Raw genomic sequence first — 72,089 nt, forward strand, 5'->3', positions numbered from 1 at the left:
GAATAAACGATGGACAATTTTAGATGCAGGGGGCCAAGATAGTAATAAATTCTATCTTAAGACTTATTTTTAAATAATTAGCTTTTTAATTCAATGCAGACCTTAACATGTATATATTTGACTTATGTGCTTTAGATGTTTGATGAATTTTTACGGTTTTTAAAACCCGAAACAAAGACCAAATGTATGAATGAATGGAAATAATACATACAACTTGGGCGTCATAGCAGACCCTATAGGAGCAGGTTTTCTAAGGTCTCTCTTATTGAGGTTTTTGTCTCTCGTATTGGGATTTAGTTGGGGGCAGTATTTGCCAATTTTTATTTTAGCACTGAATTTTGTTGATGTGATCTGTTTTTTAATGATCTTTTTATGTATGTATAATGGTGTTTGCATTGTGCACTTTTATGGTTCATCGAACCAAAATAAAGTTAATATGATGATGAATTTGGGATCTTATTAACTTATTAACATCAATCAAATGTGGAGGTGGGAGAGTCAATAACAATTCTGCAAGTAAATAGAGTATACACCAGAAAGATTGTTACCGGAGGTAAGGAACCTTTTCTTATGATGGAAGTGGTAGAGGGTTGATACGCTGACGAGATGATGTCTACCACCTCCGGTGGCAGCTGCAAGGAGTTCAGATGTCCTCTGTTGATCTCCAGGCATGAAGGAGAACGCCTCTGAAATTGAAATGGAGCACCATTTCCTCCGACTGTGAGAGGAGGTCTAGACAGCCTGGCAGCCTGAGAAGGGGACATCCAGAGAAGCGCTGAAGGTCTTCATACCACACTCCCCTTGGCCAATCTAGTGCAATGAGAATTACTTAGAACCGGGTCTTAGTGTATCTTCCACAAAACCCAAGAAATGAAGGGAAATGTGTAGTGCCCTTGAAAGTTTCACCTCAACTGAAACATCCACCAACACCCCATGAAGGGATACTGGACGGCACAGAACTGCTGGCATTGAGCATTTTCCAAAAAGGCAAACAAGTCCACCTGGGGAGTACCCCACCAAGTGAAGATATCCTAAACTAATACCCATAGCGGACGCCACTCATAATCGGCAAACCACTTCTGCTGCAGCACTGGGGGAGATTATGATGGAGTCAGACAGGGCTTCCCCGTACAGTAGCCACTGCCCATAGAGGCACCACTGCAGGGTTCACATGTGCAAAGGAACATGCAGGACTAGGAGAATGCAGGAAACCATCGGTCCTGGGAGTCATAGGATCTGCAGAACTGTGACTCTTGCTGTATGTTGGAAAGAATTGCATTGCAGTCTCTGAGCTGGAGGAAAGGCCTGGAGAAAAGTGGTGTTCAGTACTGACCTTATGAACTGAAGTTGTGGGCGTCGGGTGGGATTTTGGCTCATTCGTCCAGAACCCAGGTCAAACAGTAGGACTACACTTGACTGTAGATGGGGAGATATCGCCTCTGGAGATCCAACTTTGATTAGCCAATCATCCAGGTTTGGGGAAAAGGTGCGCCCGGCCTTCGGAGATGGATTGTAACCACTGCCATCACCTCTGAATTTGTGAGGTGCCAACTCAAATGGCAGCGCTACAAACTACTACTGCGCAGAACCCCCTGCAAAACACTGATGCCTCTGATGCAAATGCAGTACCAGGATGTGGAAGCGCGCATCCTGCAGGTTGATTGACACCGTACAGTCTCCTGGTTCCAATGCCAGTTACATTAGAGCTAGAGTTTGTCTCTTGAAATTTTCCATTTTGACCTGTAGTGTGGTCGGAAGCGGTGTCAACTGCGCTCTTTGTCCCTGGCCCAGACTATAAAGCTCCTCGCCTCATGGTCCTATGATGGCCTTCGGGTGCTTGCTCTGGCAGGAGTAACAAGACCAGTAGTCATGGTCTGAATCGAAGCACTAGAGGCAGATGAAGAGGGGATCTGTTTTGGATATCAGTCCTTCCCAGTACCTACGGGGTTTGAACCCTCTCTCTAGGGAGGAGACACGATACTCCACTTGTTGGAAAATGCCTGTGGGAAAACATAAGACTCTTTGAGAGAGTAAGCGCTGGACCAGTGCCTTAGGAGTAGAACAAAGGGAATTGATGACCTTGTGCTGGAGTGCTTTCAGATGCTGCTTTTGCTACTGATGCAATGCTAGCGTCTCCTACCGGCAATGTGATAGCCTTGAAGATTCCTGATCCATACTGGCACCTGGGATTATGCTTTAAGTGAGGAAGCGTCAGGTAAAAGTATCCATCAGATGTGATCTCTCTTTAGTCAGAGGTACTGAGACGCTTGACTCTCACTGTTTCACAAAACCTTCAATGCAAAACATGCCGTGAAGGACAGAACTCTGGCGGCAAAGAAGTGCTGTGCTCAGTCCGGTATTTAACAGCAAGTAACAGTTCCATTTCCAAGTTCTGAAAGTGACCTAATCCAAACTACCACTACAAGCTGGTTGTGATGATGCACAGCAGCAGGGACTCAGCACTTTGTTAAAACGATCTCAGTGAAATGCAATAGTTTCTACCATCTTTGGCTACTGAAGGTGTGTCCTTTTCTTTCTTCTGACATGAATATTTTATCGTTGAGCTCCTTCCTCTATTCAAGGCTGGGTTATGAGAACACTGTAGTTTGTGGCTCCAGCAACACAAAAGCAAATTCCAGATGATTCTAAATGCTACGGTCTAGTGGTTTGAGAAAGTCTCTAATGCATCAGAAACTTTCACTCTTTGCTCACGAGGCAGCATGTTTTTTAAGTTCTTGCATTCTCCAGCAGAGTTTATAAAATTAGGGCTCCTTTTCTTCTGAATCCAGATTTCTTTCCCAGTGTCAAGGTTGCAGAAATGCATAACAGAGTCAATACTTGTGGATTCTAGCTTCTAAGAGCTGAAATTCTTTACCTCTCAATATTTAATCTTTACTTAACCAACAAGCCTTCAGAAACGTCATTAGAAGTAAACATTTCAACATCTTTTTCTCATATCAATAATGTTGCCATCATGCACTAATTCTATCAATGAAAAAGTTAGGATTTGGTCAAATGATTCTCTGCAAACAAGAAACTCATAAAATATTTTTACATGCAATTAATCAAACAATGAATCATTTACATAGTCAGTGGTGAGCGGTCCAATCCCCCAAGGATCCAGCTGTTGAACGTCACTGGGGAATTGCCACTATGGTGGGTGCATTTACAGATGCACGTGATGATGGAAATGAGCATCACTTCTCCCGTGTCAGGTCTTGGGAGGGACATGTGCACTGCAAGCATTAACCCAGAGAGTTAGAGATCACAATGTCCTACTTTCACTTCTCATGTTTTTAGGTCTCGCCTACGCAGCGCGCATTGTTTGGCGATTCCCTTGCGGGAGCGAGCTTTGAAAAATGGTTCCTGCTCGCTCCCGCAAGGGAAACCGGCGCTGGCCCCCTCCTCGCTCCCTGCTGCCGTGCGAGGCACACCGTGCGCTTCTCTGCCATGCTGATACGACGCCTAGAGCAGCCCTCCTGCACGCGCCCCAGTGTCTGTTTATGTATGTACTGTGCTGGCCCTCAGTGTTTCCGCCATGTTGAAGTGGCGCCTAGAGCCACGTCCTCCTGCATGCGCTCTGATGTCGCTCTCGCACAGTCAGCGACTGAGTAGTGCGAGAGAAGGCAGACATTAGCGTGCTTCAAAGTCTGCCTCTAAAATGCATTTTTAATTCCATTATGCTCTTCTCCCACCGCAAGCCTATCATGAAAATACCCCAAAAAGAACAAAAGCGCCGTCATTTTGTACACACAGGCAGATGACCAATGTCCAGCACGGCAGCCATGATAGCGGCAGGCAAGGCTTGTTTGTTGATGCTGTTCTGATGACTACTGTAGACAGTCACCAGCAGGGGGTGGAGCACCAAAACTGATGTCTGCCCCGTACTCTCGGTCGCTTCTCGTCCCTGCACATACTGCATGGTACATTCATATCCAAACGAAGGTTGCAGTTTATTTTACATTTCTTCTACCTATCACATCCACCACATTCACGTCACCACCATTCCAAATGTGCATGCTGGCACATTAAATTACCACTGGCGTTGTTGTTGACGCTATGTTGTTACTGGCGCCGTCACGAAGGATCACAGAGGAGGCGGCTGGGGCCATACATTCCTTAAGTAAACTCCTGTTTTCTTATTTTATACATTAATCTAGGTTTGTGGCTTTGCAATCTCACTCCCCGCCATCCCCAAAAGTCCCCCGGTATCTACGCCGACTGCTGTTTTATATTCTTTCCTGGTTCTTTCTGAGAGCAGTGTATGCCCCCCCCGTCCCGTCGCGTGCTGCCATCCATCTCTTGTTTTGAAATCTCACTCTCTTCCTTTGGGCCTTAGCTGTAGCAACAGTGTACTCTTCCCCTCTCCCTCCCAAGAGCAGCTCTGTTCTTTCCATACATGTTCTCTTTTATGCACCGAGTTTTATTCCTGCTGTCCTTTCATGGCTCAGTGGCAGATGCTCTTATGGGAAAACAAACACTTTATGGTCAGAGAAACATGAATTTGCTGCTCTCGCTCCAATGGGTGATGCTTGTGGTTTGTAAAACAAGCTCTTGCCCTGTGTGAGTGTTTTCTTTACCTCACCTTTTTAAAGTCACCCTGGATTTAAATAGCGGTGGGTATAGTCGGTAAGACCTTCTATGCCATTGTATGTATGCTTTGTTTCAGTGATTTTGCACCTCAACAAAACGCTAAGAATTTGATGCGAAAATGTTACTACATATATTAAATTGGAATTAGAGATTAGAGATATTAGAGATTGGGCATCCTTGTTTTCCAGGCAGTTAAATTCTTTGTGTTGGTACGCCCATTGTTCTCTGTGGTAGCAACTTTTCTTCTAAGTATCTCACATCACTGTTCCCTTTGTTTTCCTTTTATTTTATAGTTTTTTTTCCTTTACCTTCTTGAGCAGTGCGTTGGAGGAGTGGAGCGATCACGACCTTGTGTGGGGGATACAGCATTCATGGTAGATTACATGAGACTTGGATACCTAATCTGTATTGGGGTGAATGTTGGTGTATCTGCTCCTTGCATTAGATCAAAAAAGATGTGCTTTTGATGTTAAGAGATCTGTATTTTCATAATGTTCTTGTTGACTTTACTGCTGACAACCCTGCCAGATGCACTGAGGTGATCCCTGCTGGTTCTATTGCTTAGGGTGGATATAAATATAATCTTATTTGATTGTGGTCACAATTACAACACCAATAATATCAGTAGCTCGGGATAATTCTCATTTAACATAAGTAGGTATTGCTACAGAAAAAGTAGGGGATGTCTACGCTGGACAATAAGCATACTGGACACCACAACAGAATTCAGGAATGCGGCCCATTTAAAATTTGGAAAAACTTATGGAACCTTTCGACAGTTTTGCAGTTCTCAGGAAATACATTCCATATTTTGATTTCTAAAGGTAACAAGCATTGGCATAGCCAATAGGTCTCGCCTTTGGGACCTTATAAGTGTTTAACCATGCAACAGTTGATGTTGATGCACCATGGATATTGTGCTGCATAACTAAATACTTATAAAGGTCCCAAAAGCGAGACCTATTGGCTATGCCAATGTTTGTTGGACTCTGTTCTCTGGCTGCAGCAGCGGAAATATCAAACCACCAAACCCCACAATTAGCTATGAATATTCTCCAGTGCCTGCTTGTTAAATTGATTTGAGTGTGTTGGGTTTATAGGTTTTACCCATAATCCTTAAAGTTACCCGAAAATACCCTTGTTAGTCCAAGCATTGTCCATAGTGTTGAGTTTACAGGTAGTGTGATCAGGTGTGTGTGGATGTTGTTCTTTATAACTCTACTTTACCAAAGTAATAAACAACACTATTTCTTTTCTTTTAGTCTGCTAATGTCTTAATGTGTTTCCTGCAACTTCATTTATTCTGCTTATCTGTAGAGAAATTAAATGAGCAATCATTGAGCAGAGATGCTTATTTTACAAATATCTGTGTTGCTTCCTTTTTGCTACGCAGAGTGTCTATCTTCTACTTATCATCCTTCGGCATTTAAATGCCCCACATAATTGTAACTTTATCAAGTTCGATAATTCGCTGATGGCTTTGTAGGGGTGGTAACCGACTAAAGCTCTTCTGTTATTAACTGCACTGGAATGATTTCCCCCCGGTGCGTGTTTTCTGATATCTTTTGAACTCTGAAGATTGACTAAAGTTCTTCACACATTCACCGCAATGGTATGGTTTTAACCCTGTGCATGTTCGCTGACTTCTTAGGAGGTATAATAACCAACTAAAGCTCTCACATATTTACTGCAATTATATGGTTTTCCCCTGTGTGTGTTCTTAGATGTCACTGTAGGGCTGGTCATTGACTAAAGCTCTTCACACATTAACTGCAGTTGTATGTTTTATCCCATGTGTGTGTTCGCTGATGCCTTTGGGGGTGTGATAACCAACTATAGCTCTTCACACATTCACTGCAGTTGAATGGTTTTTCCCTAGTGTGTGTTCAATTATGTTTTTGTAGCTCAGATAATTGACTAAAGAATTTTGCACTATCACTGCATTTGAATAGTGTTTCCCCTGTGTGTGTTTGTTGATGTCTTTGTTGCTCTGATAAATGACTAAAGCTCTTCACACATCCGCTTCACTTGAATGATTTTTACCCTGTGTGTGTTCGTTGATGTCTTTGTAGGTCTGATAACTGACTAAAGCTCTTCACACATTCACTGCACTTGAATGGTTTTTCCCCTGTGTGTGTTCGTTGATGTCTTTGTAGGTCTGATAATTGATTAAAGCACTTCACACATTCACTGCACTTGAATGGTTTTTCCCCTGTGTGTGTTCGCTGATGTCTGCGGAGGTGTAATAACCAACTAAAGCTTTTTTCACATTTACTACAATGGTATGGTTTTAACCCTGTGTGTGTTTGCTGATGTGCTTGAAGGTGTGATAACCGACTAAAGCTCTTCACACATTCGCTGCAATGGTATGGCTTTTCCCCTGTGTGTGTTCGCTGATGTCTTTGGAGCTGTGATAACTGACTAAAGCTCTTCACACATTCGCTGCAGTGGTATGGTTTTAACCCTGTGTGTGTTCGCTGATGTACTTGGAGGATTGATAATTGACTAAAGCTCTTCACACATTCATTGCAGTGGTATGGCTTTTCCCCTGTGTGTGTTCGCTGATGTCTTTGTAAGATTGATAACTGACCAAAGCTCTTTTCACATTCACTGCAGTGGTATGGTTTTTCTCCTGTGTGTGTTTGCTGATGTACTTGGAGGGCTGATAACTGGCTAAAGCTTTTCATACATTCACTGCAATGGTATGGTTTTTCTCCAGTGTGTGTTCGCTGATGAACGCGTAGAATTGATAACTGACTAAAGCTCTTCGCACATTCACTGCAATGGTATGGTTTTTCCCCAGTGTGTGTTCGCTGATGTCCGTGTAGGATTGATAACTGACGAAAGCTCTTCCCACATTCACTGCAATGGTATGGTTTTTCCTCAGAGTGTGTTCGCTGATGTCTTTGCAAGTCTGGTGATCGACTAAACCTCTTCACACATTTACTGCATCTGAAAGGCTTTTCCCCAGTGTGTGATCGCTGATGTACTTGGAGGTGTGATAACCAACTAAAGCTCTTCTCACATTCACTGCAGTTGAATGTTTTTTCCCCTGTGTGTGTTTTCTGATGTCGGTAGAGGTGTGATAACTGACTAAAGCTCTTCAAACATTCATTGCACTGGTATGGCTTTTCCCCTGTGTGCATTCGCTGATGTCTTTGGAGATCTGATACCTGACTAAAGCTCTTCACACATTCATTGCACTTGAATGGTTTTTCCTCTGTGTGCGTTCGCTGATGTCTATTCAGGGTTGACAACAGCCTAAAGCTCTTCACACATTCACTGCATCTGAATGGCCTTTCTTCTGTGTGGTTTTGCTGATGTGCTTGGAGATGTGATAAGCAACTAAAGCCCTTCTCAGATTCGCTGCAGTTGCATGTTTCATCCCCTGTGTGTGTTTTCTGATGTTTGTAGAGGTGTGTTAACTGACTAAAGCTTTTCACACATTCACTACAATGGTAAGGCTTTTCCCCTGTGTGCTTTCGATTATGTCTTTGGAGATCTGATAACAGCCTAAAACTCTTCACACATTCACTGCATCTGAATGGCTTTTCCCCAGTGTGTGTTCGCAGATGTACTTGGAGGTGTGATAACCAACTAAAAGTCTTCTCACATTCGCTGCAGTTGTATGTTATTTCCCCTGCGTGTGTTTTCTGATGTCTGTAGAGGTGTGATAACTGACTAAAGCTCTTCAAACATTCACTGCAGTGGTATGGCTTTTCCCCTGTATGCGTTCGCTGATGTCTTTGAAGATCTGATAACTGACTAAAGCTCTTCACACATTCGTTGCACTTGAATGGTTTTTCCCCTGTGTGCATTCGCTGATGTCTTTTTAGGGTTGATAGCAGCCTGAAGCTCTTTACACATTCACTGCATCTGAACAGCTCTTCCTCTGTGTGTGTTTGCCGATGGCATTTTAATATGGATGAGAAACTAAAGTTCTCGCTGCATGTGTATGATTCTTCTTGCTTGATTAGTGTCTCTGGGTCAGGGATATATTTGTCTACATCCCATGACTGTGTTTCCTGAAGGGTCAGCATGGCTGATAAAGCACTTGTATTATTCCCACATTTCCTGCATTTGTTTGCATTTATAACATTTGATTTCCAATTTAAAAATAAAGTACAATGGCCACTAAACACTGGCCACACTCATAATATTAGACAGACTTCCTTGCGAGAGATTTTGTCTTTTGATTGGATAACAGGTTTTGACACTTGTGGGTAAAAATAAATCCTTCTCGTTGGTGCAATAGGGGCAGTGCTCTAAATGTTAGACAGCAGTACTCCTTTTTCTTTTACACTTTAGTTGTTTGTCTCCACTCTGTTGTGCTTTTCTCTGGTTGCTGTGGTATAGCCAGAAAGAGTTTACAATGCACCAAGAGCACTGAATGATGGTCTGTTGTCATTTTAGGAATCAAAGCACTGCTGTAAACACATTAGACCGATCCCATGATCACAGCTGAAGGTGGTTTGTCAGTATCATTGCCTTAATTTTCTAGAGGTCCTTTCCTCAGTCCTGTGACGTGGAGGTGCACAGCTCAGACTCTTACATCCACTGAATTATCCTTCACAGCCTCTTCCAGGATCCGTCCGTCTCTGACTGAGCAGATGTTTTCCTGAATACTGAAGTTCAATTATTTCTGACCATTATTTGTAGATTTACAGAAACATTGCTGTTATTCAAAAGCATTTCATGCTTTCAAAGCTTGTTTTCTGTTGGATGTAAAGAGATTTAAAATTATGAATTGCAAATGTAACACAATGTGAATACACAATATTTAACTGGCTTTAAACAACATTTCCACTTTACCATCTTTGAAACTTAGCAAGGATTATTTCACCATACACAGCTATTTAAGCAAACATTCTGTTGAACATGTCATATCTTATTAACTCCTGAAAAGGAGGTGAATTACCAGTGCTCACAGAGTAACTTAAAGAAAGGGCGCTCACGGAGCACCACGTGCTAGAGGAAAAGCTTTAGGTAGATGCACATGGACATGACTTAATTTAAACAACAACAGATTGTGGAAAAAGAGAGATCAGGACGTATGGCTGTTTCTTCAGTTTCAGTGAGTCTATAACAAAGTTGACTCCTCTGGAAGTACATAACAAAGTTAACTGCATTCACATACTTCAGTGCTTTCCTTTTCACATTATATCAGCTCAAGTGCAAACTCCTGTCTTTACCTTACTGTTCGTTAAGTACTCGTTGCCACCTTTCTCAACCCTCCCTGGGGTTCATTCAAGCATTTCTGGTTTCTTCTGACCTAAAAGATTGGAACATTATCATGTGCTGAGGTGTTTTTTTTTATTGTTGTAACATCCATCCATCTCCCTAAAATTAGTGCAACTTGCAGGGCCTGGTTCTGGCCGCACACGTTACATAAACAAGAGATTTTTTAGTTCGTCCTAATGTAGCTAATGTTCAGACCTTGTTGCATTTCAAGCTGCAGCTCCTTCCAAAGCTCTTGTAAAACTGCGATTGGTTCATTATAATGTCCGACTTAACACTGTGCACGCAGATAAGGCAAACATTGATTGATGATTTAATATTCAGTTATTTAGTCCTTATTATTGAGACTCTAAGACAACCAATAAAGTATTGAATATGCTACTTACCAGTAGGCATCTGTTCTTGGCATGTAGGGCTGCTGACATTCATATCTGTGCATAGATCGCCGCCTAGTGTTGGGTCCGGATGTTTGCACGTTGTTGTCCTGGAAGAGTCTTCGAAGTATCCTGGGATAGGTGACTCCTCCCCTGGACTACAGTGCGCATGGGCATCCTCTCCATCCTCAGATTGTTTTTCGCCATTGTGGCAGTGATGGAGTAGATATAGAAAGTGATGACCATGCTTACAGAAATTCTGAGAGCTGCAGCTGCTACAGGCGCCGGGGAGGAGGGAGGGTGATATGAATGTCAGCAGCCCTACATGCCAAGAACAGATGCCTACTGGTAAGTAGCATATTCAGTTCGAGGCATGTGGGCTGCTGAATTCATATCTGTGCATAGAATATATAGCAGTGCCCTCTTATTAGCAGCGGCTACCAGTGCCAGCTGCAGCGGTCTGAAAAAGAGTTTTGAGAACAGCCTGTCCTACAGCTGCCTGCTGTTTTGATTGCACATCTACACAATAGTGTTTGGTAAATGTATGTGTAGTGGACCAGGTGGCTGCTCTACATATGTCATGCAAAGGAATGTTTCCTAGGAAAGCCATTGAGGCCCCTAACTTACGCGTTGAGTGGGCTCGAGGGGGAATCGTTAAAGTGCCTTTAGCCTTTTGATAGCAAATTTGAATACATTTAACGATCCATCTGGCTATTCCTGCTTTGGAGATAGCGTTACCTTTGTGGTGTGGGGCAAAGGCAACGAAAAGTTGTTGTGTTTTCCTAAAGGGTTTGGTCCTGTCGATATAATACATGAGGGCCCTTTTGACATCTAGTGTATGGAGTGCCCTTTCTGCGACAGTTTGTGGGTTTTGGAAGAAAACGGGCAGTTCAATGGTTTGATTCATGTGGAACTGCGATACCACCTTCGGCATGAATTTGGGGTTGGTACGTAGTACGACCCTGTTGGCGTGAACCTGTATAAATGGCTCTTGAACGGTTAGTGCCTGGAGTTCACTAACTCTTCTCAAAGAAGTGATCGCTACTAGGAAAGCTACTTTCCAGGTAAGGAATTGAATCTCGCATGAGTGTAGAGGTTCAAAGGGTGGACCCATCAGGCGTGTGAGGACCAAGTTGAGGTTCCACATCGGAGCCGGTGGGTGGCTTGGTGGAATGACTCGTTTGAGTCCTTCCAAGAATGCTTTGATGGCAGGCACTCTGAATAGAGAGAGGTGCTGCCTGGTCTGCAGATAGGCTGATATTGCGATCAAATGGACACGTATAGAGGTGTACGCCAGATTGCATCGGTATAGGTGTAATAGGTAACAAATAATGTTTTGGATGGATGCGTCTAGCGGGTTAATGTCATTATTATTGCAATAAATGACGAACCTCTTCCATTTGGCTGCATAGCAAGCTCTGGTAGTGGGTCTCCTGGCCTCCTTAATGATGTCCAAACAGTCAGGTGGCAGGTTTAGGTAGCCGAACTCTAGGACCTCAGGAGCCAGATTGCCAGGTTCAGCTGTTGTGGATCTGGGTGCTGAATCTCTCCATGGTTCTGCGTCAAATGCTCGGGTTTGACCCGCAGCCTTTGATGGGGCACCACGGAAAGTTCGAGAAAGGTGGTGTACCACGGCTGGCGTGCCCACGTTGGAGTAACCAGGACGAGCGTCAGTGAGTGTTGACGCAGTTTGCGTGCCACCAGCGGTATCAGTGGTGCTGGGGAAAAAGCATACGCAAATCTGCCGGACCAGTTCATCCATATCGCATTGCCCTGCGACTGCGGATGTGGGAACCTGGCGGCAAAGCTTTGGCATTTTGCGTTTTCGCTTGTGGCGAATAGGTCTATCTCTGGATGACCCCACTGCTGGAAGTACGGTTGGAGTACTGATGGGTGTAACTCCCACTCGTGCATCTGGTGGCTGTGTCTGCTGAGCAGATCCGCCATCTGGATGTCTTTGCCGGGGAGGTGTTCTGCCATGAGGAACATGTTCCTTTGAATGGCCCACTTCCACATGCTCTGAGCCAGATGAGACAACTGTGGAGAGTGTGTTCCTCCCTGCTTCTGTATGTAGTACATGGCAGTCATGTTGTCCGTCCGGATCAACACGACTTTGTTGCACAAGTGTACTTTGAATGCTTTCATAGCGAGGAAGATTGCCATCAGCTCTAGAAGGTTGATGTGCATCTTCTTTTGTTGTTGTGTCCATAGTCCCTGCACTGTGTAATGGAGTACATGAGCTCCCCATCCCTGGAGAGACGCGTCCGCCGTCAGTATTATCTGTGGGACAGGCTCTTGGAACGGTCGGCCCTTGCAAAGGTTTTGTGGATTCCACCAATGCAGAGAGTTGTATGCCCGACCGCTCACCAACACTAGGTCTTTCAACTGTCCTTGAGCCTGATTCCACTGACGTGCTAAGCACTCCTGAAGCGGGCGCATATGTAGTCTCGCGTGGGGGACTATGAAGATGCAGGAGGCCATCATGCCTATCAACTGCATGAACACTCGGGCGGAAGGGAGTGTTGTGGTTTGAACTTGGAAATCAGCATTTGCATGCTGTTGATTCTCACCAAATTTGGCTGAGCTGTGGCCGCCAGAGTGTCTATAGTCGCACCTAGGTACTGTTGTACGTGTGCGGGCTGTAGATGGGATTTTGGGTAATTCAGTGAGAACCCCAGACTGTGAAGGAGGTGAATGGTGCGGGACATGTGGCTGGCACATTGCTGGGCTGACCTCGCTTGAACGAGCCAGTCGTCCAGGTAAGGGTAGACGTGTATGTGCTGCCTCCGTAGATGTGCCGCCACAGTAGCTAGGCACTTTGTAAACACCCTTGGTGCCGTTGTCACGCCGAAGGGAAGGACTTTGAATTGGTAGTGCTGCCCTTGAACAGTGAACCTGAGGTATTTTTTGTGTGAGGGGTGAATGGGTATGTGGAAATACGCATCCTTGAGGTCCAGTGTGGCTAGAAAGTCTCCCTGCTTGAGCAGCGGGAGGACTTGCTGTAGAGTGAGCATGTGAAAATGCTCGGAAAGAATGTATCTGTTTAGGGGTCTCAGGTCTAATATAGGTCTGAGTGACCCGTCCTTTTTCGGTATTAAAAAGTACAGGGAGTACACCCCCGTACCTTGCTCGTGGACGGGTACGACCTCTATTGCGCCTTTTAGAAGCATACTTTGCACCTCCTGCTGTAAGAGCGTTAAGTGCTCTGAGGACATAGGACGGTTTTTTGGAGGTATTGTGGGTGGAGTGGAGGTTAGTTCTAGACAGTAACCGTATTTGACAATATCTCTGACCCACCTGTCCGTGGTGATGGAGGTCTACGTGGACAGGAACCTTTGTAGCCTTCCCCCGACAGGTGTTATGTGGTCGGGAGGAAGGGAGAGGGCGTCACTGCTTGTTCTTGGGGGAGGACCTGGTGTTGCCGTAGCCGCGTCCTCTGCCCTTTGTACTGGAGCCACGATATCCACCCCGGGTGTTTTTATCGTAGGTGGTTTGTGTATTGCCCTTGTTGTATGTTTGCTGTGACCCCTGTCCTCTACCTGCTCCTCTATTTCCGGGGCGACGAAAGGAGCCGCTCCGAAAGGACTGAGTCTGGAGAGCCCCCATGGACTTTGCAGTGTCCGTGTCCTTTTTTATTTTCTCTAGGGTGGTGTCAACCTCCGGGCCGAATAAATAGTCGGGGTTGACAGGCTGGTTGAGTATGTTGTTTTGCACCTCAGGTTTGAATCCGGAGATTCGTAACCAGGCATGTCGTCGCAGCATGACGCTAGTGTTTATGGCCCTGGCAGCTGTGTCTGCGGCATCCAGCGCACACTTGATGGACGCGTTTGTGAGGAGCTGTCCCTCCCTGATGAGGATCTCTGCACCTTCTCTGTATTGGTCAGGGAGATGTTGGATTAGTTGCTCTAATGTGTCGTAGTGCGCTCTATCGTAGCGAGCGAGGAGTGCTTGAGTATTGGCAATGCGCCATATGTTGGCTGCCTGGGCGGCAACCCGTTTGCCAGAGGTCTCTAACACCTTGGACTCTTTGTCCGGGGGAGGAGCGTCACCTGTTGTTTGTGAGTGTGCCCTCTTGCGAGCATTCGCAACGACAATGGAATCCAGAGGTAATTGGCCTCTGATGTAAGTAGGGTCCCCAGGCGCTGATCTGTATTTTTTGTCGATCCTGGGGTTTATCACTCTTGCCCTGGTGGGTTCCTTGAAGATGTCCTTTGCTGGTTTGAGGACACCCTTCAACATGGGTAGAGTTTTTATATTCCTTTCCGAGGATGCAAAAGTATCCATAAGAAAGTCGTCCTCGACGGTGTCCGAGTGAAGTTACACCCCATGATTGGCCGCAGCACGTTCAATTAGAGCGTTGAACGCTGCAGTGTCCTCTGTGGGAGATGTTTTTGCTCCATAGAGTTGCGGGTCTTGTGCATCCATAGGTGCACCTGGGTCCACAGGGTCATCCCAAGTTTGATCAGGGTCCTGTTGACCGTCAGGGTCCATGTCTCCGGTGTAGGGGACTTGGTCACCCATGTAGTCCACCAACGCATCCGTGTCGGAGTGTGTGGGAGAGAAGGATTGTGGATCCTGGTAGGGTGAGTGGAAAGGTTCGTAAAGAACTGGTTCTGAAGCCACAGGCAGCTTTCTTTTAAGTGGAATCCTGAAGGAGTCCAAAGCCGGCTCCGAAGTTATTTTCCGTTTGTGGATAATCATCCTGCCGGTGTCGGCGTCGATTAGATGCGATGGAGACGTCTCCGCAAAGCGTTCGGCAGGCGTGATCGTGGTATGGGTCACCCGTGTCCTGATTTGGAACAGTTTCGGGGCCGTGGATGGTGGCAGGCCAAAAGTAATGTTGGCTGGTGTCGAAGAGGCTGCTGGAGCTTTAATTGGTTCGGAGCCCGACGTGTCCTGGAGGACCATTTTCTTTTTGGTGCTTTGCGCAGCAATGGGTCGCGTCTGGAGCGCCCTCGATTCTTTTGCACCAACCGGTTCTGTTGAGGCGGTCGTGGATTTTTTCGGCGCCGGTGGGTCATCGAGTCGAGGGGCGGGAATGGCCGTCGACTTCTTCGATGAGTGTGGCTTTGGTGTCGCCGTGGAAGCGGTGTGAGACGCAGCGGGCTGTTTGACCTTTGGGGTCGGAGTCGATTGCGTCGGTGCCGGGAGCCGAGCAGGTTTGGTGGTACCGAATGCCTTCTTCCTTATGTCGACTCTGACGTCGGCCGCTTCGAGTTTGGCACCGAAGTGTCGTTTGGTGCGCTCGGTGCCGATGTGTTTTGCTGGCGTCGAAGGTGTGGAGGGCCTCGATCCGACCAGCGCCACTTTCGGTTTTGGTTTCAATTGAAACAATACAGCTTTCGGTTTCGGTTTTGAAGAAGGGAAACCAGCCGTTTTGGGCATTAATGGCTGCCGCTGAATGTCCGAGGCCGGGCCCGAAGAACTGCGGGATAGGTCTTGGGTAAGGCCCGAAGGCGATCCCTCGACCGGAGCCATAGACTGTTGCACTGGGCTGTCTTCAGTCTGAACGGGTAGGCCTTGCTCGTCACCGGAGCTACTCTCTTCGGCCCCTAAGGCCTCATTGTAGTCTCCTACCTCGGTGTCGTCTTCATCTCTGCGAAAGAGTGTTTCGTCGACTTCTTCCGATCCGGAGTCATGTTCGGAAACGGGACTGGAGGGTAGGTTCTCCACTTCTTCGACATCTTCGGTCTCGGCGTTGAAGATGTCGGCCGGGGCCGGTGCCGCTTGCTGCGCCTCGAGTCTCGCCGCTCGTCGATTCCGTAGAGTCTTCTTGGATCGAAATCTGGCACAGGCCATGCATGTAGATTCGTCGTGATCCGGTGAAAGGCATTTGTTGCACACCGGATGGACGTCGACGTGGGGATATTTCGCATTGCATACCGGACACCTCTTGAATGGTGTCCTCGATTCCATCGTTGATGTCGAATCGACGGTCGGGTAAGATGCGAAAGTTTGTTCTGTAAGTTAGTAAACTAACAAAGATACTATCGATACCGATCGAGAACAGTACCGACGCGAACTAAAGGCCTTTTGGCCTGAAAAAAGATTTTCCTAACTTGAGTCAAGATAGCACATCCAAACCCAATGGCGGAAAAAAACAATCTGAGGATGGAGAGGATGCCCATGCGCACTGTAGTCCAGGGGAGGAGTCACCTATCCCAGGATACTTCGAAGACTCTTCCAGGACAACAACGTGCAAACATCCGGACCCAACACTAGGCGGCGATCTATGCACAGATATGAATTCAGCAGCCCACATGCCTCGAACCTGACATATCCGTGCAGCCAGCATATGTCTGCATATTAATCTATTTATGTTCTTCCTTTCAACAGTATCTGACTTAGTGTTGTCTCTTTTGTGCCAAAGAGGCTACTCTGTGGCTGGATAGGGTTTTGGCAGAGCGGGAGGAGGTGTCCATCATCCGCAGGTGAATGCAGCAATTCTACCTTAGGGCATTTCTTATATCCAGGTTAAACTTGGTCTCTGTTCATCACCCGCCCACGATGTCTGTGTACTCATTTAACAGGTTATTTTTTAGCTGAATCAGGGGAACACACTTGATGCATGCACACAGCAGATGCCAGATAATGGCCTGATAATCAAGCGCCCGCCGCGGTCAGTGTAGGATTACAAGCTTCATTGCAGAAGCTCACAAGGTACAAACAGATGAGGTGCACAGGTAGATGGTGGTTCACAGGTAGGTGCTTATGAGGTATAAACAGAGGAGGTGCACAGGCAAGTGTTTATGAGGTATAAAGAGAGGAGACGCAAAGAGAGGAGACGCACAGGTAGGTGCTTATAAGGCACAAAGAGAGGAGGTGCACAGGTAGGTGGTTATAAGATATAAATAAAGGAGGTGCATAGGTAGGTGCTTATGAGGAGTAAACAGAAGTGCACAGGTAGCTATTTATGAGGTACAAACAGAAGAGGTGCACACGTAGGTACCTATGAGGTACAAACAGAGGCGGTGCGCTGGCAGGTGCTTGTGAATTAAAACCAGAGGAGGGGCACAGGTAGGTGCTTCTGAGGAATAAACAGGGAAAGTGCAGAGGTAGGTGCTTATGAGGTATAAACAGAGGAGGTGCACAGGTAGGTGCTTATGAGGAACAAACAGAGGAGTGATGGAAGCTGGATCTTTATATAGTACACCAAAAAGTGGTATACCGTGCAATGAGTCCACATATTCCTTATTAGTGGACAGGGTTTGCTCTAGCAATACCAAGGTGGTCTTCTAGGGGGTAGTGTGGTCGAGCAGCCTTAGGCTTATCAGAGCGCAGTGTTAGACATCTGCAAAATACACATACAATCAATAAACAATCCACACAACTCAATAAGGAGATCACCCCCCCATTTATAAAAATAACACATACTTTTATATATATGTAAGCACCAGAATCAATATGATCAGGTAAGTACGTTTCGAGATAGAAATTCTTTATATTTTAAAAAGTCAACACTTCGTCCATTTTTCAGAAGCTGCAATGTTACCTTACGGGAGGAAAAACAAGTATGGGATACAGGTAGAGTAATGAGACTTACGAGACCAATCTCTTGGACTTAAGGTAAGTAGAGGGCAAGGACCAAGGCAGCGACAGCAGGTCACCTCCAGTGGCTCTAGGGAGGCAGGGTGCAGTGGTGCAATACAGCGCTGGGTGCCCAATGCTAGTCTATGTGGATCAGTCTTCATGAAAGGAGACTGCAGGTTTGGACTGGGAGGCCAGACGGGCTTAATCAACCGGGGGCTCAGGCCACACGATGATGGGGGACATGGAGAAGCCTTCAATCCACTTCTCCTTGGGCCAGGGGCAACAGGTGCAGAAGTGTCCTTAGGCGTCAGTTTTTTGTCTCTAGGAGCGTCGCGGTAGAGGGGGCCTGCAAGCAGAGGCCGCAGGGGCCATTGATAAGTCCACAGAGGTGAAACCCAAGGTGGGCATCGGATCTGATGACCGGGTTGGCACCGTTAGCCTACTTCACCCAGGTGCTAGGTGGCTAAGGTACAGTGGTGCTTTCCGATGTTGGGTTTTTACGGTCTTGGAGCCTCACAGTTCTTTCTTGGTACCTGCAAGGTTCAGGGGAGCAGCTCTGCTGTTCCACAGGAGTTCCTAGTTCTTGGCCGAAGTGCTGGCAGTTCTCCAAGGCTTTGGAGACACCGCAGCTGCAGGACAAGTTGTGTTTCGAAGCAACTGTCTAATAGCACACAGGTCGGCAGGGTCGCCGCAAAGTCAGTTGCTGGATCTTCTGTTCTTGTTTCTTGTGAGTCTTCACGTCCGTCCATCTTCTTTCAGGTCGGCAGGATCTGATCTCCTGATGCCAGGGGCTCCCATAAATACTAGATTTAGGGGCGTTAGCGGAGTCTAGGGTAATAGCCATTCAGCTATTGACCCCTGGGGTCCTACACCCCCTATATCACCATTTCCAGGAGTTCTTAAGTTGGCCATCACAAAGATGGCAGACTGAAAAGTTGTGATAATTTCAGTTAGTCTCCCTGAGAGGTGGTACTAGCCTGAAGGTGAACATGCCTATCTGACTAGTAATTTTCCCGCCTTGCTCAAGTGCTAAATGGGCCCTGTCAAAGGGGGTCAGCATCCTCTCCTGTGAGGGAAGCCAGATTCACATACCAAAGGCGGTGGTCTCTTGGAAGCTCCCTGCCTTGGAATTCTAATCTGCAGGTCATCTTGTGGGAGGGGGTGTAAAATATCCTCTACCCAAGCAGGCTTTTTTTCTGACATTTGAGAGCAAAGGCCCCCACCCAAAGGGGTCAGACACTCGTCTGGAGCGGCAGGCTGGCTAAAACCCGTCAGTCAGCACACTAGTAGTCAGTAGGTTTTCCTGGGGCACCTCTAAGGTGCCCTACAGGTGCTTGCATTAATGAATCTATCATTGGAATCAGTGTGGGCTTTTTAATATGAGATATTTGATACCAAACGTCTCTATTTTCAGTGAAGCCATCATGTAGCTGGCAAACCACTGCCCAGCACATGTTCTTAAAATGGCGTCCCTGGTCACTTGTAATGGCAGTAATGGAACTGACCAGCACAGGGCATATCTGCTAAGGCAGATATGTCCTCACATACAATATAATGCACCCAGCCTCAAGGCTGTAAGGCCTGCTGTAGGTGTGACTTACAAATATTTTTACATGTTGTGTTATAGGACATGGCACGCGTCTCGAGAAGAATTGGAGAAAGAGCAAAACACCAAAAGACTGCACCATCTAAAGAACGCCATGATGGAATACCACCATCGCATCAGATCCACCAAGAGGACCTTCATCCGAAACAAGATCCTTGCCAACTCCAGCAACCCCTAAGAAATCTTCAGCGTCATTCAGGAATTCACCAAGCCCCCAGCGATACCACGGACTTCACCCCCTCACAGGACCTCTGCGATAAACTTGGATATTACTTCCACCTGAAAATCAAGGGCCTCTACGACCACTTCAACGACCAATCACCTTCCTCTCCAGCAACACCAGCGGCCTACTGTCCCCTCCTGGACCCCAGTCACCACGAGAACACCACCATCCACTCAGGTGCCCCCACGGACCCCTGCCCACCGCACATCTACCACAGAGCCGCCATCGCGCCCGAACTACGACGCACAATCAGCTCCACCTTTAAGACCAGTACCTTCCCTGATGACTGGAAATGCAGACCCCTGGTCAAGTTGTCACCAGACCCAAGGACCTGAAGAACTACCGACCCATCTCCCTCCTCCCCTACACGCCCAAAGTCACAGAAAAGATCGTCAATGCCCAGCTAACAACATTAATTGAAGAAAACTTCATCCTCGACCCCTCCCAATCCGGATTCAGAAGCAATCACAGCACCGAGACCGCCTTACTCGCCGCCACAGACGACATCCGCTTCCTCCTCGACCAGGGACACTCCACGGCCCTGATCCTACTCGACCTCTATGCAGCATTCGACACGGTCTCCCACTGCACGCTCATCGCCAGACTCCACAACGCCGGAATACAGGGAACCACCCTCGAATGGTTCCGCTCCTTCCTCACCGGCAGAACAAAAAGAATCAGACTGCCACCTTTCCTCTCCGAACCCACAGAAATCAACTGCGGAGTGCCCCAAGGATCGTCAATGAGCCCTACGCTCTTCAACATCTACATGGCCCCGCTCGCCACCATCGTCAGACAACACAGACTCAGCACAGTGTCCTATGCCGACGACACCTAGCTCATCCTCAACCTCACCAAGGACCTCGTCACCACCAGACTCAACTTCCAGGGAGGAATTTATTTATTTATTTATTTTTAGCATTTATTAAGCGCGAACAATTGCCCGCAGGCGTCTCGGCGCTGTACTTTTGTTACTCTCCTGAATGATCTTATGAATTTTTCAGAGGTTAAATAACCATGTCTTCAGTTTCTTCCTAAAGGACATGAGATTTGGGCAGGATCTTATGGTTTGCGGGAGTGTATTCCATAGTCTTGGGGCGACAACTAGGAAACGTCTGTCTCCCCAGTTGACCAGCCTAGTCCGTGGCACTACCAGGTCATTCAGTCTTGATGATCGTAACGTTCGAGTGGGAATGTATGAGACAAGATGGTCGCACAAGAATTGAGGCGCTTGATGGTGTAGTCACTTGTAAACGATGCATAATGTTTTGAATTTAATTCTATTCCTAACAGGAAGCCAGTGGAGACTCCTTAAGGTCTCAGCTATTGGCTTGAATTTAGGGATGTTAAGGAGAAGTCTGGCTGCTGCATTTTGGATTGTCTGCATTTTCTTGATAATCCTGACTTGAGCATTAGCGAACAAGCCATTGCAGTAATCCAATGCTGATAGGACCAAAGCGCTGACCAATGTCTTTCCCACATTTTTGGGAAGAAAAGAAAGAATCTTACTGACCAGTCGTAACTTATAGAAGGCAGTGGAGGCCGTCTGATTGGCATGAGCCATGAAATTTAGATTGTCATCAAAGATGACACCCAAATTTCTCACTTTCGTGACTGGTTTGGGTACAGCTCCAAAGGAAGAAGGCCACCAAGTTGGGGACCAGCTAGGGTTGAGATGGCCAAAAGTGACCACCTCGGTTTTATCGGAATTTAATTTCAGACAGTTTGCTGACATCCATTTGCCTATGGCCAGCATACCTGTTTTGAAACTTTCCGCCACTGTTTCCCCATCATTTCTGACAGCCAGTATCAGCTGTGTATCATCTGCATATGAGGTAAGGTTCATCCCATGCGCTTTGATGGTTTTTGCGAGGTCCGACACGTATATATTAAATAGTGTCGGACTAAGGGATGAACCTTGAGGTACCCCACATGGCAGTGATAACTCAGCAGATTCAAACTGGCCCAGTATAACTGCCTGGGATCTCTCTGCCAGAAAAGACGCCAGTAGATCTTTTGCTAGGCCTTGCACGCCCATCTTTTCGACACGGTTGACTAAGATCTTATGGTCAACCGTGTCGAAAGCAGCCGATAAATCTAGAAGCACCAATAGTGCTGTGCCACCTTGGTCTCTGATTAATCGGATATCGTCCGCCGCTTTAATGAGCGCTGTTTCCGTTCCATGAAACTTGCGGAATCCGAATTGTGTTTCGTCGAGCAGATGATATTGCTCGATGAAGGATGTCTCATCCGTGATGAGCGACAGCTGCCTGAAGCTCTACTCAGAGAAGACAGAGGTCCTCGTTCTCGGACCCTCCCTATTCGCATGGGACAATACCTGTTGGCCCACCACCCTTGGCAGCCCTCCAACCCCCACGGACCACGCCAGAAACCTCGGCATCGTACTCGACTCTTCCCTCTCAAGACCCGACAGGTTAACACCGTCGCCTCCAGCTACTTCAACACCCTCTGCATCCTCCAAAAGACCTTCAAATGGATCCCCCAGAATCAAGGAAGACTGTCACACACACACTGATAACCAGCAGACTGGACTACGGAAACTCCCTCTCTACTGGGATCAAAAAGTCTCTGCTCCACAAACTCCAGACCATACAGAACACCGCAGCCAGACTCGTCCTCGGCATCCCTCGACACGAACACATAACCCAACACCTGCGCAGCCTCCACTGGTTCACTATAGATACAAGAGTCACCTTCAAGACACTCACCCACGACTACAAATGCCGGACCCAAATACCTCAAAGAGAGGATCTCCTTCCACATACCCAAGGGAAACCTCTGATCCGCCGACCTCGCCTTCACCGCAACCCTGTGCATCTGCAAAGCCAGAGCAGAAGGAAGGGCATTCTCCTTCATCGTGGCCAAGACCTAAAACGAGCTCCTGATCGACATCAGACGTGCCCCCACCCTGAACATCTTCAGGAAGACACTCAAGACCTGTCTCTTCAACTGAATGGAGCTGTGAACCCCTCCCCCTCCAGCGCCTTGAGACCCTCACGAGTGAGTAGCGCGCTTACAATTCCCCTGATTGATGTGTATCATGTTGTGTTTTCATTTTGTCTCCACCAAGACACGCAGCCTGCAATGGCAGTCTGCCTGTGCTTGGTAAGGTGGCACAATATGAGCTGCAGCCCTTAGGGACCCTCTTTAGTACCTCAGGCCCTAGGTACCAGGGGTACAATTTAATAGGGACTTACAGAGTATACTAAAGGTATTGCCAATCGGGGTACAATTGCACAGTTTTGGGAAAGAGATCTGGCACTGGGGACCTGGTTAGCAGGAATCCAGTGCACTTCCAGTCAAAATCACATTGAATCCCAAGCAAAAAGTGGGGGTGACCATGTCACAAATGGGTAATTTTCCTACATAACCCCTCCCTACCCCCTCCAAACAAAAGAGAATGAGACAAACCTTTCCCAAGAAAGTCTTCACCATCTAAGTGGAAAAACCTGGAAAGGCCATCTGCACTGGCATGGTCAGTCCCAGGTCTGTGCGCCACTGTAAAGCCCATACCCTGTGGGGAGATGGACCACCTCAACAGTTTGGTGTTTTAACCTTTCATTTGCATTAGCCATCTGAGAGGTCTGTGATCAGTTTGAACAAGGAAGTGAGAGCCAACATGGCCTCAACATTTTTAGGGACAAAACCACAGCAAAGGCTTCCCTCTCAACGGCACTCCAAAACTGCTCTCTGGAGAGTAACCTCCTGCTAATTAACGCAACAGGTTGGTCATGACCATCATTACTGGTTTGGAATAGGACCGCTCCTATCCCATGTTCAGGGCCATCTGTCAGCACTATGAACTGCTTCAAATAATCTTGAGCGTTTAGAATGGGTGCTGAGCACATTGCTTTCTTCAGAGTGGCAAACGCCTTTTGACAGCTCACTGTCCAGTTCACTTTCTTTGGCATTTTCTTGGAGGTCGATTCTGTGAGGGGGGCCACAATGGGCCCATACTCCTTCACAAACCTCCTGTAATACCAAGTTAAGCCAAGGAATGCCCTGACTTGAGTCTGGGTGGTTGGAACTACCCAGTCCACAACTGTCTCGATCTTGGGTTGTAAGGGATAAACTTGGCCTCCATCTACAAGGTGGCCCAAGTATACAACAGAGCCCTGCCCTACCTGACACTTGCTTGCTTCGATTGTGTGGCCTGCTTTCTGCCGGGCCTCGAGGACCTTTCCAAGGTGGATCATGTGATCCAGCCAAGTGGAGCTATAGACAGCAATATCGTCATGATATGCTGCATTAAAAAACTCCAACCCAGCAAGGACTTTGTTCATCAACCTTTGGAAGGTGGAAGGGGCATTCTTTAGTCCAAAGGGCATAACGGAGAACTATTAACAGTGCCTATTTGGGGTTGAGAGTGCTGATTTTTCTTTTGCTCCAGTGGTCAGACCAATCTGCCAGTACCCTGATGTCAAATCAAAAGTACAGAGAAACCTGGCTGCCCCTAACTTGTCAATCAATTTGTCAGCGCTAGCACTTAGGTATGCATCTGTCTTGGTTACTGCATTGAGACCCCTATAGTCCACACAAAACCTCAGCTGTGTTTTACCATCCTTGGTATGAGGTTTGGAGACTAAGACCACTGGGCTGGGCAACAGACTTTCAGATGGCTCAATCACCCCTAACTCCAGCATCTTGCTGATTTTAGTGCTGATGCTGTCCTTCACTTGGTCGGACTGTCTGTACAGTTTATTTTTGACAGACATCTTGCAGTGTCAATATCTTGAACACACCAGTTAGTCTGACCAGGGGTGAGGGAAAAGAGCTCAGCATACTGCTCCAAGATGTGCCTGCAGTCAGCTTGCTGTTGGGCAGAGAGGGTGTCTGAAAAGATCACTCCATCAACTGACCCATCTTTAGGACTGTGGGAAGGGTGGTCAGGGAGAGGTTCACTCTCTTCTTCCTGATCCTCAACAGTGACAATCTGCATGGCCACCTCGGCCAACTCATGATAGGGGCTAAGGCGGTTGAGTTGATATGGATGACCCTTTTGGGGTTTCTGCAAGTGCCAAGGTCCACCAGATAGGTGACCTCCCCTTTTCTATCCAGGATAGGGTAGGGCCCAGTCCATATGTCCTGTAGGGTTGTAAAGGCCACATGCTCCAATACCACACCTTCTGCCCTGGTTGGAACTGCACCAGTGTAGCCTTTTAGTCATACCAGAGCATCTGGAGCTCCTGCCTGGCCTCGATGTTTTTGGCTGCTTTTGCCACATACTTAGCCATCCTTAAACGAAGGCCAAGCACATAGTCCACTATGTCTTGCTTAGGCTCTTTGAGAGGTCTCTCCCAGCCTTCCTTCATTAGGCACAATGGTCATCTTACAGGATGAACAAACAGAAGTTCAAAGGGTGAAAAACCTACTTCCTTCTGAGGCACTTTTCTGTAGGCGAAAAGCAGGCATGGCAGTATGACATCCCATCTTCTTCTGAGTTTTTCAGGGAGTCCGCCAATCATACCCTTCATGGTTTTATTGAATCTCGTAACTAAACCATTTGTTTGTGAGTGATGGGGGTAGTAAACTTGTACGTCACCCAACATTCAGCCCACATGGCTTTCAGGTAGCTAGACATGAAGTTTCTACCTGTCTGATACCACCTCCGTAGGAAAATCCACTCTAGTAAAAATACTACTGAGAGATCTGGCAACCGCAGAAGCAGTGGCAGTCCTTAGGGAAATAGCTTCAGGGTACCTGGTGGCATGATCCACTGCCACCCATATAAGTCTGTTCCCTGAGGCTGTTGGAGGTCTAGGGGGCCAACAACATCAACCCCTACCCTTTCAAAGGGAACCCCAACCACTGGGAGTGGAATTAAGGGTGCCTTTGAGTGGCCACCTGTTTTACCATTGGTTTGGCACATAGCACAGGTGTTACAAAACTCCTTCATCTTCTGGGACATCCCTAGAGAAGTGGATGACCAACTCCAAGTTTTGGCTTAGCCAAGATGCCTAGCTAATGGGATATCATGAGCCAAAGCGAGCAAGAACTCTAGTTCTGAGGCACTAACACTCTCCTAATGGCACCAGGTTTGGGGGTCTCTGGCCTCAGTGTAAAGGAGTCCCTCCTCCCAATATGTTGTGTAGGAGCCAATGACATCCCTCTTTTCCTGATCAGCAGCTTGCTGTGTCAGGCTTTCAAGAGTATGGCAGGTCCTCTGTTCCTGGCACCGAGATTAGCCCTAGAGGGTCTCCCTAAGGCCTAGATGCTCTGTCCTGTAAGGCCCAATGTTCTTGAGGCTGAGGAGAAGAGAAATGAGCTTGTGTGTTGTCTGAAGTTGGTTTCCCAGCCTTCTTGCCTTTTCTTGTCACCCTGGGCTTTGAATTGTGCTCTTGTTTTTACACACACCAATTCAGGTAAACCCAGCATAGCTGCATGGGTATTTCTTTCAACCACAGGACACCTGAGGACTCCAGATCATTTTCCAGCAGACATTCTACAGGATTGCTGAGGATGTACCTTAGTCTGATTATCAGCACTGAGGACTATTAATGTCTCACCAGCCAGGTACTGCCCTGGGAATATCACTTTTTCAGTCACCATAGTGACTCTTGTACCTGTATTGTTATAATCCCGGGTTAGGCCTATGTAGCGAAGCAGCTTATTTCTTACAATGTCCTCACAGTAACATTCCAGCTGTGAACATTTGCACATATTTGCGTGCATGGCAATGTTGGATTACTTTCCCTGAATCTAAACTTGTTTACACATCTAGCCTCGCACAACATTATCATAATGCCCTGAACATCATGTACAAGGTCTCCTTTCGCAATATGCACAAATGTCCTCACTATCGTCATCCACAGGGCGGCAGGGCTATCTACATATCCATAACATCACCAATCTATATGCACATCACAAGGCTGCTTTCTATAATAAAAGATAAGTAGATTAGTAGAGAAGGTACTTCCACTGACACAGAGGGTCCCTGCATGCTGAGACTTCACTGCGCATCGGCTTGCCATCTCGTAAGGGGTGTCTAGTTTATGACCAAGACGGAGTCCTTCATTCTCTCCCATCAGGTAACGGTTCTTGGCTCTACTCCTACACACAATCTAGGTACACTTAGAGTAGGGTTCCTATAGTAGGAGTACGCTAGATTACTGCCTTATTGTATATGCTTGCATATATACACCGCTTTAGCACCATGGTAGAACTATAGCTACTATTTACACTTTGGTGCTTGTAATCACTTGTATCTGCTTCTGTCTATGAATCATTGCAACACATGTATTTTACACAAGAATAACGTTGGTTCAGTACGCCTATTGAAAGTGCCCCACTTTGTAATCTCTGATTACTTCTCTGAGAATAACTGAGGACAAGTTACTGAGAGAAAGGTTCAGGATTGTCATGTTCAGTGGTTGCCAAAAACCATTCGCTTCCTGATAAGGTTAGTGGGGCTTACAGTGGCACTGTGAGCTAGTTGGTTTATAGGCCAATAAATCCTGCAGCGGTGTCCAGAATCAATCTAGGCACCAAGCCCATAGATATTGTTGTCCACCAAACGCGTAGATCCTACAGATTAGCAGGAACTACACAACATGGCGCCAAATGTTGGTGGGGTTCTTATTTAACGGTCAATCTGAGTAGTTCAGTTGTGCTTTATCACATTTAAACCAAAAAGGTCTGAAGTGAAAAGGGAAATAAAGCCCCCTCAGCTGAGTAGGTATACCCTATTCAAGCTTGGAGGATTGGAAATTCCCACCAAACCAAATCTCAATAAAATGTATTTAAAAACAATACTGTTCCCTTAACAATTAACAAACAAGGCGAGGACACTCAAAAGAAGGAAGTTGCTCTAAATATTACAAAAAATTGCAGACAGGCAGTTATTATGAAATTAGTACAACATGGCCTCCCGGCAACGGGTGGAGACGTTTCCTTCGTGGTTGAGGCACACATAGCATTTAGAACAGAGGTCTTCTATTCTTGGGTTAAATTCCCGCCTGCAGATGCACGCACACAGTTGTTTCAGACTTACATTGAAGATGAACCACCTGAAGAGTATTTTCCATACATGGACATAGAAGTCCTGTTAACTTACTAAGAGCATTTTAATTGGTTTAAAGGTGCCCTACCCCATACCACAGAAAACGTGAGCCTCGGTCCGCTATGTAAAAATGGAGCAACCTGGCCGGTCCTAGCTACACCACACAGACACTGCTACTTTAGCAGCAACAGAAATGCATACACTTTAAAGAGGTTTAGTAAAAATCTGCAGAAATCATACACAGTACATAATGAGAACATTGACAGTCCAACCTATGAGGGCTGCTCAGGCTGCACAAACTCAATTGCCTATTACAAGTATTAGCCCCCAAATGCTGAATGCAGTTATGAGAATGATTGCCACCAGCTGGGAGCAAATCCCGTTCTGGATAGAGCAGAAAACAGCCCAGCTTGAAGCAGTTTTCCTCCATACTGGCCCACAGGAAAAACACAGAATATTAACAATTTGACTGAAAATAAGGAAGGCTCCCTCCGATAGAAGATTGTCTCACTTGGGGTACAATCTTCGCTGCCGTTTATACCAGAACTCATGGTACCCCTTTAATAGCAGTTATATCAGATGTACTGAAACAAATACAGAAAGAGCACTGGGCAGAACCTGTCCTGGACCAGGGGATGAAACTAATGGGCAATTTTGCCCAAGTATCTGCCATTATGTTAAGTAAAATAAAAGGGGAGGCAGCAGCAGTGGCTATATGCCAACGCCTGAGGGAATTCACTCCTGCAGCGCAGGAGCGAGAATTGCCTAAGATTATCGAAGAAACATATGTTTCACTAGGTAAACATAATCTAGGAGCCAGACCTGGTAAACCAAAAGTTAAAAGCAATATAAAAAGGATAACTAAGCAAACACCTGATTCTTCCAAGAAATGGGAAAACAAACAAAATAATAAACAAAACAGTCCCGTGGTGGGTCTCTTCAATAGGAACACACCAAGAGAAAATATAATTTGAGAAACCGTGACAATATTAGGAAGCCTATCAGGTATCAGGATACTGATACACGTTCCTCTCGTTCCTTTCAGGAGTCATCCAAAAAACGTTCGGAGAGAGAAGGACGGTCAGAACACAGATTGGAAGAGCATATGTCATTAAACAGGAAGAGAAACTAAAGACTACAAAATTTCAATTAAAAAAGAAGAAGGTGGCCAGGATTAGAATTAGAAATGCCCAGGAGGACTTTGCTTCTGAACGGGGAATGGGCAGTGACAATGCTAGACAGCGTGGCAGAAGTCACAATAGCTCGCCAGAACCTGATGGATTATCTGCCTGCAGTAGTGCAGAGTGAGCATATCACGGTGGAATCACCTGATACAAGGGTAAGTGTCCCACATCATTTATACGAAACAACGCTCCAAATGGAGGGGAACATGTAGGAGAGTAGGATCTGCTTCACATGTTTACCCCCACTTTTTGCTGGTGTTTCACTGTTTTTCGACTTTAGTCTGGCTGGGACCCTGCTATTCAGGGCCCCAGCCTAGCTGCTTCCTCTCTAAAATGATTGCATGTACTTTAGGTACATTACAGATTGGATCTGAGGTACCCTTATAAGTCCCTAGTATATGGTATACTATGTACCCAGGGCATAGGTACCCCAGAGGCCTACCGGGGGCTGAAGCATGTATTATGCCACCCCTGGAAAGCCACCCAAAATGACACCACAGGTCTGCTACTGCAGCCTGAGTAAGGTGGTGCATGCACCCCTTACGCAGATATAGGTTCACTGTATCTCACCATATACTGCACATACAAACCTATCAGTCACCCCTATGGCAAGCCTTATCAATCCTGAAGGCAGGGTGCTTGGTTATATGTGAGGGGGTGCCCAGGCATGAGCTGAGCTCCTCTGCAGCCTTCGGAATCTCATCTCCAGGGTTGTCAGTAATGCAGCCTGACCATATACTCTTAAGTGCATTATATAGTCTTGTTTGGTGTCAAACACCTTGGAATCATACCCTCACATTAGTAACTAGTGTGGGAGTATGATCCCACCCTTCTAGAGGGAGAGACATGACAGTACTGGTTTATCAGCTAGAAATCGAATAGAGCCCTGGCATCATAAAAATGGATGCTGCAGGAACAGACACGGGTCTGGCTTCCTGCTGCTGACCAAAACTCCAGCAGGGGAGGCCTGGACAATAGGTTTCCTGTCACAGGGAGGTGTAACCACCTCCCAGACAGGCTGATGTGTATTGGGGCTGGGTGGGAGCACTCTTTGAGTGCTTTGAAGTCCTGCACTGGGGGCACATTTGTGTCCCTGTACATAGTCCAGTTCAAACCGGTTCCTGCTCTGGCGTGAAACTGGACAAAGGAAATGGGTGTAGCCACTCCTCTTTCCAAACCCTCCCATAGGTGGGTCCCCAGAGCTAGCCCAACCCCTTCCTTAGGTATAAGTAAGGAACCTCTGTAACCAGAAATTTAGATTACCCTGGACGAAACTCTGAAGCTGAATCCTGGACCTTCGACGCTCTGCTTAAGACCAGAGGACTGAAGAAATCTCCCTTGGGGTCAAGGAGTGACTCCTCTGCTTGGCAGAGACCAAAGAAGCAATTTACAGGTCTGCATTATTGAAGCTCCCGCCGGACTCCGAAGTATTTGCAGCCCAGGAAGAGGATTTCCAGATATCTCAGAGGCGACTATGTCCCCAGCAAGGCTGAGACCCGCAGCTCTCGTGAGTAGCATGGAACCGGAACTCCTGGTCACCGTGCATTTCTGCAAGTGCATTGACTTCTCAACGTCTCTTGAAGTCGTGCTTGGCCTGACTTGAAGCCCCCACCTCGAGCACTGAATCCACCGAAGATTGTCGGCCTGGTCATTCCGAGTGACCCGTGGGCTGCCATTTTGTGTTTCGTCTCGAGGTCCCTTCGCGATCCCTGGTCCGTTGACTGGTGGGTCCCTGAAGGGCTAACTTTTAATTTCTTTGGGCTTACCTGGTTGCTCCAGACGTGCCCCGACTCCCTACCAAGTGGTGAGTCCCACGGACCTTGCTGGTCTGCACCGAAGCATCTTTCTCATTTTAGCGTGGGTTGCTGTTGCCAAGGCTTGTTGTGTTCAATCCGGGCAACGACGCTGCAGCACTCGACATCCTTCGTGGGACAGCTCGAATCCAGCTCCTGGTCATCCTCGACACCTCCTGGTCCTTGTGGCTAAAGCGTCAAGCTTCACCTCTTTCATCTGAAATCACCCAACATCGGTGGGCATCTGTCCGCCGCCTTCCTGGTCACTGGCTAGTGACCCAGACTCTGTCCCCTCTGCTTTCAGGTTCTTCTCATCTTCGATCCAGGCTTGGATCTCTTCGGACACTTCGCATCTTCAAGGCTGAAGCACTTCTTCGCCAGCTCCTATTGAAATTGACGACGCGACCCGACTCCAAAAGACACCTATGCACCCGGCTTCCCTGGGTGAGGTAACACGAGTACTCCGGTGCTCCTGTGGGTGCTAGCCCTAGAACTTCCTAAGTCCAAAAAGGTTTGGTCCTGACTCATTTCTAAGTGTTGCTAATCTTTAAAAATCTAACCGCGACTTTCCCCAAAGAAGCTAACGGGAGCTCGCGGCTGTGTTCACACACTGCACACGGCCCCCGTGGGTCCCCTGTGTTACTACCTTGGGTGGTTCCTTGGGGTCACAGAGATTCTACAGGCTCTTTTTTGATTTCAGACTAGCCCTTGGCTTGTGTGTATTTGGATCACTGCGGTGCCTTACAATCAGATGGGGCTTACAAGTACATCTTGGTGGCAGTGAATTCATTATCCAGATTCCTGTGGACATACTCAATTGGCACACAACATTCCGACTATGGTCCGGCGTTTAGCTCTCTGGCTTACAAAGAAGCCATGGGAAGTTTGGGTGTGGCCTTGCAGTACTCCTCCCCCTACATCCCCCTACATCCCCCTACATCCCGAGAGAAATTTGGTGGTCGAGAGGAAAAACCACGACTTAAAGCAGTCCTCAAAAGCAAGGGTATTAGGCTTGTGTGGCAGTTGGGTCAATATGTTGTTCAGAGGGCACTTAACAACATGCCAAGAAAATCCCTAGGGGGTCGTACTCCTTATGAACTCCTGTTTGGTGTGAGAATGTGGGCACCAGACCTCGATAGTGTCAGCACAGCGGTGCTAAAACACTAATTGACAACAATGAACATTTGCCTGTTTTACAGGAACTCAATGAATTTCGGGTTTATAAAGGAACGTCTAAGTAAAACGTACAATCACAGGGGAAGTTAAGGTTGTGCGGGCAAGATCTGCCTTGGTCCCGAAAATTGGGGACCTGGTCAGAAACAAAATAGTGGACAAGAAAGAATTTGGGCCATCATACAGAGTTCCGGTGCCTGTCCTAGCTGTTAAAGGTACCAGAACTGTACATTTTCCGCCCCTTGCCGGTTGCAGAGACAAGAGGTTTGTCTCTATTAATCTGATCAAACCACACTATGTGGCTGATTCTGAATAGAAGGCCACGTGGGCTCCTGGGTAGCTGCTGCACTTGTCTTGCTACTGTACAGGAAGTTCAGCTGGAAGCTTAAATAATGACTAAAGATCATTCCACCCTCCAAAGAGAAGCAGCTGTAAACAACAATGAAATTATAATTCTCCCTGTTGAAACAAATACAACTGTACAATCAACAAGTATAGAAATCTCAATTTGGAAAATTGACGAGGTCTATGTGAACATGCCACAGATCGAGTCATCTCCCAGTTCTACAAAGCCTGCTGAGCTGCCTGGAATAGTCCGGACGGTGTTTGGCTACTTCGTGCACTATGACTATTTCTCATCGAATTCAAGTGAACCTTAACTGCCACCACCGCCTCTCCATTTCAAGCTTCGAGTGTGTGCTCTCTATCTTTGACTGAAAAAGACATATTTTGTTGTTCCTTGGATACATCTCTGGATTACAATTGGATAACTTTTCCTGATCCTTTGGAGTGGTTTGGTGACTGTCTTTTATCTACTTCTGAATATTCAAGAATGCTCCACAGTACAGCTTGTGAACTTGGTTCTGAAACCACATGCATCATCACACCGTGAACTAAGGGACCTGCACTTGGTATACATTACAGCTGTTCCAGTTTCTGAAGGAATAGTATGGGACAGGGTACCGTATGAAGTGTATGGTCCTACTGAACCTTTACAAATCCCTTATTTGTTTAAAATTTCCTTAAATGTTATCATCACCTCTAGTACTTTCTCTGCTGATTGGAATATTGAAACTGTGCATAATTTATATGCAGATATAGAGCGATCTGCTGCATTTTCTTCTGATGAATTGTATGATGGTACATCTAATTATGGAGACATGTTCTGTTATCAACATTATGGTCACCATTTTTTACATAAAGCTAGTATCCTACACACTATTTATAATTGCACACAATGAGAACATTGCCCAAAACCGCCGAAAGGTAGTTCAAAGACATTTGCACAAACGTTTGCTTATTTTTCAGGTTTTGATAGATCAGACCCAGTCTCTTAGTACTATAGGCTTGCACCGACACCAGCGAAGAAAAATATGCTAACAAACATCAAGCTGATATACTTTGCCTCCTTTATTTCCCAACAGTCTATGCAGAGTTAAGTCTTTTGGAAAGACACCCTAGACACAGAATCTGGGGGACTGAAGATTGGCAGGTTAAGGGAACAGAGGCATTATATAGAGCATGCCTCATACCACATCAAATGATTTTCCTGAATAAAACAGTGCAGCAAACTTCTTGTCCTGTTATAGCCAAGATAAAGGATTTGAACATCCCTGTATTCCTGCATTCTCACGTTTGGAGAATTGGCAGCACTTTACACACTTCAGTGAGGACACCCAAGATACCATGATATGGAATGGTTCTTTCATTTCATCAGACCTCAATTGGAAGGGATGGTTGGTTTGACCGACAGACACAAATAAGTGTCAATTTAGATTCCTTGGTAGCACCGAAGGGTTTAAGATCAAAAGGCCTGATAAACTATATGTACAAACCAAACATTCGGAGGTATTGACATCATATGGTGTTGGGAAGTTGTGCCTTGATTGGCTAAAAACCTCAACACTTTCCAAGGTGAAGCAACACTTGTCTCTTCTTTCTGATGACATGGATCTCAGGGATTCTTTATTAGGTCCCTGGAATCCACTTCAAAGGCGCTTTTTGTACGGAATATACAACGAACTGTCGAAGATCTCTCAACAGGAAGCTGCTGAGAGATTGTGTAAGATCGACAGGGTTAACTTAGAAAAGGCTTTGGCTGTGGTTGACAAAGGTATGACCACATTATCATCCAGGATTAATTCACTGGGCAACATAGTGTCTTCTGAAATTGACATGATACAGCAAGACATGTCTATTTTACAACATGGACAGTCACAATTAAGGTCCATCATAATACTGATCTGGACATTACAAACGTTACGTTCTGGCCACGTGCGATGGAGTTACATTAATAGTACTAGTCTGAATATGATCTAACTGATAGACAGATCGGAGTTATCCCATCTTTCATACACTCCGTAATGGGAAGCGTTTTTGGAGGCATCCTACTTGTCCTGCTACTTGTGGCAGGAATCCTGATTTCAATTTTTCTGCTCCATCATGGACATCCCAGTTCAACCCGGAATGGAGACAGCACTGCTAGTGCTATGTTGCAGTGAGCACATGGTACACTGCTTCGGCACACCTCGGTTACAAGAACTGAATGAGAATTGGTTCTTATCCTTCAGGTCTGTCTGGCTTGACTGCATACAAGCTGTATTCCACTGTCTGCTTTGCAGACAGGAATGCGTCCTGGATATATGTCTTGGATCACAATTGTTTGAGCCACCGGACATTGAAGTACTGATGGACTATTTGAAGGCCCATGTGTATTGTTGTCCCCAGCGTATCCCATTGATGATGAATGCATTCTTAGAGCCACCCTGGGAGTCTTCAGCTCCTGGTGATGTGAACAACAGCTTTCCTTAAAACCCATGGGCTACAACGCGTCCCTTAGCGGCTGCTGTAGAAAGTGGATGGATTCACAACAGCTCCAAAAAACCTGCTTCGAGGTGCGCCTCTGGGAATGCTTGCAGTTGTGGGCAACAGTAATGTTGCTTCTACCACTCGGAACAGATAAACAATGAGCTTTTTTCCATGGGGGAAAAATTTGGCCTATTTTTAAACAAAATTAACCAAAACGGCGTTTTGCTTTCTTTTTCTAGGCACCATGGCTTTCCGAGAGCATGGAATATCAAATGGTATAATCACTTAAATGCTTTTTAAAATTATTATTTTAAGGAGAGGCCTGCTTTTAGATGCTTTTAAGAGTAGTTTTTTGACGTTGTTAAAATGCACTGCTGGCTTTTTAGATAGCCTTTAGATATCAACCGTTAGTATGAGGACTGGGTGTTATATTCCCAGGTTAGGTCCATGTAGTGAAGCAGCTTATTTCTTACATTGCCCTCACAATAACATTTCAGCCGTGAACTTTTGCATATATTTGCATGCATAACAATGTTGGATTAGTTTCCCTGAATCTAAACGTGTTTACACATCTTGCTTCGCACAACATTATCATAATGCCCCGAACATCATATACAAGGTCTCTTTTGGCACTATGTACAAATGTTATTTCTATCTTATGCACATTCGCAAGGCTGCTTTCTATTATAAAAGATGAGCATCCCGATAGATTGGTAGAGGAGGCACTTCACCTGATAGCGAGGGTCCCTGCATGCTGAGACTTCACCACCCAGCGGCCTGACATCTCTTGAGGGGTGTCCAGTTTGTGACCAAGAAGGAGTCCGTCATTCTCTCCCATCAGAAGAGAGGAGTTGGCCTAACGGCTAGGGCGGTTGACCTCGATTCTGGGGAACTGGGTTTGAGTCTCAGCAATGACGCTGAACATCCTATGATTCTGGGCAAATCACTTAATCTCCCCGTGCCTAACAAAAATGAATGTGTCCTAATGTAATGCAACCGGTGCTATGTAAAGCGCTCTGATACCCGATTTGGGTCAAGTTTGCGCTATATAAATAATTTAATTTTTATTTCCTAAAAAGACCTGAGCATACAAACTAACTTAGTTACAAACAGCATATTGTAAAAATGCATTTCATTAACTTCAAAGAGCAAATTAAAATCTTAGCTAAAAGGTTACTAAAGATGTGTCGGAGAGCAATTAAATAACCTCCCAACCAGATGTGTTGGAGGCCAATAAAAAAACTCCCAACCAGATTTGTCGGGGTGCAATAAAAAAAACTCCCAGCGAGATGTGTCGGAGAGCAATAAAAAACCTCCCAGCCAGATGTGTCGGAGAGTAATAAAAAAATTCCCAGCCAGATGTGTCGGAGAGCAAAAAAAAAACCTCCCAATCTACTAAATCATCCTAATCAGAGCATTCAGTTAAAAACACCGTCACCGCTAAAGCCACAAGGAGGTGGGCGGTACATTCCCTTACCCACAGGACACTGCTATATCCAGAGCCCAATTAGGTCAATCCTTTCCTAAATATGGTCAACCAAGCACTAAACCTTCTCCTATATATCTGCTCAATAGGAAGCTATGATCTATCAGAGGCTAACCAATCCTCATATCCAAGACAGCCAGTCACCCAATGGATCATGGGGCTCAGATCTTCTTCCCCAGCCTTTTGGCCCCTTTACCCATACAGTTATATAATGACCTTTCCAAATTATGAATACTCATTAATCGACCCAGCTGTGCTTGGGTCATAGGAGGCTCTGCATTTTTCCATGCCGTTGCCCTTAACAATCGAGCTACTGCCATTGATATGAAGATAAAATAGGTCTGAGACACAACGGTTATCGTAGCCAAAAATCTCATAAGTGAACTAAGGTATCTTTTTCAAAAATTGCTTCCTCCAGAACGTCTCAATCCCTTCCTTCAGAGACTGTCGAACATATGTATCGAATCGGCTGAACCCTCTCCACACCTAGGACATTTATCATTTTCCCTTTAACCCCATCCAAACAGTTTCGCTGGAATAGAATATAGACTAAAAACCATTTTATAATGCGTAGCTCTCAAATTAAATGAAAGAAGAACCGTAATTCCTTGTCCAATGGACATATATGTCCGCTTCCCCCACCCCCAACTTCCTTGCCCAGTTAGATTCGACCGTCTCGAGATCATTCGGTACTGTATCCATTAAAAGCTTATACACTTGTCCTAACCTACAGTCTGGCTGACTTATTACCTCTAAGAGGGGTTTCTTTCCATGAACAACGCACTCACATTCATTTGATTCAAAAATTCCTTTATCTCTAAGTACTTAAAAAAGGAGCTGGCCCCTATTCCAAAATCATCAGCGCATGCTAGTACTTTAGTATCATATCCATTAAGAGACCTGTATCGAGCCGTGTGCAGCCCACAACAATCTTTGCTACAGCCCGCTAGAGTGGGACTCGGTCCCCCAGTGTACACCTGACCAAGAGGAGAAGGGCCAACGCACGACGGTCCTCAAAGTGCCGAGGAGACTGCAGCAGTGCGGTATGTGTATGGGTGTGTCCGAGCCATGACTGGGATAAGCTCGGTCCAAGGGCGGGTCCATCTGTGCCCGTCAGAGAGCTTCAATAATAATAATAAATAGAGCCTCCATAACTTTTTGTCTGCATAAAGTATCCACGCCCAATTTGCGTCCTTTTCTTCCAACATTCTGAGGATTCTAAAGGTAACTGGGGTTTGTAGATTCCCCTGGGGGGGGGCCAAGAAATCAGGCAAAATACAGCTAAATTAGTTTTTTTTGGGATACAAATGGGACAAAAGTGCTGCAGGAGAAAGCGTCTGGTTTCTTCCCTGCAAATGGTGTCATCAAGGGGTTTGTGCTGTTAAAATCACCATCTTCTCAGCTTTCAGGGACTGACAGATTTTTGTCAGAACACCAACATTTTGTACACAGCTTTGGCATTTTACTGGGACATAGCCCATTTTTCCTATTTTTTGTGTTCTCAACCTCCTTCCAGTTAGTGGTACAAATGGGTGTGAAACTAATAATGGATCCTGGAAAGCTATACATTTCTGAAAAGATGACAACATTCTGAAATCAGCAAGGGGTCATTTGTGTAGATCTTTCAATGTTTTCCTGTGGAAGGTAACAGTTGAATAAAAGAATATTGAAATGTAATTGAAGAAATCAGGAATTTGTGCCTAGATTTTCACCTGTAACTAGTTCTAACTAGAGTAGATTTTTGAAAGCTATCTACTGTTACATCCGCTGGACCCTTCTGGTTGTGGAGTTATTTGAGATTTTTAGGTTTACCAAGAACCCGAGGTACCCAGAGTCAATAACTGAGCTGCGCCTTGAAATGGTTTTTCATTGTGTGCCGGGTATACAGTAATCCATTTGGTAAAATATAAAAAGTGAAAAATCGTGATCAAGCAAACCAATGGGCCCAATTCACAGAACTAACTTAAGACAAAATCCTAAACTTACTACCATTTTCATATTCACAGAAGGCACTTACTCATTTTGGTATTCACAGAAGACACTTACTCACTTCGGTATTCACAGAAGTTAGGAGTCCTAACTTTAGGACTCGTAAATGCCTTCTGTGAATACCGAAAGTCTTAAAATTAGGATTTTTCTCAGTTTAGGAGTCCTAAAGTTAGGACTCCTAACTTTACTACTACTAAACTGAGAACAATCCGAATTTTAAGGCTTTCGGTATTCACAGAAGGCATTTAGGAGTCCTAAAGTTAGGAGTCCTAACTTTACTACTACTAAATTGAGAAAAATCCTAATTTTAAGACTTTCAGTATTCACAGAATGCATTTAGGGGTCCTAAAGTTAGGAGTCCTAACTATACTACTACTAAACTGAGAAAAATCCTAATGTTAAGGCTTTCGGTATTCACAGAAGGCATTTAGGAGTCCTAACGTTAGGACTCCTAACTTCTGTGAATACCGAAAGGAGTAAGTGCCTTCTGTGAATACCGAAATGAGTAAGTGCCTTCTGTGAATACCCAAATGGTAGTAAGTTTAGGATTTTGTCTTAAGTTAGTTCTGTAAATCGGGCCCTATGTATTTCTGAAATTAGAACAAGATATGGAGTTTCGAAGCCGTGGTTATTTGAGCATCTCTGAATGTGGGCGCCCGTACACGCATGTGGATTAGAGGGCGTTGTTCAAAATGACTTCTGTTTTACACACTGTCTTACATTTGGCAGAAATGCAAAGAAAGACAAATAGTAATAATACTTGTCCTACTATTCAGTGTTTCCCTAAGTGTCCCGATAAAAATGGTGCCTCACTTGTGTGGGTCGGCCTAGTGTCTGGGACTGGAAACTGGCCAAAGCACTACGTAGACACATCACATTTTTCCAATAAAAACGGACCCTATTATTGTAATGTGAATAGCTGTAGATTTATGGCCCTAGCTAAGTCGGCACCTAGAAAAACCTAGCAAGCCTGTACATTTGTGAAAACTTGACACACATAGTGGAATCCAGGTTGGGGTAACTTATATGGCTCTCACCAGTTTCTATTACCCAGAATCCCTTGCAAACCTCAAACTTTGTAAAAAAAAAAAACACACATTTTCCTCACATTTCTGTGATTGAAAGTTCTGGAATCTGCGGGGAGCCACAAAATTCCACGCATCCAGCCTCCCCCCAAGTCTGCCAATAGAAATAGCACCTCCCTTGTGTGGGTAGGACCAGTTCCTGTGACAGTAAACGGCCCAAAACCCAATGTGGCACATCTCATTTTTCTAGTCAAAACTGACCCTTTTTTGCAACGTGCCTAGCTGTGGATTCTGGGCCCTAGCTCAGCCGGCAAACCTGTGTTTTTTTTTGCAAACTAGACACCTAGGGGAAGCGAGGATGGGGTGACATGTGTGGCTCTCACCTGGTTCTTTTACCCAGAATCCATTGCAGACCACAAACTTTGTCCAAAAAACTAATTTTCCTCACATTTCTGTGATGGAAAGTTCTGGAATCTGTGGGGAGTCACAAACTTCCACCCACCCAACATTCCCCCAAGTCTTTCAATAAAAGTGATACCTCACTTGTGTGGTTAGGCCTAGTGCCTGCAACAAGAAACGGCCTAAAACCTATTGTGGAAACATCAAAACTATTTATCACAAAACAACCTGGTTTTGCAAGGAAGTCACCCACGTTTTTGGTCCCGGACTCGACGGCCATCTAGGGAAACCTACCAAACCCAGACATTTCTGAAAATGAGACACCTGGGGGAGTCCAGGGAGGTGTGACTATGTGGATCCCCATCATTTTCCTACTAAGAATTGAAGAACTGGTGCCTAGTTGGTGGATCTCTGCTTGGGTATCGCCCTCCTGCAGCGATCCCAAATGGGGATCCACTAGGGGAGCGTACCATTGGAAAGGAGAGATTTTACCCTTTCCAATGATACCTCTCTCAGCTGGTTACGTGTTTGGGGGGCTGAGATAGCCCCAGGAGCACGTAGGCAGTGCAAGTGAAAAGAGCTGATCAACTCCTTTCGATTTCAGTGTAATGATGTCGGCGCGCATGTCATTACTCTGAAAAACAAAATGCCTCAGGTAGCTGGAGAAGCTCTTCTCCAGCTCCCGAGGTTCAAAGAAAAAATAAATCCCACTGCCACAGCAGACGGATATCTTACAGCTGTGCCAAGGACGTAATGGTTACGTCCTTGGCACAGCAGCACCATAGTACAGGACGTAAGCATTACGTTTTCAGCATAGAAGGGGTGAAACAGAAAGCAAGGTCCAAAGATGCAGTTAAGATGGCCAGGAGACTGATGAGTGTCCTTAAAAGAGAATCCTGGGAAGAACTTAAGCAGGCCTGTAGCAAGCAAGATAGTTCAGTTTTTTGGCAACTTGTGAACCTGCCTCTCTTTAACGAGGTAGCGGCACCACTCATGGGTCAAACTATCCCTGCCTAGAAATGGGTCCATCACTTTGCAAATTTTATGCAAGCAAGGTTGACAAGTCCCACTCTGCAATGAAGAGTACCATGCCCAAACTATATTTTAACTTGACTGAAGTGAGGGAAGGCATAATGGGCCTGACAGCAGGGAAAGCACCTGGCCCAGACAGAGCCCCTGGGGATCTTTTAAATCAGGCATAGACCTCTGGGCCTCACTAATTACTCTGCACCTTAATGTGGAAATAATCAGTAATTGTTCACATTTTTAGGTTTCGCATAGGGACGCAGCGCATGCGCTGCTCACTTGCGAGACTATTTTCGTCGGATTTGCCTTGGAAGCGGGGTGGAAGCTCCACCCATGCTTCTCATTGGCACGTGGCAAAAATGCTGGCATTTGTTTGGAAGGGAGGCATGTTTGTTCCCTCCCTGTCTCCTGTTTGCCGTGTCTGGCCAGACAGGAGATGTGCACGCGCACAGCGTCTCTTTTGCTTGCGGCGTTCCAGGCAGTGTATTATGTGCTAAGTGCATGCTTTCACTTTCCTTTTGTTCACGCACGGCGTCTCTGGCGATCTCAACAGCTGCTGTTTAAGTGATTGTGGCGGGATTCGGTGCTCTGTCTGCCGCTTTGAAAGTGAATCTGTCAGCGCCTCACTACGGGCGTCAGTCTGCATGTGTTTGACTATGTTTGTTGCCAATCTGTGTCTGCCCCGCCCATTCCCTCGGCGGCGCGCTGTGACCGTCTGTCTTTATCTCCTCTTCTCAGCCTTACCTTTTACCACCTAGTGTTTCTGTTTATCTGTGATTTAACATGCCGCCACCAAGCCATTCCTTTGACTAGAGCCATCCCAGGCCTGCCCCTTCCTCACTGTCTCAGCCCGTGGGTGCCTCACCCTTCCTCCCCGCCCGGGGGCGCTCCTCAGCCCTGTCTTTACCTGCCTCTGTCACACGCTGTTTCCCGTCCTCGGGCAATCCCTGATTCCACCGCCCTGCCCATTCTGTCTCTCTGGCAAACCCTGTCCACCTCCAGCGACCCTCCGTGGTCTTCGGCCTGTCCAAGGTCCCTCTCTTCCGCCATCCGGGTCTGTCTGTCCACGTCCAATCCGAGTCTGTCTGTTGAAGTCCCTCCCCAGCAATTTCCACCCTCCCTTTGAAACGGTATGTCAGACCGTTCCCCTATGCTCTGTACATATCTGGGGTGCGAAACCAGTACACTTTCCCTAGATTCCTGTACGCCCATTCTCGCCCCCGCCCCCTCCACTGTCTCGGTCGGACCCTGGACCCCTCCATCTGAGGTGATCTGTCTACCCCACCAGACTCTCTCCTGCCTATGGATTCCTTCCGCCAAGTTTGCACCGGGCTGCCCACCGCCAAGCTACCTCCTCTCAAACCCCCCACCCTCTTTGTCTCCTGCCCTCCAGCGGTTGCTGTAATTTCAGTTATTTTCTGTTGAGAAGTGGCATATTTTGCATGATATTCACCTCAGACTGCTGGCTGCCAGAGCGAGAGTGTCTGTGTTGGGGGAGGAGGGATGTTTCATGGGAGATGGGGGAGTGGAGGTGCAGATCTCAAAACAAATGGCTAGCATGTTGACAGCAGAGAGGGGCAAACTGCCTACGGCTGCTGCCCCTTCCTGGTACCTCCCGCTTTATTACCCCACCCTCTATCTAACATCAGTGGAGCCTGGCCTTCCCTCGTTCAGCAGGAAGGTTGCACTCGAGTCAGAAAAAGACATAGGAGGTGCCGCGAAGCCCCGAGTCGAGGAGTCACAGGCTCTTCCACAGCCGAGGGAGCCTGCACATCCAGTCAGAGCCGACTCCCCTCCTCGGTAACAGCTCTGTCTCTCCTCAGTCACTGCTCTGCTCTCTGCTGTCACTCACAGCTCACCCTTCCCAGGGAAGCCCCTACACCCCCCTGTCTGACTCCTGACTGCCAGCAGTCAGACCACCTCACTGGCAACCTCACCGACAAGCCCCCTCCGCACCTCACTGTCTCCCACTCCTCACCCACAGCTAACTCTGCCCACACACAGCTCCCACTTCCTTCACAGCCCACCCTTCCCTCCTCACTCACAGCTCACCCCTCACTTCTGACAGCTCTTCCTCCCCTACCAAACCATGTACAGGAGGACGAGTTAATGGATCGATTGTATCCATTGTCATCAACCCCACCGCACTCAGCCTGGGATCTTCGAGTGACATCTGCAATCAATCAATATCTACCGCCCCCTAAACATCTCTAGTCTGGCAACATCAAAACACCTCTGCCTCTGATTGATGCCTGATCGCAACTTGGCAATGAGAAACACACACGCAGACCTTATGCTGCAACTACCAGTCCAACAGACGGGGACAAGCCCATCATTCTACTTCCAAAACCTCCAGGAACTAACAAGCAAAACACTAACTTGGTGAAAACAAGCGCAGCCCCGAAATTGAAAGAGGACCGCGCTGCAGCCGGAGCATTGGGGTCTCTTGTCTTTATGGGGCTATGTGTTTCTAACACATGGCCCCATAAACATAAGAAACTGCTTTGCGACAGACGCAAAGCAGGCCACAGAGTCCGGCTTGGAGGCCAAAGGGCATCCACCAAAAACCCTAAATTCCAATGGCAGGCCACTTTAAAAAGAAAGAAAGGAACTTGATTAACTAAAGAAATTCCCGCAAACTACGGATACTTCTGCGGAACAGGACTTGGGTGACGGCGCTTGTGGACAGCCCAGCTGAAGTGGAAATAGTGCGCGAGACTCTTCGAGAACTTCTGTTGGTGAATCAGACGGAAGAATATAAACAGGCTGAAACTCCTGATGAACATGTAAATCCTCCAGATAGGGTTTAGATTGTAAAAATACTAATTGAGGGCGACATACCACACAAAGTTAAAGCAATATTCTGCCTGCATTTATCAGCTGCCGACAACATCCTTTTTGCAGAGGGTCACAGTTCTCCTACCTTTATAAGGGATGCGCCCTCAGAAGAGGAGGTAAAATTGTCAGCATTTTCCTCCTACAAACCCGAGGACCCAAGGGAAACAACAGTGTGTGAGTGAGCTTTAAAGCAGGCTCCAGCACTGTATGGAAACCAAGAAGGGGTGGGGGGGGGGGGGGGTAAAGAATCTATTCTGCATGTCATTGCTGAGCCTCAAATACAGGCTCAATATCCTCCGAAGCCAGAAGCAAACACAACATTAAAGCCATCTGGGGTCAGCTCAAGATCACGGCATTATACTGCCTTGTAGTTGTACATTGAATAATCCTCTTTTTCCAGTTTTAAAACCTGATTGAACATACAGAATAGTTTTAGATTAATGTCACACACACTAACATAAGCAGTACAATGGACTTTTCGGACAAAATATAGTGCCTGGAAGGGAGTAGCTAACCTCTTCCTCGTGTAAAGGATCTCAATTCTGGTTTAAATTCTGTCTTAAATGATTGCCAGGGGTTACAAAAATAGTCCTGGTTTATTTGCAGCACCAATTAGGCAGCTCTTACAGGAAGATCCAGAGGCGCCATCTTACATTGACAACATTTACACAACAGAGGATGACGGGAACGACAGCTGACCAGGGCGGTTCGGACAGTGACAATACTGGCCACAGCAGATGATGACGCAATTGCCTGCATCCTGAAGTGGAGTTGATGTAACATTTGAATTTGGTCTGACTCGCGGCATTCAAGAATTTCTCCGCTATACACAAAATATACCACATATCCTACACACTGAGGACTATAAGAGCGTCTTCTGTACAGATGGCTCTACACATCCTGTGGTTGTTATGTCACAGAAATACTCCGTGACATGTACTGCATGCAGGGAAATTGTGAAAACGCCAAATTTAAACCACTATAGACTCTCATTAAAACCTTTGGTGACTGCACTGCGCAGCTCGCAGATATTCACACCTTGTTACTTGCACTACAGAAGGCTGATACATCCAATCCCAGACTGATAGTGTCAGGTTCATCCTTCTGTGTGCAAGGGTACAATGTCGATTTAGGACAATGCCATTTGAAAGGTACCAGAGATTCAAATGGAAACCCATTAAAAATAAGCAAGTGCAAGGTAAGTGGTTTTCTTTTTTTCAAATTTAATTTTCCCTCGTCGGCGGCTGTTGACAAACTCCCCACCACGCCCCACCACCCTTACCTGCATGGGCAGCTCCTGTGCATAGATTCCTCATAGTGCAGTAAGATGAAGTGCAGCATGCACAGACTCATAGTGCCCTGAGATGCAGTGCAGTGCGCAGATTCCTCATACTGCAGTTGGCTGCAGTTTAGCGTGCACAGACTCCTACTGTAGTAAGATGCAGTGCAGCATGCACAGATTCCTCATAGTGCGGTAAGATGCACTGCAGTGCACAGATCTCTCACAATACAGTAAGATACAGTGCAGCGTGCACAGATTCCCCATAGTGCAGTAAGATGCAGTGCAGCGCACAGATCCCCTCTGTAACACAAATGATGCCCACAAACACCCCCAGGGTGGAAGGAAAGCCCCCCAGAGGCCCCCGGATAGAAGAGCCCAGCTCAGCCCCCAGAGGCCCCCGGATAGAAGAGCCCAGCTCAGCCCGGCTCCTGCAGAGATTCCCTCCAGGATTATTCAGTCTATTTCTACAAACACAGCAGAAGGTGCTGAGAATCTCCTACCTGAGCAGAAACTTGCACAGATTCCAAACAGGGCATTAAGATGCAGTGCAGTGCACAGATTCCTCACAGTGCAGTAAGAAGCAGTGTACAGATTCCTCATAGTGCAGTAAGACAGTGCACAGATTCCTCACAGTGCAGTAGGACACAGTGAAGTGCACAGATTTCTCACAGTGCAGTAAGTTGCAGTGTGCACAGACTCTTCATTGTGCACTAAAATGCAGTGCACAGTTTTCTCACAGTGCAGTAAGATGCAGTGCACAGTTTCCTCACAGTGCAGTACGATGCAGTGCAGTAAACAGATCCCCTCTTTAACAAACATGAGGCCCACAAACACCCCCAGGGCTGGAAGGAAAGCCCCCCAGGGCCCCAGATAGAAGAGCCCAGCTCAGCCCGGCTCCTGCAGAGATTCCCTCCAGGATTATTCAGTCGATTTCTACAAACACAGCAGAAGGTGCTGACAATCTCCTACCTGAGCAGAAACCTGTGCAGACATGTCCAGGCTCTCGCCCCCTCCTGGGGCTGGGGGGAGGAGGGAGGCAGGGGCAGATCTGGGATCTGAGGGGGGGGCAGATCTGGGGTCTGAGGGGGGGGGGCAGATCAGGGGTCTGTGAGGGTGTCTGTGAGGGTCTAAAGATGAGGATAACTGCACAGACAGGCACACAGATCTCCTCTTTAACACCAATGATGCCCACAAGCACACCCAGAGCGGAAGGAAAGCCCCCCCAGAGGCCCCCGGACAGAAGAGCCCACCTCAGCCCCCAGTGGCCCCCCGGATAGAAGAGCCCAGCTCAGCCCCCAGAGGCCCCCGGATAGAAGAGCCCAGCTCAGCCCCCAGAGGCCCCCGGATAGACGAGCCCAGCTCAGCCCCCAGAGGCCCCCGGATAGAAGAGCCCAGCTCAGCCCCCAGAGGCCCCCGGATAGAAGAGCCCAGCTCAGCCCGGCTCCTGCAGAGATTCCCTCCAGGATTATTCAGTCTATTTTTACAAACACAGCAGAAGGTGCTGACAATCTCCTACCTGAGCAGAAACCTGTGCAGACATGTCCAGGCTCTCTCTTCCTCCTGCGGGGGGGAGGGGGGGCGGGGGGGGGCAGGGGCAAGTCTGGGTTCTGAGGGGGGGCAGGGGCAGATCTGGGGTCCGTGGGGGGTCCGTGAGGGACTGAAGATGAAGATACCTGCACAGACACACAACGGTCCTTCCTCCTCTGCAGTGGCCGGAAGTGATGTCACCACGGCTGCTGGCGCTGTCTCTGCCGCCGCTGACCCGGAAAAGTAAACCTTTCTCCCTTTCATGCAATGTAAATCTCATTGGGTTTCATCAGCAGGCGAGGAGCGCCCTCTGGTGGCCGCTGACGGAACAGCCACCTTCAGGCTCCAGCAGTGAAACAAGCATTGGTGCCTGCAGTGGCCGGAAGTGATGTCACCACGGCTGCTGGCGCTGTCTCTGCCGCCGCTGACCCGGAAGAGGAAACCTTTCTCCCTTTCATGCAATGTAAATCTCATTGGGTTTCATCAGCAGGCGAGGAGCGCCCTCTGGTGGCCGCTGACGGAACAGCCGCCTTCAGGCTCCAGCAGTGAAACAAGCACTGGTGCCTGTAAAGACCCTTGGTTTTTAAATGTCACTGAAATGTGTGTTTTTAGGACACACACAGTCCAAGGACAGGCCTCACCCTTGGAGTCAACCAGATCTGAACAATCCTGCATGGTGTGTTCTTGAGGAGCCACAGATTCAGCCCCTCATGCTAGCTCTTCCCCCTTCCCACAGTAAAATACAAGCAATGTGTTCATTATTTAAAACTTCTGCAAAGGTGCAGACATGATATTCGCGAGTGAATTTAATTGACGACTTGTATTTCATTAAATGTGTGAGAATGTAGACACAGCTGCTGCAATGAGACTGAGCAGCGTTTCTAATGTTCCTGTGGGTGATTCTTTATATTTGACAAGTCTGTGAATCCTCAAACAACTCTCTCCAGTTGCTTTGCACCACATAAGGTGTTGTATTTCTCTGCTGCTTTCTTGTCCACCTACCCCTTCAAGGGTTCACTCATTAAACAAGGAAAGAAGCAGATTGTAGTCACAATAAAGTCATGAGGCAGACCATCAGGTGTGAACCACACAGGGGTCTCTCATTCAGTCGATGGGGTCTGAGGGCGGATGGGTATTTCACCCACACAGGGGTCTCTCACTCAGTGGATGGGATCTGACAGAGGGGGTATTTCACCCGCACAGGGGTCTCTCACTCAGTGGATGGTTTCTGATGATGGAGGGGGTATTTCACCCACACAGGGGTCTCTTGCTCAGTGGATGAGGTCTGAGGATGGAGGGGGTATTTCACCCACACAGGGGTCTCTCTCTCAGTGGATGAGGTCTGAGGATGGAGGGGGCATTTCACCTATACAGGGGTCTCTCGCTCAGTGGATGGAGTCTGAGGATGGAGGGGGTATTTCACCCACACAGGGGTCTCCCACTCAGTGGATGGGGTCTGAGGACAGAGGGGGTATTTCACCCACGCAGGGGTCTCTGCCTCAGTGGATGGGGTCTGAGGGCGGAGGGGGTATATCACCCAAACAGGGGTCTCTCATTCAGTGGATGGGGTCTGAGGACGGAGGGGGTATTTCACCCACACAGGGGTCTCTCACTCAGTGGATGGGGTCTGAGGACGGAGGGAGTATTTCACCCACACAGGGGTATCTCACTCAATGGATGGGGTCTGAGGACGGAGGGGGTATTTCACCCACACATGGGTCTCTCACTCAGTGGACGGGGTCTGAGGCAGAGGGGGTATTTCACCCACACAGGGGTCTCTCACTCAGCAGGTGAGGTCTGAGGATGGAGGGGGTAAGTCACCCACACAGGGTTCTCTCACTCAGTGGATGGGGTCTGAGGACGGACGGGGTATATCACCCACACAGGGGTCTCTCACTCAGGGGATGGGGCTGAGGACAGAGGGGGTATTTCACACACACAGGGGTCTCTCACTCAGCGGATGAGGTCTGAGGATGGAGGAGATACTTCACCCACACAGGGGTCTCTCACTCAGTGGATGGGGTCTGAGGACGGAGGAGGTATTTCACCCACACAGGGTCTCTCCCTCAGTGGATGGGGTCTGAGGACAGAGGGGGTATTTCACCCACACAGGGGTCTCTCCCTCAGTGGATGGGGTCTGAGGACAGAGGGGGTATTTCACCCACACAGGGGTCTCTCACTCAGTGGATGGGGTCTGAGGATGGAGGGGGTATTTCACCCACACAGGGGTCTCTCAGTCAGTGGAAGGGTCTGACTGATGGAGGGGCAATTTCACCCACACAGGGGTCTCTCTCAGTGGATGGGGTCTGAGGACGGAGGGGGTATTTCACCCACACAGGGGTACCTCACTCAGTGGATGGGGTCTGAGGACGGAGGGGGTATTTCCCCCACACAGGGGTTTCTCACTCAGTGGACGGGGTCTGAGGACGGAGGGGGTATTTCACCCACAAAGGGATCTCTCACTCAGAGGATGGGGTCTGAGGACGGAGGGGGTATTTCACCCAAACAGGGATCTCTCACTCAGTGGATGGGGTCTGAGGATGGAGGGGGTATTTCACCCACACAGGGGTCTCTCAGTCAGTGGAAGGGTCTGATGGATGGAGGGGCTATTTCACCCACACAGGGGTCTCTCTCAGTGGATGGGGTCTGAGGACTGAGGGGGTATTTCACCCACACAGGGGTACCTCACTCAGTTGATGGGGTCTGAGGACAGAGGGGGTATTTCCCCCACACAGGGGTTTCTCACTCAGTGGATGGGGTCTGAGGACGGAGGGGGTATTTCACCCACATAGGGATCTCTCACTCAGAGGATGGGGGTCTGAGGATGGAGGGGGTATTTCACCCACACAGGGGTCTCTCACTCCTTCGATGGGGTCTGAGGACGGAGGGGGTATTTCACCCACACAGGGTTCTCTAACTCAGTGGATGGGGTCTGAGGATGGAGGGGGTCTCTCACCCACACAGGGGTCTCTCACTCAGTGGATGGGGTCTGAGGATGGAGGGGGTCTCTCACCCACACAGGGGTCTCTCACTCAGTGGATGGGGTCTGAGGATGGGGGTGTATTTCACCCACACAGGGGTATCTTCCTCAGTGGATGGGGTCTGAGGACAGAGGGGTATTTCACCCACACAGGGGTCTCTAACTCAGTGGATGGGGTCTGAGGACGGAGGGGCTATTTCACCCAAACAGGGGTCTCTCACTCAGTGGATGGGGTCTGAGGATGGAAGGGGTATTTTACCCACACAGGGGTCTCTCACTCAGTGGATGGGGTCTGAGGAGCGAGGGGATATTTCACCCACACAGGGGTCTCTCACTCAGTGGATGGGGTCTGACAGAGGGGGTATTTCACCCACACAGCGGTCTCTCACTCAGCGGATGGGGTCTGAGGATGGAGGGGGTATTTCACCCACACAGGGGTCTCTCACTCAGTGGATGGGGTCTGAGGACGGAGGGTTATTTCACCCACAAAGAGGTCCCTCACTCACTAGAAAATGCTGGACTCCATCATACAGGCTCATTTTAGAGCTACGACCTTTATGGGCATGTTTTAAGATTTGGAATGTCCCGGACATGATTCTTCACAAATACTTTGTATCAAATAGTTTGTATTCCTTCTTATCATGGCTTTGCTGTCTTTGATGATTTAGGCAGGTCTAGAACACGTTTAGAGGTGATGTCCTCTTTTATCTGGTATTTAAATTGTGCACTGACATAGCTGCCAATGTGTGACATTTCCATTATTTGAGTGAGTCGATGAGTGACATTCCATTGCCATGTGTGACACTTTGAGTGACACTTTACAGAGAGTGAAAGTGCTGATGAGCATGTAATCAGTCAGCAGTGACATAAATACTGCTGAATCTATAGTAACCAGCAACATAAATCTGCCCTCAGTTCTTTCACACTATAGGTATGCAGGGGCACCTGTAATGACCATTTTATACAAGATTAGCACATTCAGGAAACTTCTCTCCAATAACGTCATGAAAAGTGCATGTGGCCTGTTTTTTAAAAGCCAACATAAAGTAACCTCCTTCCAGCCATAAGCGCTTCTTATGAACACGAGCTACAAACAACATATCATGTACACTCGACAGCTAGAAGGTTTCTACTCTGTATTCGATAATGGCTTCCTTCCACTCTCAAATGGTAAGGCTATATTATGATATATTGATAATGGCTCCCTTTTACTCTCACATAATAAGGTATTATTATGATATATTGATAATGGCTTCCTTTAACTCTCACATAATAAGGCTATATTATGATATATTGATAATGGCTCCCTTTTACTCTCACATAATAAGGTATTATTATGATATATTGATAATGGCTTCCTTTCACTCTCACTTAATAAGGCTATATTATGATGATATATTGATAATGGCTCCCTTTCACTCTCACATAATAAGGTATTATTATGATTTATTATTAATGGCTCCCTTTCTCTCTCACATAATAAGGCTATATTATGATATATTGATAATGGCTTCCTTTAACTCTCACATAATAAGGCTATATTATGATATATTGATAATGGCTCCCTTTCACTCTCACATAATAAGGCAATATTATGATATATTGATAATGGCACCCTTTAACTCTCACATAAGGCTACATTATGATATATTGATAATGGCTTCCTTTAACTATCACATAATAAGTCTACATTATGATATATTGATAATGGCTTCCTTTAACTCTTACATAATAAGGTATTATTGTGATATATTGATAAGGGCTTCCTTTAACTCTCACATGATAAGGCTATATTATGATATATTGATAATGGCTTCCTTTAACTCTCACATGATAAGGCAATATTATGATATATTGATAATGGCTCCCTTTCACTCTCACATAATAAGGTATTATTATGATATATTGATAATGGCCTCCTTTCACACTCAAGCCCTGCTTTATTACCATCCCTCATAATAAACAGCCCCACCCCACCCCCCCGGCAGTCTGTCATCTACATTAGTACATGCCTTGCTGCTCTCTGACGCAGCATCGCTGATGTCAGAGCGCCCTGTGCAGAGGAGGGGTTCAAGGCGCTTTAGTTATGGGAATGATAGGCAATAGTTTTAATTATTTAGCAGCAAGGTGTTGAGGGAAGGGGTGGGAGCACACTGCTGACCTCCCAGCACAGTTCGCCCCTTAGCATTATGGTAAATGCAGGTTGTAGTGCAAGCTTACTTGGCGAACTCCCACCCTTCCTGTTTTGAAAAGGCTCCCTTGAGCCATTGAGCTGACGAGCTTGTGGAGATGCACCTGTGCACCTGTGAGAGGTACTGAGACCTGTAAGGATTGAGGCAGCCTGCTCAGCAACCCCATATAAAATTAGTTTTTATTTCTACTGATGACGGATGAAATCCAGAAACACATGTCTAGAGCAGTGGCAGCTGCTAAGATTTGAAAGTGGTGAGGCATAAAAAAATCAAGTCCTGCAGTGATGTTGCCTCGCTAGACCTTATTTTTATTTCCCTGGCGTTGAGTTTGCATACGTTGCCTTTTTACAGCAGCTATATATCTGACAGAATTTTTCTGTTTTTAAACAGATGTGCCAAGGATATTTCTCCTTTTCAATATGCAATGCATTCCTTTTTAACAGGTTTGGATCAATATGAATGATAAGGTGAAAACAGAATCTATAACATAAACATGTAAAACACTTTCTAATTGCTGGCAACATTCCGGCCCACTCCCTCCACTGTGAATGGCATTTCCTAGTCTCATCAGGATTAAAGCACTGAAACTGAAAATACCCTTCACAGTTCAGAAACGGATTTTCCTTTTTCCGATGCTGCCAGCTACATATCCGTCTCAGCAGCAGAATAAAAACACAGTCAGTAGCAGTTTTTACGGCACGCACCATACTTCATCAAAAACCGGTGACAGAAAATGAAAACCTCATCTGCCAGAAATATAATCCAAAGCAGGTGCTTGGAATGTCAGATCTATTTAACACAGACTTGCACAGGAACGCCGTGCTATCAGTAAAACAGCAACCGCTTCTATTCATCGCGTTCATACTCGCAACACATTTCATGCAATCATGTAGCAGTATTAATTATGCCTGCCAATGGTTATTTTGCATATTGCCAAATTAAATGACATGGATGTGCAGTTCGGCGCTAAACTAGAAAGAGCCCTCTCTCGGCTAATCTTGCTGAGCATTCAGCCTCGAAAGTGTTCTTTGCAGACGACGTGTGCTGTACTGCACAAGTTCATGCATGGATTCTGTGCTCATGCACACGTCATACTATCAGACAAAAATAAATGCACAACATACGCCACGGTGTTCACCAGTTTTACGGCATTGTGTGGGCCTCCCTCGGCACTGAGGCGTGCGGTAAACACAAAATGGACCCCGTAACTGCCATTCTACACTGAGGTATAGGCCTCGCATAACAGGCATCCTAGACTCACACATCGTTGTCCCCGCCTCTTCACTACTGTAACACACTGGTCACCCTTTGACCACCCCCACCTTCAACTGCCTCTTCCCTTCTGCCCATTCCCGCTCCATCTACCCCCTTACTCCATCTCTTCACCTTCCTCCCTTATATGCGCTCACCTCTTGCTCTCGTCTGTGACAGAAACGCATATTAAACCTCTAGCCTGCTTGTCCACCACAGAGTGCCTCGTGTACCCCTTTCCTAGTGCCACTTCTATGCAAATTCCGTCGCTAAGTTTCATACATCATTTTCTTTACCTTGTCCCCGCAGTTCCCCTTTCAATGTGCCCAAAACTCACTTTGCTGTCAATGGCAACTCTGTCCTGCATCTTTCCTACCTGTGTCCCTTGTGCTGCTTCCTTTCCTCACACCTACTCTGGCCTCCTGCCTGTCACTATTTTCCTTGCTTCGTTTCCATCAACTTCCTCCCACCACTGGTTCTTCCGTTACCCCGAGCTCTGCTCACCTGTCAGCCCCATTCCAGCAACCCCATCCATCTCCCCTGTCTCCTACCTGTCACGGGCTGCCCTCACTGTCACTGTCGGTGAAACATGGCAGTCGCGGGTAGGGGTCCGGGGGGGAAATTATAATTACAAAAATTAATAAAAACTTACCTTAAGTTACCAGGTCCTGGGGGGCGTGGCTAGGCGCCCGTAGGAGATGGCGGCGTTCGGGTGACGGCTCCGTCCGAACCGGAGGGAAGCCCCTTACACCGGAAGATGCCAGGCTCACTTTCATTCCCCTTTCGTTCCTAAGGCACAGCTATTTTGGACTTTACAGCCCATTTTACCTCCGGTCGCGGCTTGTCATCGGCCGCGACCGCCATTTTGTTTATTTTTGCCCGCGAACGCTTCAGCAGCGCGTCCTAGCGCGCATGGGATTCCTGGATGCCTCGTTCGCACTCAAATGACCCCAGCATCCTCTGAGGCACAAATGTGGCGGATCAATATTCTAAGGTGACTTTTCTTTATTTTTCTTCTGTAGGGGTGGCCTTTTTCATGGTTCTGACTGGAATTTTTGGCTCTCCTCATGCACGGCGGCCATTTTATGACTTTAGTCTTTGATACTTACGTCTACAGTTTTTTGTCTGGCACGCCTCTACATTAATTTGTCCTTTGGAGCTTTTTTAGTCGAACGTTGAGATCATCTTGCATGTTTTGACTGGAATTTTCACCTCTCCTCATGAAGGGCGACCATCTTTAGGACTCCACTCTCCAACACCTATGAGTCCAATTTTTCGGCCTGGCATGTTTCTGTATTAATCTGCTTTCTGATCCTTTTTGAGTCGGGCAATAGGATATCTTAAGACCTCACGCTCCATAGGCGTGCTGATGGCGGATTGCTCCAGCAGAGTTCAAAAGCGTAATTTCATTAAAAATTCCAAGTTATTCACGGCACTAGCCCATTTGGAAGCTTCAACTGAGATGACGTCGACTGCGGACACCCCCTCACAACCCTCAGCAAAAGCGAACTCTAAGAGGTTAAAAAAGGACCCCCCTTACCTCCTAAGTCCTCTTCGCCCATCTCTATGGAGTTACTTCTCGAAGAGATACGGGCCTTGCGCCCACATGGAAGAGACTAATGCTAAGTTGCAGATTCTCACTGACAATTGGGCTTCGATGGATGAAAGAGTATCGTCGGTGGAGCGTGATGTCTCCTCTCTTCAGGACTCTGCGACCAAGGTCTCCCACATGCACACGCAGATTTCCTCTCTTCAGAAGCAGGTGGAGGACCTTGAAAATCGCAACAGGCGCAACAATCTCCGTATTTACGGCTTGGTGGAGGATTGTGAGGGAAATGATCCCATCAGCTTTTTCAAGTCCTTTCTCCCGAAGCTTCTTCACCTACCCGAAGACACCTCACTAAATATCCAACGTGCCCACAGGCTTGGTCGAGCTTCCTCCTCTCCTTCCACGTCAACAAAGCCTAGAGGTGTAATAATGTACTTTCTAGAGTACACAGACTTGTTGAAAGTCCTCTTAGCCGCCAAAGCCTCCCCTCGCCTCACATGGTCAGGCTCCACTTTGTTTTTTGCGCAGGATTATGCCAGGACCACTGCAAACCGCCGTAAGGCCTTCCTTGATATGAGACCTGACCTTCGCTCCATTGGTGCCAGATATGGGCTTTTTCATCCTTGTCTATTTAAGGTCACTCATAATAACAAGACTACGACATATGAGGATCCAGCGCGCCTTCGAAGCTTCCTGAACTCTTGTGGTCAACATGACATGGAGACAGCCGGTCCCTCTTCCCACCCACCATGACTTGTTTTTGTAGTTGCAATTTGATCCTCTAATTTGTTCTGCTTTAAAGCCTTCATTTTTGCAGGTTCTTCAGATTGTATGACTTCTAGTTAAGATTATATTTCTCATTTTATCGTCTGATAGTGTTGTTTTAGTTCCTCAGTTGGTCACATGTTTCTTTCTTATCTTCGTTGTGTTCGAGTTTCTAACCATGTTCTTTTTCTTCCTTCACAGATCATTGTTTTGCGTTCCGTTGTGTTATCTCTGGTTGGACATCTCCCTCATCCCGATTGCCCTGCCTCTCCCAGTTGGCCCTACCTCCCTCCCCTCATCTCCACATGTGTTTCCGTTTGTTCCCAGTTCCTGATTGTATTTTTCCCATGCTACCCCTCGTAAGTACTCTTCATTCCTTATTTATCATGTTTTTTTACGTTCTTTGTTTTCTTATCTCACCTTTCCCCTCATTGTTTTCAGATTTATTGGTGTCATTACCTCTTCCATGGTTCTTCTCCACTTCTCTTTCGCCATTCTTTCTTCTCCCCATTGTATATTGGCTCTCTTGCTTGTATTCATCTCCCTTTACCTATTTGATTCTCCCTCGGACCTTACTCATCATTATCTTTAAGAATTATTGTATCTTCTTATCATTCTTTCTATTTTCTTGGCTCTTTCCTATTTCTATGGCTTCCCTGGTTCCTCTCTCACTTTTTCTTCTACCCCTGTTCCATCACGTTAGTTCTCACCTCACTCTCTTTTTCTCTTGTGCCCTTACTCGCTGCGAGACATTTCCTTGCTGTCCTACCTTCCAATTGATCCATTTTTTGATTAATCCTTAATGTCAGTTCGAATTGTTTCCTGGAATGTTAAAGGTCTGCATTCTCCTATCAAGAGACAAAAAATCCTCTCTCATTTAGCCAAATTGAATGTAGACATTGCTTTTTTACAAGAAACCCATTTGTCTGACGTTGAGGCTGCTAAACTTAAGAGAGGCTGGGTGGGTGCTGTATTCTCATCTCCGGGTGATGGTAAGAGAAACGGTGTGGCTGTATTAGTTCGTAAATCTTTTGCTCATTTGCTCCTGACTTCTGAATCAGATCCTGAAGGTAGATGGTTGTACGTCAAACTCTCCTCAAAGGGCGCCCCTCTCTCCCTTCTTAATATCTACGCCAATACTGGTGGTGATCAGATTTTTTGGCGTGCAATGGCCTCCCGTATCACTGAATATATTGATGATAATTTTATTTTAGCTGGTGATTGTAACCTTCCCTTTGACCCTTTTTTAGACAGAAACTCCAAGGTACCTCTTGTCCCTAATAAATCTCACAAGCTTTTCGCTCAAGCGATATCCCAACATAAACTCATTGATGCTTGGCGTCTCTGCAATCCTACCTCTAAAGAATTCACCTTCTACTCCCCGACTCACCATTCCCAGTCGCGTATTGACTATATTTTCCTTTCCCACCATTTGTCCCAATCCCTAACCCACGCTGATATAGGCCCCATCTTATTTTCTGACCATGCCCCCGTTTTGATAAACATTGGCATCTTACCCAAATCCACTGGACCAAAGAGATGGCGCTTTAACAACACTTTACTCCTCGACCCCAAATTCTCCGCCTCCTTTGTAGATTTCACCACAGAATTTTTCACCATTAATGACACACCCACTGTGCCTAACCACGTTGTTTGGGACGCCTATAAAGCAGCAGCTAGAGGTTTTATTATCAGCTTTGTGGCTACCAAACGCAAGATTGCTCGTAAACGCACCAGTGACCTCCTTTGTACGATTAAAAAGTTAGAGCATTCTTTCTATACATCCCATTCGCAAGAAAATCTGACCGCCCTCATTGCTGCTAAGATGCAGTTTAACAAACAATCCACTGAGGATGCTTCATTGTATTTGTTGAAATCCAGTTCAAAATTCTATGGTGGTAAAAATAAGGCGGGGAAGATCTTAGCCAACTATTTAAAAGTTAAACAAAACAAACTGAATATTGAATCTATCTATGATGCTAATTCTGTTTTAAAGCATACAGATGTTGACATTTTAGAGCAATTCTCCCAGTTTTATTCCAAACTCTATTCTTCTGAGACGCACCCCACTGCTCATTCTCTTGCTACTTTCTTTGCCACCATCCAACCACCTTCCAATTTCCCTGTTGATTTATCTGCCCTTGAATCACCAATATCCGGTGATGAATTACTCAAAGCACTTCAGTCACTCAAGAAGGATAAGGCCCCTGGGCCAGACGGATTCACAGTTGAATTTTATCTGCATTTCTCCAAATTGTTGTTACCCAGACTCCACTCCCTTATTGATTCCTTCATATTAAATGGTTCTTCCTCAGGTACATTCTCAGACGCCCACATTTGTATTATACCCAAAGAAGGCAAAGACACCCAGCATTGTAAAAATTACAGACCAATTTCTTTGGTCAACATTGATTATAAACTGTATGCCAAATCTCTCGCCATTCGATTAGACCCTTATCTTCCTGAACTGCTAGGCCCTGAACAATCTGGCTTCGTTAAAGGTCGCTTCATCACAGATAACACCAGACTTTTGTTTAATGTCCTCTCCAAATCCCCACAGTTCCAACACCCACTAGCAGCCATTGCCCTAGACGCAGAAAAAGCGTTCGATAGAGTGGAGTGGACTTTCCTCTTCTCCGCCCTTAAATGGTTTGGATTTGGCCCACATTTCATCTCCTTTATCTCCTTCCTTTATTCCAGTCCTAGAGCGGCGGTTTGCGCCAATGGTCTAGTTTCCTCTTTTTTCAATCTAGGTAGGGGTGTTCGTCAGGGATGCCCTCTTTCCCCTTTTCTTTTTAATTTGGCCCTGGAACCTTTTCTTTCAAAGCTTCGTCAGAATCCCAACTTACACGGCTTCCAAGTCTCCCACACTAACATTAAACTTGCTGCCTACGCAGACGATATTCTATTATTCATGTCTAATCCCGCAACTTCTATTCCCGCATTCCTAGCTGAAGTTCATGACTACTCCCAGATTTCAGGTTATAAGCTAAACAATGACAAGTGTGAGATTTTACCCCTTACTAAGTTCACTTTTAAACCGGACTTTATGGCATCCAATTTTACTTGGAGCCCCTCACACATCAAATATCTAGGTCTACACATTACTTCCTCCCTCTCCGACACTGTCTCGCTGTGCCTCAATAAATGCACCCAGAAATTATCCGACCTCACTTCCAGATGGCACCCATTATACCTTTCCTGGTGGGGTCGTCTTGATACGATTAAAATGATGCTCTCCCCGTTAGTCCTTTACACCATCTCCAACATCCCAATTCCTATCCCTGCTAAGTTCTTTAAGAAAATCAACACTATTCTCTCTTCCTTTCTTTGGTCCGGCAAAAAAGCACGTATGTCCCTGCTTAGATTGCAACTCCCCAAATCCGAAGGTGGAGTTAATTTCCCGAATTTTCCCGCTTACCACAAAGCATTCCTTCTGCGGCAAGCTTCCCATTGGCTGCAGGACCCTGCTGAGCCGTCCCCCTTATGGGTTGCCATTGAGCGACTTTCTTTATCCCCTTTCACTTTTGCTGAATACCTCTCATTCTCTCGTAAGCCTCACTTTTCCTCCATTCCTATCCACAAGTTTACCGCCAAGTTGCTTCTTTCCACCTCTCTAAGCCCCCCTTCCTCTACAGCAGAGTTTCTCAATTCCACTATCTGGCACAACAATAGTATAACCATCAATCGCAAGCCCTTTTATTGGAAAACCTGGAGACAGAGGGGTTTAATCTGGGTATCTCAGCTCTTCTCTAATTCTGATTTCTTATCCTTCTCCGTTCTCAGCCAACACTTCCATCTCCCCCGTTCTTTTGCCTGCAAGTATCTTATGCTTAAAAATGCAGTCATGTCCACTTATGCTCTTCTCTCCAACCCCCTCATGCATACCCATCCTCCAAATCATACCTCACAGCTTCATTCCTTCTTGCGCACTCACCCTACAGCCTCCTCAATATACCACTCATTTCATACGACTCTCACACCTAGGCCGAAGTCCAAAGTTGAGGAACAGTGGGAATCTGACCTTGCCATTTCTTGGCCCACCTCCCTTTGGGATAAATTATGGACCAAACTTCGCAAGACATCTAGAGCTGCTTCTCTTACACAAACTCTCTTTTTCACATACAACAGGCTTCTCTTTTCTCCCCAGGTGTTGAATAAGAGATTCTCTTCTACACCGGATCTTTGTTGGTCCTGTTCTGCTCCTAAGGCCACTCTCTTCCACATGCTTTTCTCTTGCACTTTCACGCAAAATTTCTGGACACTAGTCTGGGCCCAAATCAATGCCATATTCCGCACTACATCTCCCTTCTCTTTTGTCAATATTTTTTTAGGTAGCCTTTCTCCTTGTTGGGATGACACTGATCTTAATACGCAAATTGTTGACTTGTTGTTAGCTGTTGCTTTCCAGCAAATCACCGTCAACTGGAAAAACTTTACGAATATTTCTTTTAAAGCATGGTGGTACAATGTTTGTTACAATCACAGGCTAGATACTGCTTTTGTACACCCCCTTAGTTTGGCTGCTAAACGACATGATTTATGGCTTCCTGTAACCTTGTATCTAGATACCTGTGCTAAACGTTCCTCTCATGTTTCACCCATTCAGCAAGAGGTCTCTAAGCCTCCCTGAGTGACATTGCTTTTCATTTGTACTACTCTTTTCATATAAGCTACTTTATCGTTCATTATTACCAGCGCTGCTTTTTGTTACTTAGCCTTAAACTTCTGTTATCCTCTGATTAATTGTATATTTTCATTGCCATGTTTTACTTTTCTCCTCTAATTGAAGATATGTTTGTATTCTTTCTCATGTATTGACACCTTTACTTATCCAATAAAAACCTTTTGAACTTAAAGTTACCAGGTCCTTAATCCCGCGCCGCATCAGCTCCTGGCAGGGGCGGGGTACCAACAGGAAGCAGCCACAGGCAGCCTCCCTCCCCTCCCCTAAGCCAATCACAATGCTGCAATGGCAGCATTGTGATTGGTAAGACGCAGCGGAGAGGGGCAGCGGCGCCAGTAGAACACAGGTTGCACGCAGGTGAAATAGGCATAGTGGAAGGTTAGTCTATAAGTGATGCGTAGCACAGCTCTGCTTAGAATTCTGACATAAGCACTGATAGCTTTTTTCACCTGGAAGTAGTTGAGGAGGGTGAGAACATATACAACCAGCAGTTACGCTGTGAAAATCAGTTTGTTTCTAAACGAGATATGCGTGCCTCGGCACGCTGGGCTATTTGAATAGGATACTGAAAAAAGCCGCCATGCCATTTTAAAGATGTGATAACTTTAATAAACCAGATGTCATGGTAAGCAAAATCACGTTTTGAGAACAGCTTTAATGTTTATGAACTGGCGATTATAATCATCTGTAGTCATGATGGGATAGTTCAGGGGTAATACCGGCGTTATTCAATGGTAGTTAGCAGTGCGTTTAGCAGAGCAGGGATGGGTATAATTTAGTTATTCTCTCTAGTGGAAGAACACCGTGTACTAGCAAGATGTAATGGATAATTCATTCATTGTTTCATGGTTTATGGACAATAACAGTCTTGAGTGAAATAGAGGGATCTCGTTCTTTGATTTTATGTACTGCACAAGTTGAAGTTATGGGAAGCGTATCGTTTTGTAGATGATGATGGATAAAACTAAATGTATGTGTTTACCTTTTAAGATGCCCCTGATGAAGGGAATGCTTTCCCGAAATGCATCGGGTATTATAATAAATCATGACATGTTGAAACCCTTTTGTGCTCCTGAACCTTTGTGAACAGCGATGTCAAACAGTGGATATGGATAAAACGAATTGAACAAATAGTCGAAAAATAGAAGAATAAAAAAGATAAACATGGATAAAAAGTGAAGATTATAAAAGTGGATTTAATTAATTTGATTCATAGTCTTTGTGGCTGTGCTACTTGGCGGAACCAAAGTTGGTTCCCCATCGTGGTTTGTTGCACAGCTAATGGGATACACCCAAAGAGAAGCTGCATGCGGTCACGGTATAGTTGCAACTGACTGTGGTTGGCCTGGACCACAGGACGGGCAGCCATTGCGTAAGAGCAGTAGGAGAACCAGCGCTCTGCAGAACAGCCAAAGGAGTGATGGTAAACCGCCAAATGCACTTGAAAAATTGAATGAATGACACCCGTAGTACTCCAAAAATAGTCTGAAATGAGGTAACAAGGACATAGCCAACATGTTAAAAAAAATATGTGCAAGGCCGTCAGTATCAGACTCTTAATATTTGGTGTATCAGTTAACCGTGGGCATTGAACTCCGCCACGGAGGTTGCGGCAATTTGCTAACTACGCATTACATTGAAAACACGGAATTCATGCAAAAACTACGACTCCACCACAGAGGGTGTTAGCTACTGCACCCACAACCCTTTGATAAAACAACTTTACCTTTACCTTTACATGCTAAAAAGCATATGACCAATTCACAAAGGTGAACTTTGAATTCCAGGCAATGAGAGAGGTGATGGTTTTGGGGTCCCCCCTAGCCTAGGGGAGGACCAAGCAGATGCCTTGAACACAAAGAGCATATCATGCTGAATGATTCAGTGGTGGTCCCATCCTCCTAGGACCACCCCAAGCAAAGTTATGGGCAAAAATACAATGCAACCAAAGGCCCAGCAAAGCACTATGGGATGAGATTCTAGAGTGCAGTGAATATTATAGTATTCGCTCTCAGCTGAGCCCGAGTGCCTGCCCCTTGAGGAATGTTTAGATATTGGATACTATAATATTCACTCACACTAGCTCATTGAGACTCGATCTCTCTACTCTAAGATCTCTCTACTCTCAGATTTTATGGGAGAATAACCTGTGTGATGCAAACGTCTCAGCCTTGAGCACCATGCACATGTATCTCATCAAGACTCAATCGCTCTACTCTCAGATATCTCTACTCTCAGACCTCGCTACTCTCAGATTTCAAGGGAGAATAAGGCGTGTGATGCAAACATCTCAGCCCTGAGGCCCAAAGACTTGTAGGTCATCGAGGGTCGATCTCTCTACTCGCAGATCTCTCTACTCTCAGATCTCTCTACTCTCAGATCTCTCTACTCTCAGATTTCAAGGGAGACTAAGGCGTGTGATGCAAACATCTTAGCCCTGAGGGCCGTAGACTTGTAGGTCATCGAGGCTCGATCTCTCTACTCTCAGATCTCTCTACTCTCAGATCTCTCTACTGTCAGATCTCTCTACTGTCAGATCTCTCTACTCTCAGATCTCTCTACTCTCAGATTTCAAGAGAGAATAAGGCGTGTGATCCAAACATCTCAGCCCTGAGGGCCGTAGACATGTAGCTCATTGAGGCTTGATCTCTCTACTGTCAATAACCATAGACTGCTATCAGAAAAGGGGGCAAAAGGGGGCTTGTTTCTCTTTACTTCTTTCAGTGACATGCCCTGCTGACGAATGACATGTTAAAAAACCTGCATTACATAGAAACAAAGGTGGAGGGTGATAGCGACTCTGTATTCCATGTGATTCCTCTGAAGAGTGAACCACGGGTTCAAGTTCAATATCCACTCAAACCAGAGGAACCGAAGCAAAGTCTGATTCACACCCAAGCCTGGATCGATGACAGCATCAGGCTGTGATAGAGCCACGTCGCTCGGCCATCAATAGTCCCCTTTTTCCAGTGTTAAACCCAGATTATACATAGGATAGAAATTTGAATGCACACATGCAGAGATGCGAGCAAACATGCTTACAGTTCTGGGCTGATGAAGAATTTAATTAGGAAAAATATAAAATGGCGTTTAATATTTCTATTGGATTCTTCAGTTAATTTTAGAGCTTAGATCATCATATCTGACCACAATTCCACAAACTCCAAACATGTTGCCCATCCATGAATGTAAGAGCATGTTCTACTCAGAAGGCTCTGTGCAGCCCATAGCACGCACCAGGCAAAACTACTCTGTGGCCCGTGATTTAGGGCAGGAAATATCTAAAGATGGTATTTTGCTTGGGTTTAGGATTCAGGGTTGGTGCAGTTTCATACACTTTTTGGGGTTCAGTGAGCACTAAATTTGCCTAGAGGAGTATTAGATAGTCCCAATCCCTGAGCTGAAGTCTTGGAAAATATGTGTTCAAATAACTAGAGAAATTCAATAGAGAAAACCAGAGCAGAACAGAGCAAAGATCTATCTCCAACTTAACGGCACTTTATCGCAGCCAAAGTTGCAGTAAACTTATCATCCGAATCACAAGGTGGTGTTAACATCCCAGAGCACCAGTTTCCCGGCGATAGCAGCTGCAAAACACACCGCCACGGATGACCCCCGCAACTATCGTTAATGAGATGCAGAGTAGGTGTTCCCGTGCCAAAAGCCGCAACAACACCACTCCACAATATTCACAACGAACAGCCAGCACTGTGATAAGAACACAAAACAGGCGATAAGGCGCGTTAGCACCAGCAAAATAATAGCTGCTCTGACCTGGTGCTAAGTCAGACCACAGCCTGCATCACAAAAGGGAGACCAGCCCAGAGCCACACCTGAAGAACAATAGATGCACCCGGGCAACTGAACATGCAGCCCGGAGGGCTGAAAGGGAAACAACACCCGACACAACCACCCCCACGACCCCCCCTCCCCGGCACCCCCCGGACTAAAGACATGCCACATCAGCTACACCCAAACACGTACAAAATAATCCACCTGAAGTTGCAGAATCACAACTGGTGACATACATGTGTCGTCACAAAAATGAGCATCACACATTCATTTTTGAAGCAATGAATCAAACTTTATTAAAATGAACACTGAAATGAAATGCAGACACATGGCGGCTCCCCTCGGGACAATCCGTAGGTCACAGCCTGCAAGACACAAATCATGATGAGAAGGTGTGTCGTGCACACATCAAAGGACAGAGAGAGAGCGAAGGAGAGAGAGAGGAAGAGAGGGATAGAGAGAGAGAAGAAGTGAGGGGGAGAGAGACAGAGGTGGAAGAAGAGAGGGGGAGAGAGAGAGAGAAGAAGAGAGGGGGAGAGAGAGAGAGGTGGAAGAAGAGAGGGGGAGAGAGGGGGAGATAAGAAGAGAGGGAGAGAGAGAGAGGTGGAAGAAGAGAGGGGAGAGAGGGGGAGAGAGAGAGATAAGAAGAGAGGGGAGTGAGAGAGAGAGGGAGAGAGAGAGAAGAAGAGAGGGGAGAGAGAAAGAGGTGGAAGAAGAGAGGGGGAGAGAGAGAAAGGTGGAAGAAGAGGGAGAGAGAGAGAGTGTCGCCCCTTCGAACCCAGGCCACACTGCTCACCTGCTGCCACCGGTGTGTCTCCAACCACTTGCCGGTATGTAGTGCAGTTCATTGGGTCACACATCTGAGACAGACCCGTCATCTGAAACAGAGTCCAGATACATGATTGGCACAGTACACACACTGCACAAGACAACATTGCCTGCCCGCCCATGCACACCCAGACAGAAGCACCCCAGCCCCTCCTGCCACCCATCGGAGCATGCCCGCCCATGCACACCCAGGCCGCACTGCTCATCTTCCGCCACCGGCGTGTAGACAGGAGGTCCCACCACGTGCCGCTGCAAGCCACAAGCCCGAGGCCCGCGGACATGGCACACTCCACACCATGCTGCCCCGCTCTGCAGGCCACCAGGTCTCACGTTTGGTGCTGGGTCTTGATTACTCCATGGCAGAGAACATACCAGTGCACAGGGCATCATCGCAGGCTGCACACCCGCTCAGCTCAATAGGTGCCACTAACTCTGTGACCCGGGAGGCCGCGCCATGTGGCGGTAGGCTCACCCTGCCTGCTGGCTCTGGCCTACACTGCGGTCTGGCAGGGCACACAAAACCTGAGCTGTCTGGACCGCCGGGATGGGGCATCATCGCAGGCTGCACACCAGCTCAGCAGTTCAAGGTGCCCCGGGCCCTAACTCAGTGCACCCAAAGTCCCCGTCCCGTGGCGGGGTGCCTGTGCTGGCCACAATGCTCCAGGTGCAACTAACCCTGTGCAACCCCAGTCAGTGCCGCGTGGTGGTAGACCCGTGACAGCCGCAATGCCTCAGGTGCCACTAACCCTGTGCGCAACAACTCATGGACCCTTTATGATTGATAACCGTGGAGCGTCTGTCATCCAGTCACCACTGGCAGAAGGGAATGTGACGTCGTCGGCCCCTTATGTTGGCACAGTCACATGACCTGTGACGCCTGTGCCGGATAGGTGTGATGCGCGTGCAAACCTGCCCTCAGGGAGTGGCTGTGACATGCTGACAACTAGACCAGTGACCTGCACACCACCAGCGAGTACGCCTGCAACAGGTAGCAATGAGGACCCCCCTCGGAGAGTAAGCGGAGTGGTCTGGCCTGCCGTACGCTGGACCAGTGCAGGGCTTGCAACAATGACTCGTGGGATCTGGGCGTGGTTCAGTCCATGTCCAGATATGGAAGTGACTGATGTGTATGTCCCTGTTGTAGTGTTCACGGGACCCGGTACACAATATGTAATGTAGCACCCTCTGACTGGCATCCCACAGGATGAGCACCATTGACGCAAGAGACATCACTGTCCCTACCTTCACCCACATAGTCATACATGAATGATGATAGACATAACACAGCAGTGCATCACTGGATGTTTATTGCACATCCAGTGCAGTTCTGCAGCTGGAGCGGTACAGGGCAATGCCGAGCACACTACACAATATGGGCCCGTGGAGGGCCAGCCGGAATCCATCTGGGGATGACAAGTACTGCGGAAGAGGAAGGGTACAGTCCGCAGTCAGGTCGCCATGTCATTGGTCATCAAACAGGATATGGCAGTCCATGTCGCTGTCCAAGGTGAGTGCATCGGAGTGTATCGGGGGTCAGTGGAAGGTCATGGGGCCATGTGCGGCACCAAGCAGGACTAGGCCAGGTGGCGGAAATGAATGCTAGTGCCTCCTGATCACAAACCCATCCACGTCCTCGTCCCCGGATGTGTGCTCTGCCCCACCTGTGGGTGTTGCAGTAATGGCTGAGGAACTGTGTGCCACTGACACCTCAGGGGCCGGGGGAAGAATGTTGGCTGAACTGTGTGGCAGTGACACATCAGGTGCCGGAGTGGATATGCCTGCCTCTCTGTGGGGCACTGACACACCAGGGGGTGGAGATTTGGATGGTGTGGGGTCAGCAGCATTCATCTGCACCACGCCTTGTGCCAGCAATGCCATGATGATGATCTGCAGGGCATGGTACATCCCAGCTACATTTCGCTGATGTGCAGCGGTGGCTGCCATACTTTCCGCCTCCATATGCACCATGTCCTCCATAAGCCTCCGCATGTGTGCCAGCTCACAGCTGGTATCGCTGGAGCCACTCTGAGCAGACAGGTGTTCTTCTCTCCACGTCAGGACTCCAGCTATCCTAGAGGTAGCTATGGGGAGCAGCCTTCAGGCTAAGTCTTGAAGGAATGTAAGGCAGCGTGTTTTACCAGTCTATAATCTCTTGAATGATCAAATGAAAAGACAACCACACCAGGTATATAATAAAAATATATGTATTTAAGATAAAACACACCCCTCTAGTCTCTTTATGAGACTGGAGTTCGAAGTACTTTAGTTACAAGTGTTTAAGCATCAGTAAAAGCACAAATACACGTTTGGGCCCTATGGGCGTACCAAACCATATACTAAAAAAATGGTATAAGAACCAAGACTGTAATAGGCAGTGTGCCTATTGCCTCTAGAATCGCTGGGACCCCAAGGAACCAACCAAGGCAGTGACACAGGGGACCCAAGGAAACTGTATGCAGCGTGGAAACACAACCGCAGGCTCCTATTACTTGCTACGGGGAATGTCGCGGTTGGAATTTTAAAGATTAGGGACACTTCAAATCGAACTAGGACCAAAGTCTTTTGGACTTAGACAGTTCTAGGGCTAGCATCCTCGAGAGTACCGGAGTACTTGAGTTACCTTACCCAGTGAAGCCGGGTGCATAGGTGTCTTTTGGTGTCGGGTCGCGTAGTCGATTCCAATGGAAGCCTGCAAAGAACTGCTGCTGCTGCCGTGAGGAGGAGAAGTGTCCGGAGAGATCCAAGTCTGGATCTAGGATTTAAGGAACCTGACAACAGAGGGGACAGAGTCTGGGTCACTTGCCAGTGACCTAGGGCAGGATGGACCAATGACCACAGATGACGGGTGCTTCAGGTGAGTTGACAGGTGTCTTGACTCTTCAGCCACGAGGTCCAGGAGGCGTCGACGAAGTCCACAAGCCAGATTCGAGCTGTGCCACAAAGTTTGTCGAGTGCTGCGGTGTCGGCGACAAGAAAGAACCCAACAAGCCTTGGCAACGACAAGTCTCAGGGAATCAGAGAAAGGACTGCGGTGCAGACCAGCAAGGTCTGATGGACTCACCCAGAGAGGGTAAGAGCAAGACTGGAGCAACCAGAAAAGCCCAAACAGAAGTGGAGTTGCATTCGTGGGGACCTGCTAGCCAACGGGCTAGTGATCGCAAAGGAGCCTCGAGTGGTCGCACTTGGAGCTGGCCCACGGGTCACTCGTGGAGTGGAGGCCAACAATCTTCAGTGCAGGAGGTGCTCAAGGCTGGGGCTACTCGGAGCCCAAAGCACAACTTCGAGGATGACCAGAAAGGTGTTGTTGCTGCAAAAGTTCACGGTGTCCAGGGGTCACGGTTCCACGTTACCCACGATAGCAGGCCTCAGCTTTGTGTGGACTCAGGGTAGCCTCGGGGAAGTCTGGAAATCCACCTCTGGTGATGCAGCGACTTCGGCGTCCGGCGGGAGCTTCAGTAATGCAGACCGGTCAGTTGCTTCTTTAGTGCCTGCCAAGCAGGGGAGTCACTCCTTGACCCCAAGGGAGATTTCTTCCATCTTCTAGTCGTGATAGAAAGTCGAAGGTCCAGGATATATGTTTCAGAGGTTCGTCCAGGGTAATCTGAAGTCCTAGGTACTGGATTCCTATATTTATACTAAGTTTAGGGGATGGATTAACTCTAAGGCCCCACCTATGGGTGGGCCTGGGGTGGGGGTGGTTACACCCCTTCCCCTTTGTCCAGTTTCATGCCAGAGCAGGGGCTGAGTGCCCCTGCAACCGGTTTGAACTGGGCTATGCTCGGGGACACCTTGTGTGCCCCAGGCAGTGTCTCAAAAGCATTCACTGAATGCATCCACCCTGCCCCAATACACATTAGTCTGTCTGGGGAGGTGGTTACATCTCTCTGTGACAGGAAACCTATTGTCCAGGCCTCCCCTGCCGGAGTATCCCCCAGCAGCAGGAAGCCAGACCCGTGTCTATGACAGTGGCGTCCATTTTGTGATGCCAGGGCTTTGAAAGGATTTAACCGGGTTTAGCCAGTGTGAACATGTCTCTCCCTCTAGAAGGGTGGAATGCTACCCCTGCTTCCAGAACTGGTGGGGGGGATAGCATTCCAAAGCGTTTGACACCAAACACAACATGTTTTGATGCAGCCATCCCAAAGTTAGCATTTACCGCGAGGTAATAATGCACTTAAGAGTATATGGTATGGCTGTATCACAGAACAGGCATAAGGAAGTATTTACGAATGTTGCAGAGGGCTCAGCTCATGCTTGGGCACCCTCTCACATAAAACCAAGCACTCTGCCTTCAGGATTGTCAAGGCCTGCCATAGGAGTGGTTTATAGGTTTATATGTGTCTGTATAAGGTAGTGATATAGGTAGCCTATATCACAGTAAAGGGTGCAAGCACACCCTTACCCAGGTTGCAGTAGCAGACCTGTGGTGTCATTTTGGAGTGCTTCCCACGGGTGGCACAATACATGCTGCAGCCCCTGGTAGGCCTCTGAGGTACCTATGCCCTAGGTACATAGTATACCATATACTAGGGGCTTATAAGGCACTCCAGAATCCAATTAGATATGTACCTAATGTACATGGAAACCATTTTAGAGAGGAAGCAGCTAGGCTGTGGTCTTGATTAGCAGGGCCACAGCTAGACTAAAGTCGAAAAACAGTGAAACACCAGCAAAAAGTGGGGGTACCGTACTCTCCTACAGTCAGGGCTCATTGGAGGCCATGGAGTGGGTCTAGACACCCATGGAGGGCGTTCAGTTTGGTAGCCGTTTGGAACCCCACCCACACCTGCTCAGCCATCTCCATCTGGGCCTCCAGCACACGGCGTTGGAAGGCCATGTGTTGTTGCTGGGGGTCTTCGGAGGCTGGCGGGACCGTGGGTGCCTCCTGCTGGGTGGTTTGGGTGGTGGGTGGGGTCTCCTCGATACAGCTGGTCAGCCCTGATCCTGGAGATGAGTCGCGGATGATGTCAATGATGTCTAGGAAGGCTTGTGTGTCAATGCTGGAGTTGTCCTCCTTGTCATCAGTGAGGAGTGTCTGGGACTGCTCTGCAGGGGGTCTTGACGATGGCCCTGCAATGTGAAGGGGAGATGGTGTATTGCAATATGTCCACATGTATGTAGCCGCATGGTACATGTTGACATTCAGACAGCATGGCATTGTACATTGTGACAGTCTCTAAATCTGGGCAATGACCCAGAGTCATTGAGGTTGTGCACTGTGCTCTGCTTGATTGTGCATGTGTGCCATCATGGCCACCTCCACCCATCCTCCCAGTATCTGGTGGTCACTCACCCTGTTGCGGTAGTGTTGTGTCCTGTCAAGCAGTGTCCGGTCCCCCGACTCCGGCCACAGTATCCACACTGATGACTGTTGACACCTGCTCCTCCATGTCATCCAGCTTGAGCTGTGGCATCCATTGTCTCTTGTGCTCTCCGTTGGCATTCACCTTGTCCACGATGTCCCGCCATATTCCAGTTTTGGTGCCCAATGACACGTTGGAGGTGATGAACAGTTGATGATGGTGTTCCATCACCTCTGTGACTATGATAGTGTTCGCCTGCGGACTGAACTTCGTCTTCCTCTTTATCTTGTCCCTCATTGTCCCCGGGGTCCCGGGCTGGTCGCACGGGGTGCTTGTGGGGTTGAGCTCGTCCTCTGGGCATGCCTCTATGGTGCTTGGGTACTGGTCAGTTTGTGTTTGGGTGTTTTTTCTACTTTTATGGGGATTTTTCCCGCCGGTGAGGTGTGTGTTTCAGGCCTGGCGCTGCTTATCGCTGATGTCCACATCACGGTTTGGCCCATCACAGGTTTTTTGGTGTTGTAGTTTGTGTTTTTATCTCCATCGAGGTGGTTGTATCGCAGACATTGTCCGCGGTTTCGGCAGATAATGGCATGGTACCGCCTTGTTGTGAATTCCACTTTGACACAGGGTTATTTCCCGTGATAGGCTGCAATGTGTAAAATTGCGTTGACATTTTTTGGTGATGTTTAGCACACGTTCTTGTGAATATACCCCTGAGTTTTTTAAATTCTGTACCAGGAGGACTCTGAGGATGAAAAGGGAGAGACGGCGGCAAAACTAAATCTACAAACTTAAACTTCAAACACTGCAGTTTCCAGACTGACTAAAGTACATCACAATGTCGTAAAGGAGACTTGTATTCTTCCTCTAGAGGGTATAGGATTCTAAATTTAACCATTTAGCTCAAATATGCTTTTTTAGTTAAGAAAAACTAACTGATGAAGAGATCCATTATCCAGAGACAGATTCATAATCCAGGGACAGATTCATTATCCAGAGTTGGAGTCATTATCCAGGGACAGATTCATTATGCAGAGACAAATTCATAATTCAGAGATGGATTCATAATCCAGGGACGGATTCATTATCCAGAGACGAATTAATCATCCAGAGATGGATTCATAATCCAGGGACAGATTCCTTATCCGGACAAGGATTCATTATTCGGGGACAGATTCATATTCCAGGGACGGATTCATTATCCAGGGACGGAGTCATTATCCAGAGATGGATTCATAATCCAGGGGCGGATTCATAATCCAGGAACGGATTCATTATCCAGGGACGGATTCATAATCAATGGACGGATTAATTATCCAGAGATGGATTCATTATTTAGAGACAGGTTCATAATCCAGGGACGGATTCATAATCCAGAGACCGATTCATTATCCCGAGATGGATTCATAATCCGGGAATGGATTCATTATACAGGGATGGATTCATTATCCAGAGACAGATGCATAATCCAGGGCAGATTCATAATCCAGGGACGGATTCATTATCCAGAGATGGATCCATTATCCAGAGGCGGATTCATTATCCAGAGACGGATTCATAATCCAGAGACGGATTCATAATCCAGGGATGGATTCATTATCCAGAGACTCCTGTATCAGGTGAGAATATGACTAGATACAACTTGTACTCCCTCATAAGGTGGCAATACCCTGTTGTGTCATTTACACTACTATGAGGTGAGGGTGAGAGTAGACACGATTTGTTTACCTCTTAAGGTGGCAATACTCTTGTTGTGCTACTTACTCCTATAGGGTTGAGGCTCAGACTGGACACACCATGCCCCCCAATACTGGACGAGCTTCACAATGAACAATCATGCCAGAAGTCACCCCAGTTTGCAGTGACAAACAGTTGGAGATGGGCTCCGGAAGTAGTGCTGAGAAGTGGCCTTCACCCTTGCCCTGTTTAGCCACTTTGCCACTGGATTCAAGCAAGTCTGGCTGAAGACGGCTGAAATGCCAGAATCCGGTCCCAGGATGCTTGTTTCCGGTCCAGGTCAAGACATGGCTTGGCAGTTTGGGCTGCACTGCTCCCATGAGGCACAGGGTCAGACTGATTTGCATATGGCCATGTCTGAACTGGGGTGGCAGAGTGGGCTAAAGAACGGTGATGGATTAAACCCAGATCAGTTGACTGGGGGTGAGTGCTTGCAATGTTCATCACTTCGTCCATCATTTCCTTTGGTTTTTGCTTTGTTCGCCATAAGTTGGCAGGGTATGCTCAGACGTGATTCCCTTGCTCACTTTGCCACTGGATTCAAGCAAGTCTGGCTGAAGACGGCTGAAATGCCAGAATCCGGTCCCAGGATGCTTGTTTCCGGTCCAGGTCAAGACATGGCTTGGCAGTTTGGGCTGGACTGCTCCCATGAGGCACAGGGTCAGACTGATTTGCATATGGCCATGTCTGAACTGGGGTGGCAGAGTGGGCTAAAGAACGGTGATGGATTAAACCCAGATCAGTTGACTGGGGGTGAGTGCTTGCAATGTTCATCACTCCGTCCATCATTTCCTTTGGTTTTTGCTTTGTTCGCCATAAGTTGGCAGGGTATGCTCAGACGTGAGTCCCTTGCTCACTTTGCCACTGGATTCAAGCAAGCCTGGCTGAAGA

General features: G+C 47.1%; 1 pseudogene across 1 annotated transcript; it reads right to left on the reverse strand.

The window, feature by feature from the left end:
• Positions 1 to 2,244: 2,244 nt before the first annotated feature.
• Positions 2,245 to 46,297, reverse strand: LOC146839159 (uncharacterized; annotated as a pseudogene). The gene is made up of 2 exons (XR_014960797.1): positions 46,104 to 46,297; positions 2,245 to 9,308 (listed from the first exon to the last, which is right to left on the reverse strand). The product of XR_014960797.1 is annotated as an uncharacterized LOC146839159 (transcript).
• Between the last annotated feature and the right edge of the window lie 25,792 nt (positions 46,298 to 72,089).

The sequence above is a fragment of the Triturus cristatus genome, chromosome 4_2, assembly GCF_964204655.1.
Source record: "Triturus cristatus chromosome 4_2, aTriCri1.1, whole genome shotgun sequence".
Classification (NCBI taxonomy): domain Eukaryota; kingdom Metazoa; phylum Chordata; class Amphibia; order Caudata; family Salamandridae; genus Triturus; species Triturus cristatus.